Source organism: Hyla sarda, chromosome 2 (genome assembly GCF_029499605.1).
Source record: "Hyla sarda isolate aHylSar1 chromosome 2, aHylSar1.hap1, whole genome shotgun sequence".
In the NCBI taxonomy this organism is placed as follows: Eukaryota; Metazoa; Chordata; class Amphibia; order Anura; family Hylidae; genus Hyla; species Hyla sarda.
The window spans coordinates 239067306-239139394 of record NC_079190.1 but is presented as its reverse complement, the minus strand read 5'-3'; the positions used below and the strand labels follow the sequence as shown (position 1 = coordinate 239139394).

General features: G+C 45.2%; 1 protein-coding gene across 1 annotated transcript; it reads left to right on the top strand.

Annotated features, from left to right (window-relative positions):
* Positions 1-25444: 25444 nt before the first annotated feature.
* PPM1D (protein phosphatase, Mg2+/Mn2+ dependent 1D) lies at positions 25445-59094 on the top strand. Its single transcript, XM_056556709.1, has 6 exons — positions 25445-26560; positions 44142-44367; positions 49677-49801; positions 51505-51692; positions 52840-53079; positions 55444-59094. The coding sequence occupies exons 1-6, from the start codon at positions 25987-25989 to the stop codon at positions 55972-55974; spliced, it is 1884 nt and encodes a 627-aa protein (XP_056412684.1). The 5' UTR covers positions 25445-25986; the 3' UTR covers positions 55975-59094.
* The last annotated feature ends 12995 nt before the right edge of the window (positions 59095-72089 follow it).

Genomic DNA, 72089 nt, shown 5'->3' with positions numbered 1-72089 from the left:
CACAGAGGAGTCCTATCAGACAGGAGAGAGCATAGAGGAGTCCTATCAGACAGGAGAGAGCACAGAGGAGTGCTATCAGACAGAAGAGAGCACAGAGGAGTACTATCAGAAAGGAGAGAGCACAGAGGAGTACCATCAGACAGGAGAGAGCATAGAGGACTCCTATCAAACAAGAGAGAGAACAGAGGAGTGCTATCAGCCAGGAGAGAGCACAGAGGAGTACTATCAGACAGCAGAGAACACAGAGGAGTGCTATCAGCCAGGAGAGAGCACAGAAGAGTCCTATCTGACAGGAGAGAGCACAGAGGAGTCCTATCAGACAGGAGAGAGCACAGAGGAGCCCTATCAGACAGGGGAGAGCAATGAGGAGTCCTATCCGACAGGAGAGAGCACAGAGGAGTACTATCAGACAGGAGAGAGCACAGAGGAGTGCTATCAGACAGGAGAGAACACAGAGGAGTCCTATCAGACAGGAGAGAGCACAGAGGAGTGCTATCAGACAGGAGAGAACACAGAGGAGTGCTATCAGACAGGAGAGAGCACAGAGGAGTACTATCAGACAGGAGAGAGCACAGAGGAGTGCTATCAGACAGGAGAGAACACAGAGGAGTCCTATCAGACAGGAGAGAGCACAGAGGAGTGCTATCAGACAGGAGAGAACACAGAGGAGTGCTATCAGACAGGAGAGAGCACAGAGGAGTACTATCAGACAGGAGAGAGCACAGAGGAGTGCTATCAGACAGGAGAGAACATAGAGCAGTGCTATCAGACAGGAGAGAGCACAGAGGAGTACTATCAGACAGGAGAGAGCACAGAGGAGTGCTATCAGACAGGAGAGAACACAGAGGAGTCCTATCAGACAGGAGAGAGCACAGAGGAGTACTATCAGATAGGGGAGAGTACAGAGGAGTACTATCAGACAGGAGAGAGCACAGAGGAGTACTATCAGACAGGAGAGAGCACAGAGGAGTACTATCAGACAGGAGAGAGCACAGAGGAGTACTATCAGACAGGAGAGAGCACTGAGGAGTACTATCAGACAGGAGAGAACACAGAGGAGTGCTATCAGACAGGAGAGAGCACAGAAGAGTCCTATCAGACAGGAGAGAACACAGAGGAGTGCTATCAGACAGGAGAGAGCACAGAGGAGTACTATCAGACAGGAGAGAGCACAGAGGAGTGCTATCAGACAGGAGAGAGCACAGAGAAGTACTATCAGACAGGAGAGAGCACAGAGGAGTACTATCAGACAGGAGAGATCACAGAGGAGTACTATCAGACAGGAGAGAGCACAGAGGAGTACTATCAGACAGGAGAGAGCACAGAGGAGTACTATCAGACAGGAGAGAACGCAGAGGAGTACTATCAGACAGGAGAGAGCACAGAAGAGTCCTATCAGACAGGAGAGAACACAGAGGAGTGCTATCAGACAGGAGAGAGCACAGAGGAGTACTATCAGACAGGAGAGAGCACAGAGGAGTACTATCAGACAGGAGAGAGCACAGAGGAGTACTATCAGACAGGAGAGAGAACAGAGGAGTACTATCAGACAGGAGAGAGCACAGAGGAGTACTATCAGACAGGAGAGAGCACAGAGGAGTACTATCAGACAGGAGAGAACGCAGAGGAGTACTATCAGACAGGAGAGAACGCAGAGGAGTGCTATCAGACAGGAGAGAACACAGAGAAATGCTACCGGACAGGAGAGGGCACAGAGGAGTACTATCAGACAAGAGAGCACAGAGGAGTACTATCAGACAGGAGAGAGCACAGATGAGTCCTATCAGACAGGAGAGAGCACAGAGGAGTACTATCAGACAGGAGAGAGCACAGAGGAGTACTATCAGACAGGAGAGAGCACAGAGGAGTACTATCAGACAGGAGAGAGCACAGAGGAGTACTATCAGACAGGAGAGAGAACAGAGGAGTACTATCAGACAGGAGAGAGCACAGAGGAGTACTATCAGACAGGAGAGAGCACAGAGGAGTACTATCAGACAGGAGAGAGCACAGAGGAGCGCTATCAGACAGGGGAGAGAACAGAGGAGTCCTATCATACAGGAGAGAGCACAGAGGATTGCTATCAGACAGGAGAGAACACAGAGGAGTGCTTTCAGACAGGAGAGAGCACAGAGGAGTACTATCAGACAGGAGAGAGCACAGAGGAGTGCTATCAGACAGGAGAGAACACAGAGGAGTCCTATCAGACAGGAGAGAGCACAGAGGAGTGCTATCAGACAGGAGAGAACACAGAGGAGTGCTATCAGACAGGAGAGAGCACAGAGGAGTACTATCAGACAGGAGAGAGCACAGAGGAGTGCTATCAGACAGGAGAGAACACAGAGGAGTCCTATCAGACAGGAGAGAGCACAGAGGAGTGCTATCAGACAGGAGAGAACACAGAGGAGTGCTATCAGACAGGAGAGAGCACAGAGGAGTACTATCAGACAGGAGAGAGCACAGAGGAGTGCTATCAGACAGGAGAGAACACAGAGGAGTGCTATCAGACAGGAGAGAGCACAGAGGAGTACTATCAGACAGGAGAGAGCACAGAGGAGTGTTATCAGACAGGAGAGAACACAGAGGAGTCCTATCAGACAGGAGAGAGCACAGAGGAGTACTATCAGACAGGGGAGAGTACAGAGGAGTACTATCAGACAGGAGAGAGCACAGAGGAGTACTATCAGACAGGAGAGAGCACAGAGGAGTACTATCAGACAGGAGAGAGCACAGAGGAGTACTATCAGACAGGAGAGAGCACTGAGGAGTACTATCAGACAGGAGAGAACACAGAGGAGTGCTATCAGACAGGAGAGAGCACAGAAGAGTCCTATCAGACAGGAGAGAACACAGAGGAGTGCTATCAGACAGGAGAGAGCACAGAGGAGTACTATCAGACAGGAGAGAGCACAGAGGAGTGCTATCAGACAGGAGAGAGCACAGAGAAGTACTATCAGACAGGAGAGAGCACAGAGGAGTACTATCAGACAGGAGAGAACGCAGAGGAGTACTATCAGACAGGAGAGAACGCAGAGGAGTGCTATCAGACAGGAGAGAACACAGAGAAGTGCTACCGGACAGGAGAGGGCACAGAGGAGTACTATCAGACAGAAGAGAGCACAGAGGAGTACTATCAGATAGGAGAGAGCACAGATGAGTCCGATCAGACAGGAGAGAGCACAGAGGAGTACTATCAGACAGGAGAGAGCACAGAGGAGTACTATCAGACAGTATAGAGCACAGAGGAGTACTATCAGACAGGAGAGGGAACAGAGGAGTACTATCAGACAGTAGAGAGCACAGAGGAGTACTATCAGACAGGAGAGAGAACAGAGGAGTACTATCAGACAGGAGAGAGCACAGAGGAGTACTATCAGACAGGAGAGAGCACAGAGGAGTACTATCAGATAGGAGAGAGCACAGAGGAGCGCTATCAGACAGGGGAGAGAACAGAGGAGTCCTATCAGACAGGAGAGAGCACAGAGGATTGCTATCAGACAGGAGAGAACACAGAGGAGTGCTATCAGACAGGAGAGAGCACAGAGGAGTACTATCAGACAGGAGAGAGCACAGAGGAGTGCTATCAGACAGGAGAGAACACAGAGGAGTCCTATCAGACAGGAGAGAGCACAGAGGAGTGCTATCAGACAGGAGAGAACACAGAGGAGTGCTATCAGACAGGAGAGAGCACAGGGGAGTACTATCAGACAGGAGAGAGCACAGAGGAGTGCTATCAGACAGGAGAGAACACAGAGGAGTCCTATCAGACAGGAGAGAGCACAGAGGAGTGCTATCAGACAGGAGAGAACACAGAGGAGTGCTATCAGACAGGAGAGAGCACAGAGGAGTACTATCAGACAGGAGAGAGCACAGAGGAGTGCTATCAGACAGGAGAGAACACAGAGGAGTGCTATCAGACAGGAGAGAGCACAGAGGAGTACTATCAGACAGGAGAGAGCACAGAGGAGTGCTATCAGACAGGAGAGAACACAGAGGAGTCCTATCAGACAGTAGAGAGAACAGAGGAGTACTATCAGACAGGGGAGAGTACAGAGGAGTACTATCAGACAGGAGAGAGCACAGAGGAGTACTATCAGACAGGAGAGAGCACAGAGGAGTACTATCAGACAGGAGAGAGCACAGAGGAGTACTATCAGACAGGAGAGAGCACTGAGGAGTACTATCAGACAGGAGAGAACACAGAGGAGTGCTATCAGACAGGAGAGAGCACAGAAGAGTCCTATCAGACAGGAGAGAACACAGAGGAGTGCTATCAGACAGGAGAGAGCACAGAGGAGTACTATCAGACAGGAGAGAGCACAGAGGAGTGCTATCAGACAGGAGAGAGCACAGAGAAGTACTATCAGACAGGAGAGAGCACAGAGGAGTACTATCAGACAGGAGAGAGCACAGAGGAGTACTATCAGACAGGAGAGAACGCAGAGGAGTACTATCAGACAGGAGAGAACGCAGAGGAGTGCTATCAGACAGGAGAGAACACAGAGAAGTGCTACCGGACAGGAGAGGGCACAGAGGAGTACTATCAGACAGAAGAGAGCACAGAGGAGTACTATCAGACAGGAGAGAGCACAGATGAGTCCTATCAGACAGGAGAGAGCACAGAGGAGTACTATCAGACAGGAGAGAGCACAGAGGAGTACTATCAGACAGGAGAGAGCACAGAGGAGTACTATCAGACAGGAGAGAGCACAGAGGAGTACTATCAGACAGTATAGAGCACAGAGGAGTACTATCAGACAGGAGAGGGAACAGAGGAGTACTATCAGACAGTAGAGAGCACAGAGGAGTACTATCAGACAGGAGAGAGAACAGAGGAGTACTATCAGACAGGAGAGAGCACAGAGGAGTACTATCAGACAGGAGAGAGCACAGAGGAGTACTATCAGACAGGAGAGAGCACAGAGGAGCGCTATCAGACAGGGGAGAGAACAGAGGAGTCCTATCAGACAGGAGAGAGCACAGAGGATTGCTATCAGACAGAGGAGAACACAGAGGAGTGCTATCAGACAGGAGAGAACACAGAGGAGTACTATCAGACAGGAGAGAGCACAGAGGAGTGCTATCAGACAGGAGAGAACACAGAGGAGTCCTATCAGACAGGAGAGAGCACAGAGGAGTGCTATCAGACAGGAGAGAACACAGAGGAGTGCTATCAGACAGGAGAGAGCACAGAGGAGTACTATCAGACAGGAGAGAGCACAGAGGAGTGCTATCAGACAGGAGAGAACACAGAGGAGTGCTATCAGACAGGAGAGAGCACAGAGGAGTACTATCAGACAGGAGAGAGCACAGAGGAGTGTTATCAGACAGGAGAGAACACAGAGGAGTCCTATCAGACAGGAGAGAGCACAGAGGAGTACTATCAGACAGGGGAGAGTACAGAGGAGTACTATCAGACAGGAGAGAGCACAGAGGAGTACTATCAGACAGGAGAGAGCACAGAGGAGTACTATCAGACAGGAGAGAGCACAGAGGAGTACTATCAGACAGGAGAGAGCACTGAGGAGTACTATCAGACAGGAGAGAACACAGAGGAGTGCTATCAGACAGGAGAGAGCACAGAAGAGTCCTATCAGACAGGAGAGAACACAGAGGAGTGCTATCAGACAGGAGAGAGCACAGAGGAGTACTATCAGACAGGAGAGAGCACAGAGGAGTGCTATCAGACAGGAGAGAGCACAGAGAAGTACTATCAGACAGGAGAGAGCACAGAGGAGTACTATCAGACAGGAGAGATCACAGAGGAGTACTATCAGACAGGAGAGAACGCAGAGGAGTACTATCAGACAGGAGAGAACGCAGAGGAGTGCTATCAGACAGGAGAGAACACAGAGAAGTGCTACCGGACAGGAGAGGGCACAGAGGAGTACTATCAGACAGAAGAGAGCACAGAGGAGTACTATCAGATAGGAGAGAGCACAGATGAGACCGATCAGACAGGAGAGAGCACAGAGGAGTACTATCAGACAGGAGAGAGCACAGAGGAGTACTATCAGACAGTATAGAGCACAGAGGAGTACTATCAGACAGGAGAGGGAACAGAGGAGTACTATCAGACAGTAGAGAGCACAGAGGAGTACTATCAGACAGGAGAGAGAACAGAGGAGTACTATCAGACAGGAGAGAGCACAGAGGAGTACTATCAGACAGGAGAGAACACAGAGGAGTCCTATCAGACAGGAGAGAGCACAGAGGAGTGCTATCAGACAGGAGAGAACACAGAGGAGTGCTATCAGACAGGAGAGAGCACAGAGGAGTACTATCAGACAGGAGAGAGCACAGAGGAGTGCTATCAGACAGGAGAGAACACAGAGGAGTCCTATCAGACAGGAGAGAGCACAGAGGAGTGCTATCAGAGAGGAGAGAACACAGAGGAGTGCTATCAGACAGGAGAGAGCACAGAGGAGTACTATCAGACAGGAGAGAGCACAGAGGAGTGCTATCAGACAGGAGAGAACACAGAGGAGTCCTATCAGACAGGAGAGAGCACAGAGGAGTGCTATCAGACAGGAGAGAACACAGAGGAGTGCTATCAGACAGGAGAGAGCACAGAGGAGTACTATCAGACAGGAGAGAGCACAGAGGAGTGCTATCAGACAGGAGAGAACACAGAGGAGTGCTATCAGACAGGAGAGAGCACAGAGGAGTACTATCAGACAGGAGAGAGCACAGAGGAGTGTTATCAGACAGGAGAGAACACAGAGGAGTCCTATCAGACAGGAGAGAGCACAGAGGAGTACTATCAGACAGGGGAGAGTACAGAGGAGTACTATCAGACAGGAGAGAGCACAGAGGAGTACTATCAGACAGGAGAGAGCACAGAGGAGTACTATCAGACAGGAGAGAGCACAGAGGAGTACTATCAGACAGGAGAGAGCACTGAGGAGTACTATCAGACAGGAGAGAACACAGAGGAGTGCTATCAGACAGGAGAGAGCACAGAAGAGTCCTATCAGACAGGAGAGAACACAGAGGAGTGCTATCAGACAGGAGAGAGCACAGAGGAGTACTATCAGACAGGAGAGAGCACAGAGGAGTGCTATCAGACAGGAGAGAGCACAGAGAAGTACTATCAGACAGGAGAGAGCACAGAGGAGTACTATCAGACAGGAGAGATCACAGAGGAGTACTATCAGACAGGAGAGAACGCAGAGGAGTACTATCAGACAGGAGAGAACGCAGAGGAGTGCTATCAGACAGGAGAGAACACAGAGAAGTGCTACCGGACAGGAGAGGGCACAGAGGAGTACTATCAGACAGAAGAGAGCACAGAGGAGTACTATCAGATAGGAGAGAGCACAGATGAGACCGATCAGACAGGAGAGAGCACAGAGGAGTACTATCAGACAGGAGAGAGCACAGAGGAGTACTATCAGACAGTATAGAGCACAGAGGAGTACTATCAGACAGGAGAGGGAACAGAGGAGTACTATCAGACAGTAGAGAGCACAGAGGAGTACTATCAGACAGGAGAGAGAACAGAGGAGTACTATCAGACAGGAGAGAGCACAGAGGAGTACTATCAGACAGGAGAGAGCACAGAGGAGTACTATCAGACAGGAGAGAGCACAGAGGAGCGCTATCAGACAGGGGAGAGAACAGAGGAGTCCTATCAGACAGGAGAGAGCACAGAGGATTGCTATCAGACAGGAGAGAACACAGAGGAGTGCTATCAGACAGGAGAGAGCACAGAGGAGTACTATCAGACAGGAGAGAGCACAGAGAAGTGCTATCAGACAGGAGAGAACACAGAGGAGTCCTATCAGACAGGAGAGAGCACAGAGGAGTGCTATCAGACAGGAGAGAACACAGAGGAGTGCTATCAGACAGGAGAGAGCACAGAGGAGTACTATCAGACAGGAGAGAGCACAGAGGAGTGCTATCAGACAGGAGAGAACACAGAGGAGTCCTATCAGACAGGAGAGAGCACAGAGGAGTGCTATCAGACAGGAGAGAACACAGAGGAGTGCTATCAGACAGGAGAGAGCACAGAGGAGTACTATCAGACAGGAGAGAGCACAGAGGAGTGCTATCAGACAGGAGAGAACACAGAGGAGTGCTATCAGACAGGAGAGAGCACAGAGGAGTACTATCAGACAGGAGAGAGCACAGAGGAGTGCTATCAGACAGGAGAGAACACAGAGGAGTCCTATCAGACAGTAGAGAGCACAGAGGAGTACTATCAGACAGGGGAGAGTACAGAGGAGTACTATCAGACAGGAGAGAGCACAGAGGAGTACTATCAGACAGGAGAGAGCACAGAGGAGTACTATCAGACAGGAGAGAGCACAGAGGAGTACTATCAGACAGGAGAGAGCACTGAGGAGTACTATCAGACAGGAGAGAACACAGAGGAGTGCTATCAGACAGGAGAGAGCACAGAAGAGTCCTATCAGACAGGAGAGAACACAGAGGAGTGCTATCAGACAGGAGAGAGCACAGAGGAGTACTATCAGACAGGAGAGAGCACAGAGGAGTGCTATCAGACAGGAGATAGCACAGAGAAGTACTATCAGACAGGAGAGAGCACAGAGGAGTACTATCAGACAGGAGAGAGCACAGAGGAGTACTATCAGACAGGAGAGAACGCAGAGGAGTACTATCAGACAGGAGAGAACGCAGAGGAGTGCTATCAGACAGGAGAGAACACAGAGAAGTGCTACCGGACAGGAGAGGGCACAGAGGAGTACTATCAGACAGAAGAGAGCACAGAGGAGTACTATCAGACAGGAGAGAGCACAGATGAGTCCTATCAGACAGGAGAGAGCACAGAGGAGTACTATCAGACAGGAGAGAGCACAGAGGAGTACTATCAGACAGGAGAGAGCACAGAGGAGTACTATCAGACAGGAGAGAGCACAGAGGAGTACTATCAGACAGTATAGAGCACAGAGGAGTACTATCAGACAGGAGAGGGAACAGAGGAGTACTATCAGACAGTAGAGAGCACAGAGGAGTACTATCAGACAGGAGAGAGAACAGAGGAGTACTATCAGACAGGAGAGAGCACAGAGGAGTACTATCAGACAGGAGAGAGCACAGAGGAGTACTATCAGACAGGAGAGAGCACAGAGGAGCGCTATCAGACAGGGGAGAGAACAGAGGAGTCCTATCAGACAGGAGAGAGCACAGAGGATTGCTATCAGACAGGAGAGAACACAGAGGAGTGCTATCAGACAGGAGAGAACACAGAGGAGTACTATCAGACAGGAGAGAGCACAGAGGAGTGCTATCAGACAGAAGAGAACACAGAGGAGTCCTATCAGACAGGAGAGAGCACAGAGGAGTGCTATCAGACAGGAGAGAACACAGAGGAGTGCTATCAGACAGGAGAGAGCACAGAGGAGTACTATCAGACAGGAGAGAGCACAGAAGAGTGCTATCAGACAGGAGAGAACACAGAGGAGTGCTATCAGACAGGAGAGAGCACAGAGGAGTACTATCAGACAGGAGAGAGCACAGAGGAGTGCTATCAGACAGGAGAGAACACAGAGGAGTCCTATCAGACAGGAGAGAGCACAGAGGAGTACTATCAGACAGGGGAGAGTACAGAGGAGTACTATCAGACAGGAGAGAGCACAGAGGAGTACTATCAGACAGGAGAGAGCACAGAGGAGTACTATCAGACAGGAGAGAGCACAGAGGAGTACTATCAGACAGGAGAGAGCACTGAGGAGTACTATCAGACAGGAGAGAACACAGAGGAGTGCTATCAGACAGGAGAGAGCACAGAAGAGTCCTATCAGACAGGAGAGAACACAGAGGAGTGCTATCAGACAGGAGAGAGCACAGAGGAGTACTATCAGACAGGAGAGAGCACAGAGGAGTGCTATCAGACAGGAGAGAGCACAGAGAAGTACTATCAGACAGGAGAGAGCACAGAGGAGTACTATCAGACAGGAGAGATCACAGAGGAGTACTATCAGACAGGAGAGAACGCAGAGGAGTACTATCAGACAGGAGAGAACGCAGAGGAGTGCTATCAGACAGGAGAGAACACAGAGAAGTGCTACCGGACAGGAGAGGGCACAGAGGAGTACTATCAGACAGAAGAGAGCACAGAGGAGTACTATCAGATAGGAGAGAGCACAGATGAGTCCTATCAGACAGGAGAGAGCACAGAGGAGTACTATCAGACAGGAGAGAGCACAGAGGAGTACTATCAGACAGGAGAGAGCACAGAGGAGTACTATCAGACAGGAGAGAGCACAGAGGAGTACTATCAGACAGGAGAGAGCACTGAGGAGTACTATCAGACAGGAGAGAACACAGAGGAGTGCTATCAGACAGGAGAGAGCACAGAAGAGTCCTATCAGACAGGAGAGAACACAGAGGAGTGCTATCAGACAGGAGAGAGCACAGAGGAGTACTATCAGACAGGAGAGAGCACAGAGGAGTGCTATCAGACAGGAGAGAGCACAGAGAACTACTATCAGACAGGAGAGAGCACAGAGGAGTACTATCAGACAGGAGAGATCACAGAGGAGTACTATCAGACAGGAGAGAACGCAGAGGAGTACTATCAGACAGGAGAGAACGCAGAGGAGTGCTATCAGACAGGAGAGAACACAGAGAAGTGCTACCGGACAGGAGAGGGCACAGAGGAGTACTATCAGACAGAAGAGAGCACAGAGGAGTACTATCAGATAGGAGAGAGCACAGATGAGTCCTATCAGACAGGAGAGAGCACAGAGGAGTACTATCAGACAGGAGAGAGCACAGAGGAGTACTATCAGACAGTATAGAGCACAGAGGAGTACTATCAGACAGGAGAGGGAACAGAGGAGTACTATCAGACAGTAGAGAGCACAGAGAAGTACTATCAGACAGGAGAGAGAACAGAGGAGTACTATCAGACAGGAGAGAGCAAAGAGGAGTACTATCAGACAGGAGAGAGCACAGAGGAGTACTATCAGACAGGAGAGAGCACAGAGGAGCGCTATCAGACAGGGGAGAGAACAGAGGAGTCCTATCAGACAGGAGAGAGCACAGAGGATTGCTATCAGACAGGAGAGAACACAGAGGAGTGCTATCAGACAGGAGAGAGCACAGAGGAGTACTATCAGACAGGAGAGAGCACAGAGGAGTGCTATCAGACAGGAGAGAACACAGAGGAGTCCTATCAGACAGGAGAGAGCACAGAGGAGTGCTATCAGACAGGAGAGAACACAGAGGAGTGCTATCAGACAGGAGAGAGGACAGAGGAGTACTATCAGACAGGAGAGAGCACAGAGGAGTGCTATCAGACAGGAGAGAACACAGAGGAGTCCTATCAGACAGGAGAGAGCACAGAGGAGTGCTATCAGACAGGAGAGAACACAGAGGAGTGCTATCAGACAGGAGAGAGCACAGAGGAGTACTATCAGACAGGAGAGAGCACAGAGGAGTGCTATCAGACAGGAGAGAGCACAGAGGAGTACTATCAGACAGGAGAGAGCACAGAGGAGTGCTATCAGACAGGAGAGAACACAGAGGAGTCCTATCAGACAGGAGAGAGCACAGAGGAGTACTATCAGACAGGGGAGAGTACAGAGGAGTACTATCAGACAGGAGAGAGCACAGAGGAGTACTATCAGACAGGAGAGAGCACAGAGGAGTACTATCAGACAGGAGAGAGCACAGAGGAGTACTATCAGACAGGAGAGAGCACAGAGGAGTACTATCAGACAGGAGAGAGCACAGAGGAGTACTATCAGACAGTATAGAGCACAGAGGAGTACTATCAGACAGGAGAGGGAACAGAGGAGTACTATCAGACAGTAGAGAGCACAGAGGAGTACTATCAGACAGGAGAGAGAACAGAGGAGTACTATCAGACAGGAGAGAGCACAGAGGAGTACTATCAGACAGGAGAGAGCACAGAGGAGTACTATCAGACAGGAGAGAGCACAGAGGAGCGCTATCAGACAGGGGAGAGAACAGAGGAGTCCTATCAGACAGGAGAGAGCACAGAGGATTGCTATCAGACAGAGGAGAACACAGAGGAGTGCTATCAGACAGGAGAGAACACAGAGGAGTACTATCAGACAGGAGAGAGCACAGAGGAGTGCTATCAGACAGGAGAGAACACAGAGGAGTCCTATCAGACAGGAGAGAGCACAGAGGAGTGCTATCAGACAGGAGAGAACACAGAGGAGTGCTATCAGACAGGAGAGAGCACAGAGGAGTACTATCAGACAGGAGAGAGCACAGAGGAGTGCTATCAGACAGGAGAGAACACAGAGGAGTGCTATCAGACAGGAGAGAGCACAGAGGAGTACTATCAGACAGGAGAGAGCACAGAGGAGTGTTATCAGACAGGAGAGAACACAGAGGAGTCCTATCAGACAGGAGAGAGCACAGAGGAGTACTATCAGACAGGGGAGAGTACAGAGGAGTACTATCAGACAGGAGAGAGCACAGAGGAGTACTATCAGACAGGAGAGAGCACAGAGGAGTACTATCAGACAGGAGAGAGCACAGAGGAGTACTATCAGACAGGAGAGAGCACTGAGGAGTACTATCAGACAGGAGAGAACACAGAGGAGTGCTATCAGACAGGAGAGAGCACAGAAGAGTCCTATCAGACAGGAGAGAACACAGAGGAGTGCTATCAGACAGGAGAGAGCACAGAGGAGTACTATCAGACAGGAGAGAGCACAGAGGAGTGCTATCAGACAGGAGAGAGCACAGAGAAGTACTATCAGACAGGAGAGAGCACAGAGGAGTACTATCAGACAGGAGAGATCACAGAGGAGTACTATCAGACAGGAGAGAACGCAGAGGAGTACTATCAGACAGGAGAGAACGCAGAGGAGTGCTATCAGACAGGAGAGAACACAGAGAAGTGCTACCGGACAGGAGAGGGCACAGAGGAGTACTATCAGACAGAAGAGAGCACAGAGGAGTACTATCAGATAGGAGAGAGCACAGATGAGACCGATCAGACAGGAGAGAGCACAGAGGAGTACTATCAGACAGGAGAGAGCACAGAGGAGTACTATCAGACAGTATAGAGCACAGAGGAGTACTATCAGACAGGAGAGGGAACAGAGGAGTACTATCAGACAGTAGAGAGCACAGAGGAGTACTATCAGACAGGAGAGAGAACAGAGGAGTACTATCAGACAGGAGAGAGCACAGAGGAGTACTATCAGACAGGAGAGAACACAGAGGAGTCCTATCAGACAGGAGAGAGCACAGAGGAGTGCTATCAGACAGGAGAGAACACAGAGGAGTGCTATCAGACAGGAGAGAGCACAGAGGAGTACTATCAGACAGGAGAGAGCACAGAGGAGTGCTATCAGACAGGAGAGAACACAGAGGAGTCCTATCAGACAGGAGAGAGCACAGAGGAGTGCTATCAGAGAGGAGAGAACACAGAGGAGTGCTATCAGACAGGAGAGAGCACAGAGGAGTACTATCAGACAGGAGAGAGCACAGAGGAGTGCTATCAGACAGGAGAGAACACAGAGGAGTCCTATCAGACAGGAGAGAGCACAGAGGAGTGCTATCAGACAGGAGAGAACACAGAGGAGTGCTATCAGACAGGAGAGAGCACAGAGGAGTACTATCAGACAGGAGAGAGCACAGAGGAGTGTTATCAGACAGGAGAGAACACAGAGGAGTCCTATCAGACAGGAGAGAGCACAGAGGAGTACTATCAGACAGGGGAGAGTACAGAGGAGTACTATCAGACAGGAGAGAGCACAGAGGAGTACTATCAGACAGGAGAGAGCACAGAGGAGTACTATCAGACAGGAGAGAGCACAGAGGAGTACTATCAGACAGGAGAGAGCACTGAGGAGTACTATCAGACAGGAGAGAACACAGAGGAGTGCTATCAGACAGGAGAGAGCACAGAAGAGTCCTATCAGACAGGAGAGAACACAGAGGAGTGCTATCAGACAGGAGAGAGCACAGAGGAGTACTATCAGACAGGAGAGAGCACAGAGGAGTGCTATCAGACAGGAGAGAGCACAGAGAAGTACTATCAGACAGGAGAGAGCACAGAGGAGTACTATCAGACAGGAGAGATCACAGAGGAGTACTATCAGACAGGAGAGAACGCAGAGGAGTACTATCAGACAGGAGAGAACGCAGAGGAGTGCTATCAGACAGGAGAGAACACAGAGAAGTGCTACCGGACAGGAGAGGGCACAGAGGAGTACTATCAGACAGAAGAGAGCACAGAGGAGTACTATCAGATAGGAGAGAGCACAGATGAGACCGATCAGACAGGAGAGAGCACAGAGGAGTACTATCAGACAGGAGAGAGCACAGAGGAGTACTATCAGACAGTATAGAGCACAGAGGAGTACTATCAGACAGGAGAGGGAACAGAGGAGTACTATCAGACAGTAGAGAGCACAGAGGAGTACTATCAGACAGGAGAGAGAACAGAGGAGTACTATCAGACAGGAGAGAGCACAGAGGAGTACTATCAGACAGGAGAGAGCACAGAGGAGTACTATCAGACAGGAGAGAGCACAGAGGAGCGCTATCAGACAGGGGAGAGAACAGAGGAGTCCTATCAGACAGGAGAGAGCACAGAGGATTGCTATCAGACAGGAGAGAACACAGAGGAGTGCTATCAGACAGGAGAGAGCACAGAGGAGTACTATCAGACAGGAGAGAGCACAGAGGAGTGCTATCAGACAGGAGAGAACACAGAGGAGTCCTATCAGACAGGAGAGAGCACAGAGGAGTGCTATCAGACAGGAGAGAACACAGAGGAGTGCTATCAGACAGGAGAGAGCACAGAGGAGTACTATCAGACAGGAGAGAGCACAGAGGAGTGCAATCAGACAGGAGAGAACACAGAGGAGTCCTATCAGACAGGAGAGAGCACAGAGGAGTGCTATCAGACAGGAGAGAACACAGAGGAGTGCTATCAGACAGGAGAGAGCACAGAGGAGTACTATCAGACAGGAGAGAGCACAGAGGAGTGCTATCAGACAGGAGAGAACACAGAGGAGTGCTATCAGACAGGAGAGAGCACAGAGGAGTACTATCAGACAGGAGAGAGCACAGAGGAGTGCTATCAGACAGGAGAGAACACAGAGGAGTCCTATCAGACAGTAGAGAGCACAGAGGAGTACTATCAGACAGGGGAGAGTACAGAGGAGTACTATCAGACAGGAGAGAGCACAGAGGAGTACTATCAGACAGGAGAGAGCACAGAGGAGTACTATCAGACAGGAGAGAGCACAGAGGAGTACTATCAGACAGGAGAGAGCACAGAGGAGTACTATCAGACAGGAGAGAGCACTGAGGAGTACTATCAGACAGGAGAGAACACAGAGGAGTGCTATCAGACAGGAGAGAGCACAGAAGAGTCCTATCAGACAGGAGAGAACACAGAGGAGTGCTATCAGACAGGAGAGAGCACAGAGGAGTACTATCAGACAGGAGAGAGCACAGAGGAGTGCTATCAGACAGGAGATAGCACAGAGAAGTACTATCAGACAGGAGAGAGCACAGAGGAGTACTATCAGACAGGAGAGAGCACAGAGGAGTACTATCAGACAGGAGAGAACGCAGAGGAGTACTATCAGACAGGAGAGAACGCAGAGGAGTGCTATCAGACAGGAGAGAACACAGAGAAGTGCTACCGGACAGGAGAGGGCACAGAGGAGTACTATCAGACAGAAGAGAGCACAGAGGAGTACTATCAGACAGGAGAGAGCACAGATGAGTCCTATCAGACAGGAGAGAGCACAGAGGAGTACTATCAGACAGGAGAGAGCACAGAGGAGTACTATCAGACAGGAGAGAGCACAGAGGAGTACTATCAGACAGGAGAGAGCACAGAGGAGTACTATCAGACAGTATAGAGCACAGAGGAGTACTATCAGACAGGAGAGGGAACAGAGGAGTACTATCAGACAGTAGAGAGCACAGAGGAGTACTATCAGACAGGAGAGAGAACAGAGGAGTACTATCAGACAGGAGAGAGCACAGAGGAGTACTATCAGACAGGAGAGAGCACAGAGGAGTACTATCAGACAGGAGAGAGCACAGAGGAGCGCTATCAGACAGGGGAGAGAACAGAGGAGTCCTATCAGACAGGAGAGAGCACAGAGGATTGCTATCAGACAGGAGAGAACACAGAGGAGTGCTATCAGACAGGAGAGAACACAGAGGAGTACTATCAGACAGGAGAGAGCACAGAGGAGTGCTATCAGACAGAAGAGAACACAGAGGAGTCCTATCAGACAGGAGAGAGCACAGAGGAGTGCTATCAGACAGGAGAGAACACAGAGGAGTGCTATCAGACAGGAGAGAGCACAGAGGAGTACTATCAGACAGGAGAGAGCACAGAGGAGTGCTATCAGACAGGAGAGAACACAGAGGAGTGCTATCAGACAGGAGAGAGCACAGAGGAGTGCTATCAGACAGGAGAGAGCACAGAGGAGTGCTATCAGACAGGAGAGAACACAGAGGAGTCCTATCAGACAGGAGAGAGCACAGAGGAGTACTATCAGACAGGGGAGAGTACAGAGGAGTACTATCAGACAGGAGAGAGCACAGAGGAGTACTATCAGACAGGAGAGAGCACAGAGGAGTACTATCAGACAGGAGAGAGCACAGAGGAGTACTATCAGACAGGAGAGAGCACTGAGGAGTACTATCAGACAGGAGAGAACACAGAGGAGTGCTATCAGACAGGAGAGAGCACAGAAGAGTCCTATCAGACAGGAGAGAACACAGAGGAGTGCTATCAGACAGGAGAGAGCACAGAGGAGTACTATCAGACAGGAGAGAGCACAGAGGAGTGCTATCAGACAGGAGAGAGCACAGAGAAGTACTATCAGACAGGAGAGAGCACAGAGGAGTACTATCAGACAGGAGAGATCACAGAGGAGTACTATCAGACAGGAGAGAACGCAGAGGAGTACTATCAGACAGGAGAGAACGCAGAGGAGTGCTATCAGACAGGAGAGAACACAGAGAAGTGCTACCGGACAGGAGAGGGCACAGAGGAGTACTATCAGACAGAAGAGAGCACAGAGGAGTACTATCAGATAGGAGAGAGCACAGATGAGTCCTATCAGACAGGAGAGAGCACAGAGGAGTACTATCAGACAGGAGAGAGCACAGAGGAGTACTATCAGACAGGAGAGAGCACAGAGGAGTACTATCAGACAGGAGAGAGCACAGAGGAGTACTATCAGACAGGAGAGAGCACTGAGGAGTACTATCAGACAGGAGAGAACACAGAGGAGTGCTATCAGACAGGAGAGAGCACAGAAGAGTCCTATCAGACAGGAGAGAACACAGAGGAGTGCTATCAGACAGGAGAGAGCACAGAGGAGTACTATCAGACAGGAGAGAGCACAGAGGAGTGCTATCAGACAGGAGAGAGCACAGAGAACTACTATCAGACAGGAGAGAGCACAGAGGAGTACTATCAGACAGGAGAGATCACAGAGGAGTACTATCAGACAGGAGAGAACGCAGAGGAGTACTATCAGACAGGAGAGAACGCAGAGGAGTGCTATCAGACAGGAGAGAACACAGAGAAGTGCTACCGGACAGGAGAGGGCACAGAGGAGTACTATCAGACAGAAGAGAGCACAGAGGAGTACTATCAGATAGGAGAGAGCACAGATGAGTCCTATCAGACAGGAGAGAGCACAGAGGAGTACTATCAGACAGGAGAGAGCACAGAGGAGTACTATCAGACAGTATAGAGCACAGAGGAGTACTATCAGACAGGAGAGGGAACAGAGGAGTACTATCAGACAGTAGAGAGCACAGAGAAGTACTATCAGACAGGAGAGAGAACAGAGGAGTACTATCAGACAGGAGAGAGCACAGAGGAGTACTATCAGACAGGAGAGAGCACAGAGGAGTACTATCAGACAGGAGAGAGCACAGAGGAGCGCTATCAGACAGGGGAGAGAACAGAGGAGTCCTATCAGACAGGAGAGAGCACAGAGGATTGCTATCAGACAGGAGAGAACACAGAGGAGTGCTATCAGACAGGAGAGAGCACAGAGGAGTACTATCAGACAGGAGAGAGCACAGAGGAGTGCTATCAGACAGGAGAGAACACAGAGGAGTCCTATCAGACAGGAGAGAGCACAGAGGAGTGCTATCAGACAGGAGAGAACACAGAGGAGTGCTATCAGACAGGAGAGAGGACAGAGGAGTACTATCAGACAGGAGAGAGCACAGAGGAGTGCTATCAGACAGGAGAGAACACAGAGGAGTCCTATCAGACAGGAGAGAGCACAGAGGAGTGCTATCAGACAGGAGAGAACACAGAGGAGTGCTATCAGACAGGAGAGAGCACAGAGGAGTACTATCAGACAGGAGAGAGCACAGAGGAGTGCTATCAGACAGGAGAGAGCACAGAGGAGTACTATCAGACAGGAGAGAGCACAGAGGAGTGCTATCAGACAGGAGAGAACACAGAGGAGTCCTATCAGACAGGAGAGAGCACAGAGGAGTACTATCAGACAGGGGAGAGTACAGAGGAGTACTATCAGACAGGAGAGAGCACAGAGGAGTACTATCAGACAGGAGAGAGCACAGAGGAGTACTATCAGACAGGAGAGAGCACAGAGGAGTACTATCAGACAGGAGAGAGCACTGAGGAGTACTATCAGACAGGAGAGAACACAGAGGAGTGCTATCAGACAGGAGAGAGCACAGAAGAGTCCTATCAGACAGGAGAGAACACAGAGGAGTGCTATCAGACAGGAGAGAGCACAGAGGAGTACTATCAGACAGGAGAGAGCACAGAGGAGTACTATCAGACAGGAGAGAGCACAGAGAAGTACTATCAGACAGGAGAGAGCACAGAGGAGTACCATCAGACAGGAGAGATCACAGAGGAGTACTATCAGACAGGAGAGAACGCAGAGGAGTACTATCAGACAGGAGAGAACGCAGAGGAGTGCTATCAGACAGGAGAGAACACAGAGAAGTGCTACCGGACAGGAGAGGGCACAGAGGAGTACTATCAGACAGAAGAGAGCACAGAGGAGTACTATCAGATAGGAGAGAGCACAGATGAGTCCTATCAGACAGGAGAGAGCACAGAGGAGTACTATCAGACAGGAGAGAGCACAGAGGAGTACTATCAGACAGGAGAGAGCACAGAGGAGTACTATCAGACAGGAGAGAGCACAGAGGAGTACTATCAGACAGGAGAGAGCACTGAGGAGTACTATCAGACAGGAGAGAACACAGAGGAGTGCTATCAGACAGGAGAGAGCACAGAAGAGTCCTATCAGACAGGAGAGAACACAGAGGAGTGCTATCAGACAGGAGAGAGCACAGAGGAGTACTATCAGACAGGAGAGAGCACAGAGGAGTGCTATCAGACAGGAGAGAGCACAGAGAAGTACTATCAGACAGGAGAGAGCACAGAGGAGTACTATCAGACAGGAGAGATCACAGAGGAGTACTATCAGACAGGAGAGAACGCAGAGGAGTACTATCAGACAGGAGAGAACGCAGAGGAGTGCTATCAGACAGGAGAGAACACAGAGAAGTGCTACCGGACAGGAGAGGGCACAGAGGAGTACTATCAGACAGAAGAGAGCACAGAGGAGTACTATCAGATAGGAGAGAGCACAGATGAGTCCTATCAGACAGGAGAGAGCACAGAGGAGTACTATCAGACAGGAGAGAGCACAGAGGAGTACTATCAGACAGTATAGAGCACAGAGGAGTACTATCAGACAGGAGAGGGAACAGAGGAGTACTATCAGACAGTAGAGAGCACAGAGAAGTACTATCAGACAGGAGAGAGAACAGAGGAGTACTATCAGACAGGAGAGAGCACAGAGGAGTACTATCAGACAGGAGAGAGCACAGAGGAGTACTATCAGACAGGAGAGAGCACAGAGGAGCGCTATCAGACAGGGGAGAGAACAGAGGAGTCCTATCAGACAGGAGAGAGCACAGAGGATTGCTATCAGACAGGAGAGAACACAGAGGAGTGCTATCAGACAGGAGAGAGCACAGAGGAGTACTATCAGACAGGAGAGAGCACAGAGGAGTGCTATCAGACAGGAGAGAACACAGAGGAGTCCTATCAGACAGGAGAGAGCACAGAGGAGTGCTATCAGACAGGAGAGAACACAGAGGAGTGCTATCAGACAGGAGAGAGCACAGAGGAGTACTATCAGACAGGAGAGAGCACAGAGGAGTGCTATCAGACAGGAGAGAACACAGAGGAGTCCTATCAGACAGGAGAGAGCACAGAGGAGTGCTATCAGACAGGAGAGAACACAGAGGAGTGCTATCAGACAGGAGAGAGCACAGAGGAGTACTATCAGACAGGAGAGAGCACAGAGGAGTGCTATCAGACAGGAGAGAACACAGAGGAGTGCTATCAGACAGGAGAGAGCACAGAGGAGTACTATCAGACAGGAGAGAGCACAGAGGAGTGCTATCAGACAGGAGAGAACACAGAGGAGTCCTATCAGACAGGAGAGAGCACAGAGGAGTACTATCAGACAGGGGAGAGTACAGAGGAGTACTATCAGACAGGAGAGAGCACAGAGGAGTACTATCAGACAGGAGAGAGCACAGAGGAGTACTATCAGACAGGAGAGAGCACAGAGGAGTACTATCAGACAGGAGAGAGCACTGAGGAGTACTATCAGACAGGAGAGAACACAGAGGAGTGCTATCAGACAGGAGAGAGCACAGAAGAGTCCTATCAGACAGGAGAGAACACAGAGGAGTGCTATCAGACAGGAGAGAGCACAGAGGAGTACTATCAGACAGGAGAGAGCACAGAGGAGTGCTATCAGACAGGAGAGAGCACAGAGAAGTACTATCAGACAGGAGAGAGCACAGAGGAGTACTATCAGACAGGAGAGAGCACAGAGGAGTACTATCAGACAGGAGAGAACGCAGAGGAGTACTATCAGACAGGTGAGAACGCAGAGGAGTGCTATCAGACAGGAGAGAACACAGAGAAGTGCTACCGGACAGGAGAGGGCACAGAGGAGTACTATCAGACAGAAGAGAGCACAGAGGAGTACTATCAGACAGGAGAGAGCACAGATGAGTCCTATCAGACAGGAGAGAGCACAGAGGAGTACTATCAGACAGGAGAGAGCACAGAGGAGTACTATCAGACAGGAGAGAGCACAGAGGAGTACTATCAGACAGGAGAGAGCACAGAGGAGTACTATCAGACAGTATAGAGCACAGAGGAGTACTATCAGACAGGAGAGGGAACAGAGGAGTACTATCAGACAGTAGAGAGCACAGAGGAGTACTATCAGACAGGAGAGAGCACAGAGGAGTGCTATCAGACAGGAGAGAACACAGAGGAGTGCTATCAGACAGGAGAGAGCACAGAGGAGTACTATCAGACAGGAGAGAGCACAGAGGAGTGCTATTAGACAGGAGAGAACACAGAGGAGTCCTATCAGACAGGAGAGAGCACAGAGGAGTACTATCAGACAGGGGAGAGTACAGAGGAGTACTATCAGACAGGAGAGAGCACAGAGGAGTACTATCAGACAGGAGAGAGCACAGAGGAGTACTATCAGACAGGAGAGAGCACAGAGGAGTACTATCAGACAGGAGAGAGCACTGAGGAGTACTATCAGACAGGAGAGAACACAGAGGAGTGCTATCAGAAAGGAGAGAGCACAGAAGAGTCCTATCAGACAGGAGAGAACACAGAGGAGTGCTATCAGACAGGAGAGAGCACAGAGGAGTACTATCAGACAGGAGAGAGGACAGAGGAGTGCTATCAGACAGGAGAGAGCACAGAGAAGTACTATCAGACAGGAGAGAGCACAGAGGAGTACTATCAGACAGGAGAGAGCACAGAGGAGTACTATCAGACAGGAGAGAACGCAGAGGAGTACTATCAGACAGGTGAGAACGCAGAGGAGTGCTATCAGACAGGAGAGAACACAGAGAAGTGCTACCGGACAGGAGAGGGCACAGAGGAGTACTATCAGACAGAAGAGAGCACAGAGGAGTACTATCAGACAGGAGAGAGCACAGATGAGTCCTATCAGACAGGAGAGAGCACAGAGGAGTACTATCAGACAGGAGAGAGCACAGAGGAGTACTATCAGACAGGAGAGAGCACAGAGGAGTACTATCAGACAGGAGAGAGCACAGAGGAGTACTATCAGACAGTATAGAGCACAGAGGAGTACTATCAGACAGGAGAGGGAACAGAGGAGTACTATCAGACAGTAGAGAGCACAGAGGAGTACTATCAGACAGGAGAGAGCACAGAGGAGTGCTATCAGACAGGAGAGAACACAGAGGAGTGCTATCAGACAGGAGAGAGCACAGAGGAGTACTATCAGACAGGAGAGAGCACAGAGGAGTGCTATTAGACAGGAGAGAACACAGAGGAGTCCTATCAGACAGGAGAGAGCACAGAGGAGTACTATCAGACAGGGGAGAGTACAGAGGAGTACTATCAGACAGGAGAGAGCACAGAGGAGTACTATCAGACAGGAGAGAGCACAGAGGAGTACTATCAGACAGGAGAGAGCACAGAGGAGTACTATCAGACAGGAGAGAGCACTGAGGAGTACTATCAGACAGGAGAGAACACAGAGGAGTGCTATCAGAAAGGAGAGAGCACAGAAGAGTCCTATCAGACAGGAGAGAACACAGAGGAGTGCTATCAGACAGGAGAGAGCACAGAGGAGTACTATCAGACAGGAGAGAGCACAGAGGAGTGCTATCAGACAGGAGAGAGCACAGAGAAGTACTATCAGACAGGAGAGAGCACAGAGGAGTACTATCAGACAGGAGAGAGCACAGAGGAGTACTATCAGACAGGAGAGAACGCAGAGGAGTACTATCAGACAGGAGAGAACGCAGAGGAGTGCTGCCGGACAGGAGAGAACACAGAGAAGTGCTACCGGACAGGAGAGGGCACAGAGGAGTACTATCAGACAGAAGAGAGCACAGAGGAGTACTATCAGACAGGAGAGAGCACAGATGAGTCCTATCAGACAGGAGAGAGCACAGAGGAGTACTATCAGACAGGAGAGAGCACAGAGGAGTACTATCAGACAGGAGAGAGCACAGAGGAGTACTATCAGACAGGAGAGAGCACAGAGGAGTACTATCAGACAGTATAGAGCACAGAGGAGTACTATCAGACAGGAGAGGGAACAGAGGAGTACTATCAGACAGTAGAGAGCACAGAGGAGTACTATCAGACAGGAGAGAGAACAGAGGAGTACTATCAGACAGGAGAGAGCACAGAGGAGTACTATCAGACAGGAGAGAGCACAGAGGAGTACTATCAGACAGGAGAGAGCACAGAGGAGCGCTATCAGACAGGGGAGAGAACAGAGGAGTCCTATCAGACAGGAGAGAGCACAGAGGATTGCTATCAGACAGGAGAGAACACAGAGGAGTGCTATCAGACAGGAGAGAGCACAGAGGAGTGCTATCAGACAGGAGAGAACACAGAGGAGTACTATCAGACAGGAGAGAGCACAGAGGAGTGCTATCAGACAGGAGAGAGCACAGAGAAGTATTATCAGACAGGAGAGAGCACAGAGGAGTACTATCAGACAGGAGAGAGCACAGAGGAGTACTATCAGACAGGAGAGAACGCAGAGGAGTACTATCAGACAGGAGAGGGCACAGAGGAGTACTATCAGACAGAAGAGAGCACAGAGGAGTACTATCAGACAGGAGAGAGCACAGATGAGTCCTATCAGACAGGAGAGAGCACAGAGGAGTACTATCAGACAGGAGAGAGCACAGAGGAGTACTATCAGACAGGAGAGAGCACAGAGGAGTACTATCAGACAGGAGAGAGCACAGAGGAGTACTATCAGACAGTATAGAGCACAGAGGAGTACTATCAGACAGGAGAGGGAACAGAGGAGTACTATCAGACAGTAGAGAGCACAGAGGAGTACTATCAGACAGGAGAGAGAACAGAGGAGTACTATCAGACAGGAGAGAGCACAGAGGAGTACTATCAGACAGGAGAGAGCACAGAGGAGTACTATCAGACAGGAGAGAGCACAGAGGAGCGCTATCAGACAGGGGAGAGAACAGAGGAGTCCTATCAGACAGGAGAGAGCACAGAGGATTGCTATCAGACAGGAGAGAACACAGAGGAGTGCTATCAGACAGGAGAGAGCACAGAGGAGTACTATCAGACAGGAGAGAGCACAGAGGAGTGCTATCAGACAGGAGAGAACACAGAGGAGTCCTATCAGACAGGAGAGAGCACAGAGGAGTGCTATCAGACAGGAGAGAACACAGAGGAGTGCTATCAGACAGGAGAGAGCACAGAGGAGTACTATCAGACAGGAGAGAGCACAGAGGAGTGCTATCAGACAGGAGAGAACACAGAGGAGTCCTATCAGACAGGAGAGAGCACAGAGGAGTGCTATCAGACAGGAGAGAACACAGAGGAGTGCTATCAGACAGGAGAGAGCACAGAGGAGTACTATCAGACAGGAGAGAGCACAGAGGAGTGCTATCAGACAGGAGAGAACACAGAGGAGTGCTATCAGACAGGAGAGAGCACAGAGGAGTACTATCAGACAGGAAAGAGCACAGAGGAGTGCTATCAGACAGGAGAGAACACAGAGGAGTCCTATCAGACAGGAGAGAGCACAGAGGAGTGCTATCAGACAGGAGAGAACACAGAGGAGTGCTATCAGACAGGAGAGAGCACAGAGGAGTACTATCAGACAGGAGAGAGCACAGAGGAGTGCTATCAGAGAGGAGAGAACACAGAGGAGTGCTATCAGACAGGAGAGAGCACAGAGGAGTACTATCAGACAGGAGAGAGCACAGAGGAGTGCTATCAGACAGGAGAGAACAGGGGAGTCCTATCAGATAGGAGAGAGTACAGAGGAGTGCTATCAGACAGGAGAGAGCACAGAGGAGTGCTATCAGACAGGAGAGAACACAGAGGAGTCCTATCAGACAGGAGAGAGCACAGAGGAGTACTATCAGACAGGAGAGAACACAGAGGAGTCCTATCAGACAGGAGAGAACACAGAGGAGTACTATCAGACAGGAGAGAGCACAGAGGAGTTCTATCAGACAGGAGAGAACACAGAGGAGTGCTATCAGACAGGAGAGAACACAGAGGAGTCCTATCAGACAGGAGAGAGCACAGAGGAGTACTATCAGACAGGAGAGAACACAGAGGAGTCCTATCAGACAAGAGAGAACACAGAGGAGTGCTATCAGACAGGAGAGAGCACAGAGGAGTGCTATCAGACAGGAGAGAGCACAGAGGAGTACTATCAGACAGGAGAGAGCACAGAGGAGTGCTATCAGACAGGAGAGAACACAGAGGAGTGCTATCAGACAGGAGAGGGCACGGAGGAGTGATAGCCCACCATCACTTACTGGACTTTGTCCATGTCTGTGCTTCAGCTTGGACAAAGCCATGATTTTATAAGCCATGATTTCTATAAAAAGGAGATAACATTTTCTTATGAAGTATATTAACGGTTAATGTTGTGCCAAAATGTACAATATATAAAAGTTTTTGTATCTGACAGTGCCCATTGAAATGAACGGAGTAGTAGTTTTACAACATCTGGGGTCCACAGTTTGGACACCACACTAGATAAAGGACACACTTAGTATGGAAATGGGGTATTAAACTTTCCTTTGGGGGTTCCTTCTTGTTGCTAATGTGTTATCATTGCTGGGAAATGCGTCCTATTTTAGTAGCATATTTTGTGCCTGAAACTTGCTACATTGTTATGACTATCATTTTTATCCCCTTTAATGACTATACTAGGTTGTTGTAGTTGTTCGCGTGCTCCCTTTGCCGTCACCTCATACATTAGAGGAAGAAGGGAAGATACACGGCGGTGAACTGGACTCTACTGAGGCCTTGCCGTGTATTTTCTCACATTCAAAGATGGACGTGTGCTGCCTTTTCAGAAAGTTCGAGAGCCTCCCCGCTCAGAACGCTCCCCTCCCAGCTTCTACCCGCCTCCTTCTCGGTGAGAGGGGCCTTCCTTTCCGTTGGTGCGCATGCGCAGCTCGCCAGGGCGGGTGGAGGAGGAGAGTGCGTGCGGCACAGCTGAGGACCGTGACGTCACGGCGGCGGTAGGACAGGTCGGAAAAGTGTTGAACATAAACAATAAGAAGGGCGGCAGGAACAGGTTTGTGCACTATCGGCGGAGCCGGCGAGCGCGGTACCGAACTCCGGAGCGGGACGAGGCCATGGAGACTCCTTTTACTCTTCGGGTGAGCGTGTCCTCGGACCAGGGCGGCAGGAAGTACATGGAGGACGTCACCCAAATCCTAGTAGAGCCGGAGCCCGGGGAAGGCGAGTTGTCTTGGGAAGAAGAGGAAGACGAGGACCCCGACTGTTCGCCCCGGACTAGTTCTCAGAGCCGGCCTGTACCGGAGAGCGGCCAGTGTGTGGGCTTCTTCGCCGTCTTTGACGGGCACGGGGGCCGGGAAGCCGCGCACTTCGCCAGAGACCACTTATGGGGGTTCATCAGGAAACAGAGGGGCTTCATGTCCCGGGACTCCGAGGAAGTGTGTGCTGCCATCCGCAAGGGCTTCATAGCCTGTCACCATGCCATGTGGAAGAAACTGCGTGAGTATAAACCGCCTGGTGTAAACACGAGCCGACTGCGAACTTGTGCCTGGGAGGGCGCAGCTAGAACAATGACTTTATTATGGCTGCCTGTGTTATTGTGTGCTGATCCCCCATTGTTGTGGCTGTCACCTATAGGATTTGTATATATGATCGGATTGTGTGATGTGAGCCGGTCCATATGTTATTATTCCCGAGCTGGCTGTCATTGTTGGTCACCCCCAGGGGCTGCTCTCTAGTAATTGTCTTTGTTTTCATATGCAGATCGATGCTCTGGATCAGGTTCTATCCAGTGTTGTCCACCAGTCAGGATTGACAGAACTGAGAGGCATGAATATGGATAGACAGGGAAGTCTTAGGTCTGTACTCTCCAGATGTTGCAAAACTACAAATCCCAGCATGCTCGGACAGCCTACGGCTGTCCGAGCATGCTGGGATTTGTAGTTTTGCAACATCTGGCTGTCCAGTTTGGAGACCACTGCCTTAGATAAGGCTAGGTTCACACATCTGCTGGTTCCCGTCCCGATATTCACCCGTTCAAGTACAATAACGGAACATGAAAAAACGGGTTACCAACGGGTGCAGTCTAGTAACCTGTTTTTTGTATTTTTTTTTTTAAAGGTTGAAAACTCCTATATTATATCCGTTTGCACCCGTTTTAGTCCGTTAATCCTTTAATCCGTTAATTCCTGGTTCATCACATCTTCTGAGCATGCTTGGAAGAAAATAGAGGTGAAAAACGGATTGAAATTAACGGAAACAAATGGGTACATTAAAGGGCAACCAGTTTGTAACGTGTTTCCCATGAACTTCAATGTAAAAAAATTTAAAAGACCCGTTTTTCACCCGTTATTTTGGACGGGCCAAAAAATTGTGCATGGAAGTCTTTTGGCCGTCAAAAATAACGGGTGATAAAGGACTTTAAAAAAAATCCCATTGAGATCAGTGGGATCCGTTTACAGCCCTTTACAACCCGTTTGCAAAATTAGCAAACAGTTTGCATAACAGGCATTTTTTTTTTTTTTTTATGGGAGCAGGCGGCTGTGTGAGCGAGCCCTAAGCTTTTGCAAAACTACAACTCCCAGCATGCTCGGACAGCCTATGGCTGGATGTTGTAGGTTTGCAACAGCTGCAGGCATCCTGTTTAGGGAAACAGTGCCCTAGATGATGGCAAGTAAAGGTACAGCCAGCCATGTTTGTTTTGGGATTTGATACATTTTGTATCGAGCTCAATGTCAACTTGTTTTGTAAACATCAGCAACACTTCTTGGTATATGAAGTAGTGACTTTGTATAGTACAGAGGTGCCTAAACTGCTTCCAGACCAGTCAGGGGTACGCGTGGGTTAGGTGCCATCATGCTAGCCATTGTTCCATGGAGTTCACCCCAGTGATGACAGATGCATATAGCTGCTGGGTGCAATGGGGTTTCCCGAGTCGCGTCACTAAATATACACCATTTATATAGATGAATATAAAATTTATTTTCCTTTTATTAATGTATATAGAATGTTTAGTGTCTGTCTCTTCGTGTGGGCTTACTCGTACTTGTAGTGCACAGGAATTTGGCCACCCCTGAAATAAAGGAACACTAGGTTTTATCACCAAGAACGCACTAACAGAACTTGTGTTTGGTGATAAATACGAAGGGGTTGTTCTCGTATATTAGGCGATCTGGAAAAGTTTCCATCGGAGGGAAAACTGATGCCAAAGCTGACCCCATAGTTGTCAGTGGGTCGTTCCTGGCATCTGGTATGTCAGATGAAGTGATGGACTGGTCCAGACACCAAATAGAAGAACACGTCTTGCAGCAGTTTTCATCAAACAAAAGGGTAAAAAAGCTGAATGACGACCAATGCATTTTTGCATCGGTTGTGGTCAGTTTTTGCATAAAAAAAAAACAATACAAAACTGAGCCCAGTTCATCCTATATACAGAAATAGATACATTGATTTAGCCTAAGCTGCCTCAAAAAATAGCCATTGATCTATAGTTTCTGCCTGATAGGATAGACATGAACAGGCGGCACTGTGATCATCATTCTTGACCTCTAAGGTCCTTAAAGTAGGTCATTCCATATGAAATACAGTTCTCATTGTAACCGACCAAAATAGAGTAGCCTAAGTCAAAATGTCTTTCTGCTGACCAAGCTCTTCCCTTTTTAGAGCAAATAAATACCCTTTTGTAGCCTCCTGCATACTTTTATTCAACAACCACAGATAACCTCTGCATGTAAAAAATAAAAACACCCTTGAGATGAGGGAATTAATGGGCTCATCCTAGGGGAGACTTTTATCTACCCCGAACCCCATGCTGCCTGGTAATGATTGTTATCCGCATTCAGACAGGGCATGCATGCAGCTCTCTTGATTTTTATTTTATTTTTTTAAACTAGAGACAGGTAAATAAACAAGCGGACTACTGAAATAGGGAAGAGGGTCCTCCATTCAGGATCTTCATCTGTTACAGCAGAGAGTATGGTAGTTTTTAATAAGCATCTCTTCATGTGAAGGACCCTTCATTTCCAAGACATGAATATATCATTGATTTCAATAGGCGCTCCCAATTTTCTCTTAAGGGGGGCAGTAGGGACATGTAAACATTTTCTGCTGCCAGGATTCTCATCAGGTTGCAGCCAATTCCTGAAGACCCCAGTGTTGTGGTCCCTGCGATCAGTCTGTCAGGGAATGAATCTGACAAATTGGATTGCTTAATCCTCATTCCTATATTCAGGTATTTAAATGAATGGGCTGTAATACCACAAAGAAGGCGCATACAAGAGGTGTGACGTGTCTGGTAAGTGGAGTAGTCTCCAAGCTCCCCGCTTTCTCAGGACTGGTGGGGGTCTTAGTGGTCAAACATTCATCATACATCTATAGCAGAAGCTGGATTATTGGCTTCTAAACAGCAAGTTAGAAAATTAGAATATGTATTTTGTAGCTTCATATCAGAGACCAGGAGGAAAAATTGCTTCTGCTTATAACATACACACTCGCACTCTCACTCACACTTCTAGAGGGGTGTCTCGGTAAAAAAACTTAGCTATACAGGTGGTGATACCCAATGTAGTTGCATAACTTAAATTTATTGTTGATTTTATAGTTTTGTGGGAAAGGTGTCTAGAAAACTGGTAATTTTGTTTATGAAATATGATTCCCTGCTTTTGACAACTGCGGTTACTACTTTGTGCATTAGTAGCACCCAGAGCTTGTTGCAAGTCCAAACCTATAGCACTAGCAGTTAAAGGGGTTGTTCCACCTCCTCAAATTGCCTGTTTGCAGCCACCAGAGGTGGTGAGGAAAGCTAAAAGCAGCGGGTGCAGCGACAGTGGTATTGTGCTCACTTTGTATATTTGTGCTAGGGGAACACCACCAGCGTACGCTCAACACACATGCATGCAGTAATTTTTCCGCCACGATGTCCCGTCACTGTATAACGCCCGTAATGAATTACGGGCATATACGGGTACAAACGGGCAGTTACAAAACCCCATAGGCTGCAATGCAATTTAGTCACGGCCGTCAGGGGTTTTGTAACAGCCGGGTTTCGCAGCTGTAGTGACGGAACTTCTGACGGAAGTTCCTAAACGGAGAAATTCATAGTGTGAAAGCTGCCGTACTGAGTAAAAAATGCTATGCAGCAGGGACTTCACCGTATCACTCAACAAAGCTGCATACAGCCCATGTTGGCCTACAGGCGATTTAAGTAATTTTGGGGGAGATTTTTCAAAACCTGTGCAGAGGAAAAGTTGCCCATAGCAACCAATCGGATCACTTCTTTCGTTTTTGACAAGGCCTCTGCAAAATGAAAGAAGCGATCTGATTGGTTGCTATGGGCAACTTGCCAATGTTTCTTCTGCACTGGTTTAGATAAATCTCCCCCTTTGTCCTTATAACCCATGCATTAGTATCAGTACCAGTCATCCTAGTCACTACTACTTTTTAGGTGCATAAAGTATGTGCACAGTTTAAATGTTTAGTGTAAGGTGTGTTTTTGTTCACTTAGTTTATTAAAAAAAAATATATATATATATCTTATGTGTGTGTGTGTTTAAATCACTGACTTTTTGGTGTGAATGGCTTTCCCACCTGTATTCCTGTGACACGAATAGTTTAAACCAAAAAGTATAATGATTTGTGTTAAGACCTGATGAAGAGAGGTGAATCCCCTCTAAACATGTTCTTCTTCCACTTTATTATTCTACTATTGTCTTTTATCTGTAAATCTCCCCCCCCCCCCCCCCCCCCCCCCCCGTTGCTTCCGGTTAGAACTTCAGCATCCTTCTCTTACTTTTCGGGATCATCTTAAAGACTCATGGTGATAGCGTCGGCACAGCATCTTGTATTATTATCTAGTGCCACCCTACTCTTATGGCTTGGCCATTTAAGGCTATATTCATACATCGGAATGTTCACACAGAAAATCTTTGTGCGGTCATTCTGCAAACTGGACCGCACAGGTATCGTATACGGCTATACATTCCGTGCGGTGTCCAAAAAGAATGAACAGGTTCATTCTTTCTGCGGACGTAGAAATCAGAAATTCCGCCATGTGCACAGCACAGCAGAATCCCGATGAATTAAACTCTGCTGCTCCTGAATCTCTTTCAGAATTCTGCACGGAAATTCCAGATGTGAACATGAATTAACTCTTTAGATGGTGTGGTCAATATTAAACCTTAGAGAGGGGGGTTGAAAAATAAACCTGAATGAAAAGACCTTTTTCCTAATAAAACATGTGAAAAAATATACAACATCTGTAACTATCTGAACTATAAAATAAAAATGTCAGAATTGCTTTTTTTATTCATCCTGTATCATAAAAAAAAAAGAAATAAACAGTAATCACCAAATGGTATTAATAAAAACTTCTACTAATCCTTTAAAAATAAAGATAAATCACCTTTCTCCATTTTTATGGTTAAATAAAAAGTTAATGTTCTCAGAATATGGCTATATAGGTGTTTTTAATATGCAAAAGTAGTAATATATATTTTAGTATTGTAGTTAGAGATGAGCGAACTTACAGTAAATTCGATTCGTCATGAACTTCTCGGCTCGGCAGTTGATGACTTATCCTGCATAAATTAGTTCAGCCTTCAGGTGCTCCGGTGCTCCGGAAAAGGTGGATACAGTCCTAGGAAAGAGTCTCCTAGGACTGTATCCACCTTTTCCAGCCCACGGAGCACCTGAAAGCTGAACTAATTTATGCAGGATAAGACATCAACTGCCGAGCCGAGAAGTTTGTGACGAATCAAATTTACTGTAAGTTCGCTCATCTCTAATTGTAGTAATACTACTGACCAGTAAGAACGTAGTGAAAGTGAAACCTGATAAGACCAAAATTTTTTTTTTCTTTTCCCCAATTTTTTTCTCCCCAAAAATGTATAATATTTTGAATCGATTATATGTAGATCCGAAATATAACTTATCCAAGAAAAGTAGAAAGATAATAGCAAATATCAAAAGCAGTTGAAATAATTGACCCTATTTTTAGGTCCAGGCAAATACAGATAGACAGACATACCTGCTTGCAAGGAATAGATGTAAGCTGCTAAGTTTTATGATTATATGCGATCACACTGGGGCACTATACAATAATCACCCCAAGAACTAGAAAAAAAACACAATTACTTTATAAATAAGACTCAAATTTAGAAGAGAAGGAGAAAAAATATTCTGGATTAAGGACGTCTTCAAATTACGGAATTTCAGAGCGGCATTCGGTTCTGATATTCCGATGCCGCTGAGTCTAATTGCTGGCAATAGGATTCTGCTGCATAGTGCACACTGCGGATTTCCTGCCAGAACATTGAACTCAGCAACGTCTGTGTTTTACCACTGAAGGGGTTAGAAAGGGTTCCACTATGTAGTTAATCATCTTAATGTATCAATAGTTACTAAACAAACCCTTTTTTTTTTAAAACATTTTTTTTTATATGAAGAATATTTCTCCCTGAAAATAAAGATTACTTCTGTATGTGGGATAAACCATGAGGCCGCACATTCCTGTATTTGAGATCTGCATTATTTTACTCTAGAAGCAGACAGCTTGTTCCTCTGGTGATCTCATTGGTTGAACAGGCTGCTCGCTGTGCTCAGCTGTAGCATTGGACTGTCGGGTTTCTTGCCAGGACATGTCCATATGAGAGTTTACTGAAGTCAGACTCTTGCATCATAGGAAACAGCTGATATTACTTCTGCCTGGCTGTCACTGGGCTTCAGCTGTAAAACATTTATTAGAGCAAACATCGAAATTGATTTCTTGTTCTAATCAATACAAAATGTATTCTCTAAGGCTCCTTTCACACTGAGTATTCATCCGTTATTAAACATCCGTTATCTGTGTAAAAACAGATGGATTATAACGGATGAAATAACGGGTGCTAAGGCTGAATAAAGTCCTTCAAAATATCGGGCATATTCATCCGTTATGACCCATTATAACATCCCTCATGTATGGCCGTTTTAACACCTCTGCCTACAGACTCCCACAGCCAGGACTACTACTACTCCCATCATGAAACAGACGCGTTTCCATGATGGCAGTAGTAATTCCCCACCTGCGGGAGGTTACATAAGTGTTTGTACTACTACCCCCATCATGGAACAGTCTGTTCCATGATGGGGGATGTAGTACAGGGACTGAGGGATTTATCGCACTAGGTTTCACTTCTGAGACCCCATGCGATCAGAATTTATTAAGCAGGGGAGCTGGCGGCATGCTCCGCAACCCTGAGATGTATGGTGTGTTTTTACTTTCATTTTTAAATCCACGCGGGGAGCCCTGAATGGCTGGTATCGAGGAGCCATTCAGGGCTCCCAGTGGGGTTTTTAAAATGACCATTGTTAGTGGCAGCGGGGCCATATGTATATTAAAAGCACTGTTGGGGGCAGACATATAGCCTATATATCTAGAGCCCCCCCAGCACATTTATAATATGCCCCCCGCAGCGCATTAATAAAGATATGAACAGTCCCCGCCCCCCGCGCATCTATATACATATGCCCCTGCAGCTCTATGTATGAAAAGTATTATATAGGCATCATCGGGCCGGCTGGCTGCTGGCCCTATGCGCTGCTGATATACTTTTCATACATAGCATTGCGGGGGCATATATACACAGTCCTGGCCGTAAATGTTGGCACCCCTGAAGTTTTTCAAGAAAAACGAAGTATTTCTTGCAGAAAAGGTTTGCAGTAACACATGTTTTGCTATACACATGTTTATTCCATTTGTGTGAATTTGAACTAAACAAAAAAAAAAAGGGAGGGGGAAAAAAGCAAATTGGACATAATGTCACACCAAACTCCAAAAATGGGCTGGACAAAATTATTGGCACTCTTAACTTAAAGGACAACTGCAGTTGCATTACACTTATCCCCTATCCACTCCCTAATGGGGCGCCGCCATAAGCGCACATGGTGAGCGCTAAGGCGCGTAGCGTCGACCTAGAGGTCGATGGTGATGCCCTGTCTCCTCCCCGTCCCCATACAGTTCTATGGGGGATGTGGGGAGGCACGAATGCTGCTTCCCCTCATCTCCCATAGAGATGTATGGAGGAGACGTGCCGGCTGCAACGTCATGCTGTGGCTGGCACGCCCACTGCACTGGAGAGCCGCGGCCCCGTACAGGAGATCACCGGGGATCCCAGCGTTTGGACCCCACGCGATCAAACACTTATCCCCTATCTTGAGGATAGGGGATAAGTGTTTGTGACCCTGCAGATGTCCTTTTAATATTGCACATCCTTTGGAAAAAATAACTGAAATCAGTCGCTTCCTATAACCATCAATAAGCTTCTTACACCTCTCAGCCGCAATGTTGGAAGGGTGCCTTTTCCCAACAGCAATTTTAACCCCTTGGGGACGGAGCCCATTATGACCCTAAGGACTAGAGCATTTTTTGCAAATCTGACCACTGTCACTTTAAGCATTAATAACTCTGGGATGCTTTTACTTATAAATTTGATTCTGAGACAGTTTTTTCGTGACATATTCTACTTTATGTTAGTGGTAAATTTTCATCAATACTTGCATCATTTCTTGGTGAATAATTGGTGAAAAATTCTAACATTTGTCTAACTTTGAAGCTCTCTGCTTGTAAGGAAAATAGACATACCAAATAAATTACATATTGATTCACATATACAATATGTCTACTTTATATTTGCATCATAAAATTGACAAGTTTTTACTTTTGGAAGACATCAGAGGGCTTTAAAGTTCAGCATCAATTTTCCAATTTTTGGCAAAATTATCAAAATCGGAATTTTTCAGGGACTAGTTCAGGTTTGAAGTGGATTTGAAGGGTCTTCATATTAGAAATACCCCATAAATGACCCTATTATAAAAACTGCACCCCTCAAAGTATTCAAAATGACATTCAGTAAGTGTGTTAACCCTTTAGGTGTTTCACAGGAATAGCAGCAAAGTGAAGGAGAAAATTCTAAATCTTCATTTTTTTACACTCGCATGTTCTTGTAGACCCAGTTTTTGAATGTTTACAAGGGGTAAAAGGAGAAAAATCCTCTCAAAATGTGTAACCCAATTTCTCTCGAGTAAGAAAATACCTCATATGTGTATGTCAAGTGTTCGGCGGGCGCAGTAGAGGGCTCTGAAGGGAAGGAGCAACAATGGGATTTTGGAGAGTGAGTTTTTCTGAAATGGTTTTTGGGGGGGGGCATGTCGCATTTAGGAACCCCCTATGGTGCCAGGACAGCAAACCCCCCCCCCCCCCCCCCCCACATCGCACACTATTATGGAAACTACACCCCTCAAGGAACGTAACAAGGGGTACAGTGAACCTTAACACCCCACAGGTGTTTGACAACTTTTTGTTAAAGTTGGATGTGTAAATGGGGAAAAAAAAAATTCACTAAAATGCTGGTTTTTCCCCAGATTTAACTTTTTTACAAGGGGTAATAGGAGAAAATGCCCCCCAAAATTTGTAACCCCATTTCTTCTGAGTATGGAAATACCCCATGTTTGGACGTCAAGTGCACTGCGAGCGAACTACAATGCTCAGAAAAGTAGGAGCGCCATTGAGCTTTTAGAGAGATAATTTGTTTGGAATGGAAGTCAGGGGCCATGTGCATTTACAAAGCCCCCCCCCCCGTGGTGCCAGAACAGTGGACCCCCCCCCCCCACATGTGACTCCATTTTGGAAACTACACACCTCACGGAATGTAATAAGGGGTACAGTGAGCATTTACACCCTACTGGCATTTGACAGATCTTTGGAACAGTGGGCTGTGCAAACAAAAAAATTACATTTTTCATTTTCACTGACCACTGTTCCAAAAATCTGTCAGACACTTGTGGGGCGTAAATGCTCACTGTACCCCTTGTTACATTCCGTGAGGGGTGTAGTTTCCAAAATGGGGTCACATGTGGGTATTTTATTGCATTTATGTCAGAACCGCTGTAAAATCAGCCACTCCTGTGCGAATCACCAATTTAGACCTCAAATGTACATGGTGCGCTCTCACTCCTGAGCCTTGTGCGCCCGCAGAGCATTTTACGCCCACATATGGGGTATTTCCGTACTCAGGAGAAATTGCGTTACAAATTTTGGGGCTCTTTTCTTTTTTTTTTTTTTTTCCCCCTTTTACCTCTTGTGAAAATAAAAAGTATGGGGCAACACAAGCATGTTAGTGTAAAAAAAATTTTTTTTTACACTAACAGGATGGTGCAGACCCCAACTTTTCCTTTTCATAAGGGGTAAAAGGATAAAAAGCCCCCCCCCCCCCCAAAATGTGTAGTGCAATTTCTCACGAGTACGGAAATACCCCATATGTGGCCCTAAACTGTTTCCATGAAATACGACAGGTCTCTGAAGTGAGAGTGCCATGCTCATTTGAGGACTGGATGAGGGATTACATAGGGGTATTCTACGCCAGTGATTCCCAAACAGGGTGCCTCCAGCTGTTGCTAAACTCTCAGCATGCCTGGACAGTCAGTGGCTGTCCGGAAATACTGGGAGTTGTTGTTTTGCAACAGCTGGAGGCTCCGTTTTGGAAACCCTTCCGTACAATACGTTTTTCATTTTTATTGGGGGGGGGGGGGGGGGGGGGGGGACAGTGTAAGGGTGTGTATATGTAGTGTTTTACTCTTTTTATTAGGTGTTCGTGTAGTGTAGTGTTTTTAGGGTACATTCACACTGGCGGGTTATGGTCAGTTTCCCACTAGGAATTTGCGCTGCGGTGAAAAATTTGCTCATACTTGAAGCAGGAAACTTACTGTAAACCTGCCTGTGTGAATATACCCTGTACGCTCACATGGGGGGGCAAACCTCCAGCTGTTTCAAAGCTACAACTCCCAGCATGTACTGACAGACCGTGCATGCTGGGAGTTGTAGTTTTGCAACAGCTGGAGGCACACTGGTTGGAAAACCTTGTTTGGTTGGAAAATACTGAGTTAGGTAACAGAACCTAACTGAAGGTTTTCCAACCAGTGTGCCTCCAGCTGTTGCAAAACTACAACTCCTAGCATGCCCACACAGCTTTTTGCTGTCTGGGCATGCTGGGATTTGTAGTTTCGCAACATGTGGAGGTCCACAGTTTGGAGATCACTGTTCAGTGGTCTATAAATTGTAGTACTCCAGATGTTGCAAAACTGCAAATCCCAGCATGCCCAAACAGCTGTCTCAGCAAGCTGGGAGTTGTAGTTGCGGACCTCCAGCTGTTGCATAACTACATCTCCCAGCATGCCCTTCTGTGATCAGTACATGCTGGGAATTGTATTTTAACAGCTGGAGGCACACTGGTTGGAAAATACTGAGTTAGGTAACAGAACCTGTGTGCCTCCAGCTGTTGAAATACAATTCCCAGCATGTACTGATCACAGAAGGGCATGCTGGGAGATGTAGTTATGCAACAGCTGGAGGTCCGCAACTACAACTCCCAGCTTGCCGAGACAGCTGTTTGGGCATGCTAGGATTTGCAGTTTTGCAACATCTGGAGTACTACAATTTATAGACCACTGAACAGTGATCTCCAAACTGTGGACCTCCACATGTTGCGAAACTACAAATCCCAGCATGCCCAGACAGCAAAAAGCTGTGTGGGCATGCTAGGAGTTGTAGTTTTGCAAGATCTAGAGGGCAGTATAGAGATCACTGTGCAGTGGTCTCGAAACTGTAGACCTCCAGCTGTTGCAAAACTACAAATCCTAGCATGCCCACACAGCAAGCAGCTGTCTGGGCATTCTGGGAGTTGTAGTTTTGCAACATGTGGTCTCAGACTGTAACCCTCCTAGATGTTGCTAGGCAACTTACCGGCTTCCTTCGCATCCAGGGAGCCGTCGCTCCGCTGCCTCCGGACGGGTAAGTGGACGTCGGTGTTCGCTCCTCTTCGTTTTCCCTGTTCTGCCCCGCCTATTGTGGGTGGGCAGGACGGGGAAAACGAAAGTAAAGACCCCCCCCCCCCCCCCCCGATATGCTATTGGTGGTCGCGTCTAGAACACCAATAGCAGGGATAACAACCTCACTCCTATCGCTTCAGGGGGATCGTGGGTGTCTTAGACAACCGCAATCCCCGTTATATTGCGGGTCACCATAGACCCGTATGACCCGGAATCGGCGCAAATCTCAAGTGTGAATTCACTTGCGATTTGCACCGATTGCCGACATGGGGGGGACGACGACATAAAGGCTCATCTGTTTGCCATAGACTTCAATGTTAAAAATAACTGCTGTTAATTTACCCATTTCTTGTGAGGGAAGAAAAATTTGTGCATGTGCTGCCTTTTCTTCCGTGACAACTTACATCCATTATTCATGACGGGCTATAACTGGTCATTTTGTAACAGCCGTTTAACGTGGCTTTTCTAACGGACATTTATAACAGATCTTTTAACGGAACAACTTTATAGTGTGAAAGGGGCTTAAGACAGAAGGTTGTCTTTATTAAATTGCTGCACTGTAACATCCTATTTGTAATATGTCTTGTGGGTTCATACCCACCTGAACCCACAGGATAGACTGACTCCCAATGTTTAACACCTGAAAAACTGTGCGCATCTGAACTTTGACTGAGGAAAGGGGTTTTTCTGTATTTAACCTATTCAGCTACAGTGGTAGTGGCTGGCCTCAGGTTTATCATAGGTTATCTACCTATCCTATCTAAACGCACGGCCTATCCAAACACACGGACAGGCAATACTGCTTTGAAGTACTAAGAACCCCAAAGTCTTATGTATGCAGTAAGCCATTCCTCCTGAATGGCTCTCCCTCATTACTGTAACTAAGGTTTACTTTGAAACACTCCTGCACAGGGGAGCAGTCTTTCTGACTTCTCCCTGCTCAGCTTAGGTCTCACCTGGCCAAGCCAGGTTGGGGAATGAAGAGCCAGGGGACCATCTCCCAGACACTTTCTCAGTGTCGTGCCTAAGTTGAAGGTCAAGCATATTGCGAACACTGGTAGACTACACATGCTCCATTCATTTATATGAGAGCGCCAATGATGCTCTACTTGGGTCTTTTTGGCGCTCCCATAGAAATGAATTGAGCATGTGCTCCTCACTGAGCGCCGGTTCCTGTTCTGGAGATTACGGGGTCCGACCGCTGGCACTGCGGCATAGGGCATAAGTAAATTTCGGCATAGGGCATAAGTAAATCCGGAGATCTCCTTTACGTCCTGCGTCATTAAGGGGTTAAATGTACGTCCATGTGCAGTGATACTTAACACACCAGGATGTACATTTTACTTTCTATACATTACCGAGAGCATCGCAGCGATGCTTGGGTCATGTGTGGCAGGTCCCAGCTGTTGATAGCAGCCAGGGACCTGCCGGTAATGGCCGACATGCGCGATCACGTGGATGTTCGCCATTAACCCCTCAGATGCCATGATCAATACAGATCACGGCATCTGCAACGCTGCGGTCACTAAAATGGATGATCTGATCGCCCGCAGTGCTGCCATGGAGGGCCCCTCACCTGCCTCCGCTGCCTTCCACGTGTCTTCTGCTCTGGTCTGAGATCGAGCAGAATAGACCAGAGCAGATGATGACCGATATCACTAAACAGTGCTATGCCCTATGCATAGCACTGAACAGTATTAGCAATCGAATGATTGCTATAAATAGTCCCCTATTGGGACTATTTAAGTGTAAAAATAGAAGTAAAAAGAAAATCCCCCCCCCCCCCCCACACACACAAATTTTTAACTGTCCCATTTTTCCCATTTCACACCCAAAAAGTGTACAAAAAATAAATAAAATGTAATAAACCTATTTGGTATTGCCGCGTGTGAAAAACCGAACTATTAAAATATAATGTTAATGATACCGTACGGTAAACGGCGTTAACGTAAAAGACAATTCCAAAATTGCTGCTTTTAAAAAAAAATTATTCCCAAAAAATTGGCGTGAGAAAATTGGCGTGAAAATGAAACCTTCCAAAATTTGCTAAATTGCATTTTTCTTTTTAATTTCCCCACAATTAGTTTTTTATTTTGCGCAATACATTTTATGGTAAAGTGAGTGGCATTACAACAGACAACTGGTCGCGCAAAAAACAAGCCCTCATACTAGTCTGTGGATGAAAATATAAAAGTTATGATTTTTTGACGGCGAGGAGGAAAAAACAAAAATGAAAAAATAAAATTGTCTGAGTCCTTAAGGTTAAAATGGGCTTAGTCCTTACGAGGTTACTGTATTTTCTGGCATATAAGACTACTTTTTAACCCAGGAAAATGTTCTCAAAAGTCGGGGGTCGTCTTATACTCCGGGTGTTGTCTTATAGGGCGGGTGCTGCAGTCGGAAGGGACGCCCGGGCTATGGATAGAGAGAGAGCGGTGCTGTACCCAGAAAAACGCGCATCTTTAAACCGTCCGGCCCACCCTTGTATGTATCCTATTACCGTACCTCATGTTGTAATTTCTTAAAAATCCTCTATAAAAATCATTTAACCCTATTACCGTACCTCTTTCTCTGCCTCTCGGATCTCGCTCCTGAGGACTGCAGTGAAGCGGTGCACATGTGCGAGATCTGAGGTGGCGCAGGTATGAATATGCAAGATCTGAGAGGTGGCGCAGGTGTGCATGTGCAAAATCTGACAGGCTGCGCTGGTGTGCATTTGCGAGATCAGAGAGGCGGAGAAGGAGGTACATTAATGGGATACAAGGGTGGCGCATGTGCGAGATCTGAGAGGCAGAGAAGGAGTTACGGTAATAGGATACAAGGGCGGGCCAGACGGGTGAAAGAGGCATGTACCGCTTTGATAGTCTTTGGAGACAGGGAGGTCTGGGCAGACAGGGAGAGCTGACCAATCCAAGCCATCTTTGTATACAACAACCAGCCAATCACTGGTAAGGTACTGTACATTGTGGTAGAGGGGTAGTCTTATACGGTGAGTATATCCCAAACTCTATATTTTAACTGTAAAAGTTGGGGGTCGTCTGATACGGTAAATAGTACCTGTCAATAAATAAACTTTTCTAAACTAACTCGTGCTATGTTCTCCCCCCCCCTCCCCCCCCTCCCCCCCCCCCCACCCCACCCCAGCCACAGGCTGTAGTGTGTGCAGCTGATTGGGTCATACTGTGCTGCAGTACAAATGTATTGCAGCATAGTATAACCTGTAAAAAGTGTAAATAAAAATAAGATAAAGTATGAAGTGTAAAAAAGAAAAAAAAAATGCCCAATTCCCAATAAAAGCCCTATATTATCACCAAAAAAGATCAAAAACAGAAATCATATGCATAATTGGTATTGCCACGTCCGTAATGACGTGTACTATAAAACTATCATGTAAATTATCCCACATAGTGAACGCCATTAAAAAAAAAAATTTATAATAAAATAAATCAAAGCACAAAATTCGCCAATTTTGGTACAAATAGTGGAATAAAAAAGATCAAAAGGTAGCACGTATTGCAAAAATTATACCAATAAAAAGTACAGCTCATCCCGCAAAAAATAAGCCCCTGCTCGTCGGACGAAAATATAAAGTTACGGCTGTTGGAAAGTGAATGGCAGAAAAATAATTTTGCTCAGAAAAGGAAAAAGAACATAGAAAGCTATATAAAATGGGTATCGCCATAATCGTACTGACCCACAGGATAAATATAACATCACTTTTACCGCTCAGTGTAAACCATAAAAATAATTTTAAAAACCGCCACAAATTTGTCAGTTTTTAACAATATTTTGAAGTTTTTCACAAAAAATCCTGCATGTGTCAACAAGAATGCACCAGTTATATAAAGTACAATATGTCACGAAAAAACAATCTCAGAATCGCTCTGCTCAGAAAAAGCGTTCTAAAGTTATTACCGTTTAAAGAGATACATGATACAAAAAAAAGAAAAAAAAAGCCTGGTCATTGAGGTAAAAAATGGGTCCATCCTTAAGGATTAATAATATGTTTAGGAACTTGTTAGGTAAGCGTTAATGTGGAACGTATTAAAACCTTTTTTAATGACAGGTACTCTTTAAGGCTGTAATATGGATGCAAGTATGCTTCCGTGATATGTAATGTATTCCGCCTAAAAGTTTTTCCCCGAAACCCTGCTGCACTTCAGAGTAAATCTTTTTTTTGATGCTGATGAAGAAGCCTGTTGGGATTCCTTGATGTCAGTGGCGTGGGCATTATAATTCTGCTACTAGACTTTCTTTTAAAATTTAATTTAACCAAAGGCCCTGTAAAAAAAAAATGTATCCAGATATTAAAGGAGATCTGCAGCCATAGACTCTTATTGCCTAACTGCAGGATAAGTGTCGGATCGCTGGGGGTCCGAACGCTGGGACCACCCGCGATCTCCTGTATTGGCTGTGCTGCGGCTCTCCCGTGCAGGAGGCATGTCGGCCGCGGCTGACCTGCCCCCACCATGTATTTCTATGGGAGTGGCAGAGATGCAGCATTCATGCATTCCTGCTTCTCCCATGGAGCTGGTTGGAGGTCGTGAGGTCGACAATACATGCATTAGCCGCGGCAATGCCGTGTCTCCCCGTACGGGAGATTGTGGGGGGGGGCCTGCAGATAGGGGATATGTATCTAAAGCTGCAGTACTCCTTTTAACCCATTTTTATCTTGTCCATACACAAGCCTAAAAGAACTATGAACTGTAATGACTAATTTGTATTTACTTTTTTACTTCATAATGCCAGACCAAATTTCTCACTCTGTCCCACCTCCCCCAGCAAAGATAAGTAGGTTATATGTCCCTAAAGTGGTGCCAATAAAAACTGCATATAATCCCTGATAAACAAGCCCTTTTACACCGACACTGATAAAATAATAAAATGTGTTGACAAAAACTGTTATGACCTTTATAGTGGTCTCATGGTGACCTAGCTGCCTAAGTGTTTTTTGAGATGTTTCCTTCAGCCCCCGCTACTTGCTGGTGATGTGCTGGACCTATACAGTCATGGCCGTAAATGTTGGCACCCCTTAAGTATTTCTCCCGGAAAAGATTGCAGTAACACATGTTTTACTTTACACATGTTTATTCCCTTTGTGTGTATTGGAACTAAACCAAAAAAGGAGGAAAAAAAAAGCAATTGGACATAATGTCCCACCAAACTCCAAAAATGGGCTGAACAAGATTATTGGCACCCTTAACTTAAATATTTGGTTGCACACCCTTTGGAAAAAATAACTGAAATCAGTTGCTTCCTATAACCATCAATAAGCTTCTTACACCTCTCAGCCGGATTGTTGGACCACTCTTCCTTTGCAAACTGCTCCAGGTCTCTCTTATTGGAAGGCGCCTTTTCCCAACAGCAATTTTAAGATCTCTCCACAGGTGTTCAATGGGATTTAGATCTGGACTCATTGCTGAACACTTCAGAACTCTCCAGCGCTTTGTTGCCATCCATTTCTGGGTGCTTTTTATTTGGGGTCATTGTCCTGCTGAAAGACCCAAGATCTCGGACGCAAACCCAGCTTTCTGACACTGGGCTGTACATTTCATGATGCCTTGCACACGGTCAAGGCACTGAGGCACTAACACACAATGCACAGACTAAGTGAACTTCTCTCCTTTTTATCTGCTTTCAGTGTGATTTTTATATTGCCCATACCTGTTAATTTCCCCAGGTGAGTTTAAAGGAGCATCACATGCTTGACACAATCTTATTTATCCACAATTTTGAAAGGGTGCCCATTTTTGGAGTTTGGTGTGACATTATGTCCAATTTCAGGGTTGTCAACATTTACGGCCATGACTAGTTCCCTAATATGCCCTTTCTAGACATTTGTAGAAATTCTAATGTCTAGCTTATACAGGTCTGCTCGGACTCTATTTTCTTTTTTATGGGGGCATACTTCTAAGGCTAAGAAGTCTGTTGCATAATTTATTAAAGGGGTATTCTGCCCCTATACATGTTATCCCCTATCCAAAGGATAGGGGATACAATGTCTAATCAGTACTGTTTTGGCCACTGGGACCCCCCCGCGAGTGCAATGTGTTATTTATGTTGATTGCAATTGAGAGTAAAATGTAACCCTGCAGTTGAGAGTGTAACCCTGCAGTTGCTTATTTGTCAAGAGGCAGGAATTTATTTTGCCCAGTATTAATAATATTGTGTTTATGTATACATAATTATATTTATTAACCAGTGACTCTTCTATCTTTAGCTGAATGGCCAAAAACTATGACTGGTCTCCCCAGCACCTCAGGAACTACCGCTAGTGTCGTTATTATTCGTGGGAATAAGCTGTATGTAGCCCATGTTGGAGATTCTGGCGTTGTATTTGGTTCACAAAACAATCCTAAAGATATGGTAAAGGCCATAGAAGTAACACAAGATCACAAACCTGAACTACCCAGAGAAAGGGAGAGAATTGAAGGGCTTGGTGGAAGGTAAAATATTTTTTGTTTGCTGTGATTGTGTCTTTGTTACATCTAAACTTTTTAAAGGGGTACTCTGGTGAAAAACATCTTATCCCCTATCCAAAGGATAGGGGAGAAGATGTCTGATAGTGGGGGGTCACGCCGCTGGGGACTAGATCTCTGGGCTGGCAGCATCTTCGTCCGGAACACGGAAGCTTGTGTTCATGATGCCATGCCCCCTCCATTCATGTTTATGGGAGGGGGCGTGATGGCTTGTACATAGCCGTCACACCTCCTCCCATAGACATGAATGGAGGAGTGGGGGCAGCTGTAGTCCCCAGTCATCTGGAACGGAGTTCGCTCCGTGCAAGGATGACCAGGGTGTCGTGCTGGAGAGCGGGGGGTCCCCAGTGGCGGGAGCCCTGCAGTCAGACATCTTATCCTCTATCCTTTGGATAGGGGATAAGATGTTTTTGCCGGAGTACCCCTTTAATTTTATTTTACATTTCATACACTTTTCCGCTTCTGAGTTTTTTGCATTTCTCTCCATAGCAGGAAAGTGTACCATATGTTTCTCTGTTAGAGTATACTGACTGAGTGTACTATAGACCAGTAGGCTTCCAGTCACGGTCTGAATGTCTGCCTCTCCGTGTGTACATGCTGCCTGGGACAATAGAAGATACAGGCATTTATCAGACTAACAGCACATACCCTAGTGCTTAGTAAAAGCTTAAGAGGACATTTATTAAACCTTGTGCAAAGGGACTGTGGAGTTGTCCATGGCAACTAATCTGATTCCAGTTTTCATTTTTCAGAGGCATTTTTAAAAATGAAAGCAAATGAGCATCTGCTCCATTTTTCCTTTGCACAAGGTTTGATTTAGTCTCTTTGCTTTTAGTTGACAAGCCACTAAAATCTCTGCTTTACCCCAGTCAAATCATGGTTTATAAAATCATGGCTATGTCCAAGCTGAAGCACAGGCATGGGCAAAGTCCAGTAAGTGAGGGTGGGCTAGAACTTCTCTGTGCTCTCTCCTGTCTGATAGAGCACTGTCAATGATCTGCAGCAGTGTCGCGGGGGGATAAATAGCCGATAACTTTTATACCGGAATATCGGTATAAGTTATCGGCTATCGGCCCTAACCTCCACCGATTATCGGTATCTGCCCTAAAAAACGATATCTGTCGCTTCCTACTCCTCTGTGCTCTCTCCTGTCTGATAGGATACTCCTCTGTGCTCTCTCCTGTCTGATAGGATACTCCTCTGTGCTCTCTCTCTCCTGTCTGATAGGATACTCCTCTGTGCTCTCTCTCTCCTCTGTCTGTCTGATAGGATACTCCTCTGTGCTCTCTCTCTCCTCTGTCTGTCTGATAGGATACTCCTCTGTGCTCTCTCTCTCCTCTGTCTGTCTGATAGGATACTCCTCTGTGCTCTCTCTCTCCTCTGTCTGTTTGATAGGACACTCCTCTGTGCTCTCTCTCTCCTCTGTCTGTCTGATAGGACACTCCTCTGTGCTCTCTCTCTCCTCTGTCTGTCTGATAGGATACTCCTCTGTGCTCTCTCTCTCCTCTGTCTGTTTGATAGGATACTCCTCTGTGCTCTCTCTCTCCTCTGTCTGTTTGATAGGACACTCATCTGTGCTCTCTCTCTCCTCTGTCTGGTAGGACACTCATCTGTGCTCTCTCTCTCCTCTGTCTGGTAGGACACTCCTCTGTGCTCTCTCTCTCCTCTGTCTGGTAGGACACTCCTCTGTGCTCTCTCTCTCCTCTGTCTGGTAGGACACTCCTCTGTGCTCTTTCTCTCTCCTCTGTCTGGTAGGACACTCTTCTGTGCTCTCTCTCCTCTGTCTGATGGGACTCTCTTACTGGACTTTGTCTGTGCCTTCAGCTTGGAAAGAGCCATGATTTCTATAAAAAGGAATAACATTTTCTTATGAGGTATATTAGAAAGGTTAATGTTTTGCCAAGATGTACAACATATAAAGTGTTGAATCTGACAGTGCCCATTTAAGTATTATTTTATTAAGTATACCAAAAGAAGCAGTGATGCATAATGAACAAGACTCATTGGTAGTGCAGTGAGGTCTGCTAGATCAATCCAGTACATAGAAATACGCAGATAGTAATTACTACCAAGGCCAAAACTGGCTAGCGGACAGAAATTATAGTATAATAGAGAGGAGGTAGAGTTGAGTAACTTTATATGAGCAGAAATTCTATGGCTGATAGCAGAGGTAGGCTGCTGTGTACACTGCAGTGAGCCCTGCTCACACTTGTAGTCCCTATTGGTACTAAAGACACTGGTTCGTACACCAGACATTGAACAGAAAATTCAGTGGAAGGGAGGCCCCTAGTGGCTGAAACTAAAAATTATATGAACATTCATTTGTTAAATGGTTGCTATTTTTACAATTTATATGGACAATATAGGTGTATTATTTAGAGGACTTTTAAGGCTGCATTACCACACAACTGTGAATGCAAACTGCTGAACCCCTCATTGATCACGTGATGTTGCCTGGATTATTGGCAACATCAAAAAACTCCCATTGATGAACTCATGGGAGCAGATTTATCAAGCTCCGTTGTAGCTTTTTTTTGTGGAAAAAAAATAAAAAAATCGCACGTACTTGAGCACGTGTGACTTTTCTATACATGCTTCGACTTTTTTTGATTTTTGTTTATTCCAAAGCACATTTCTAAAATCTGCTCATGTAATTTTTTTTTTTTTACTTTGCAATGGTCATAAATAGTGACTATTGTATTTGATAAATACATGAATTAAAGTCACATCTCCCTTTTAAAAGTTGCATTTGTGTTTCAGGTCCAACCTGGCTTACAGAAAGTGCATACGTCTGTAGAAAAGGACATTAACACCCACTTTAACAACTGTTCTTTTTCTGCATGAAACAAAGCTACCACATTAATATTAATTATAGAAAAAATAACTATAGAACTAATAACACTATTAATTTTAAGGTTGAGAATACACACTGGACACGTACATCCTGGCGTACCCACTAAATTTGTTGTGTTAAAATAGAATAAGGCACAAAATAATTGTGTAAGAATTTTTACAGACTACGTAAATAACCCATATGTGCCACAAAAATTTTTCATAAAAAAAAAAAAAAAAAAAAAAAAAAAACCCATAGTAATACAGCTTCATGCACATTTTGGGGTGGGTAACGTACCGAGCCGTATTTTTTTTTTTTTTTTTTTTTTTTTTTTTTTTGTGGCTTCACTATTGTTTATGTGCCTGTTGGTGCTGCGCTGTCTTCCTTCCTGACGTAAACTTCAGCCTCAGCGCAGCTACCCAAGACTCCGCCCACCAGCGTTATGCGGGCTCAAAATTAAACAAAAAAGCCTCCAGAGTATGGATATTCATGGTGCGGCATAATATGTTTTTAATATTTTATAATTTCTGAGGAGGGTGGATGGGTTGTTGCGGGATAGTTGGAGTGCAGCTATTTAGTGCCAGGCAGGCCAGTCAGGGTGTCACACGATGCGGTACGCCCCACCCCTCCCCGTCACTCTCTAGCAACGCTACTGGTAATAAAGGGTAGATAAAGAACTTCGGCTATTAACATAAGGGAAAACTTTTTTGCTTTATTAAAATGCTTTTGTAAGCGGGTTTCCCGGGTTTTGCTTGTGTGCGATTTTATTTATCAAGGTCGTGCGATAAATAGGTTGCATGTAAGCAAAAATAAGTTAAAAAAAATTGTCATATAAAAGAATGATAAATCCCTTTCATGATGACAGTCTTAGTTGCATGCACGTGGGTACACTGCATAATGCTAGCTATTTTGGACAATAGTAGCTTCTCACATTGTAGGGGATGTCCTCTTTGATTCCAGCACACAGTCCATAGACACATGTTTCGGGGAGTTTGATGTGGAATGGGCAACATTTCCTACAGACACACACCAAAATCTTGTAGAAATTTCTCCTATAAAAGTTGCTATAACTGCCAATGGGAACCAATTCCATAATGCCTATGGAGGTAGTGTGAGACAGTGGCAGGAATGATCTTTGGGGATCGCTATATATTTCCTTTTGTTTGTGGAAACTTGGTTTTAGGAAACACACATGTCATCCAGGAAAAACTGGTTTAGATGGGAATCCATCTGGGAAATATTTAAAATCCCTGGTGAGACTTAGTTTTCATGGGAATTTGATAAGTATCATTATCAGGCCCGGGCTTTTCTGGGATAAAAGGTGGGTTTGGTAGTGGGGTCTTTTGATCCCCTTCCTTGGTCAGTCCAGATTCTCAGGTTGGCCCAAGTCAGTACAGGTTTTGAGGCCAGTTAATACTGGGCTTACATAAGGTGTAATAAAGTCTGCGCTGAGAGGCTGTAAGGAACCTCTGAGAGAGATGGAGTCCTGAGGTGGGCAGCCTTTACCTTGTGCGAGTAACAAATTTCTAGGGCTGGAAATTAACCCACCTGTATAAGATTTTGTATATTTAGCACTGGACAAGCAATTATTTAGTATTTGTTTGTTCCTGATGCTAAAGGCTTTACTTACTTTAAGGAAAACTAAAGACAGGAGAAGTTGAATTGTTACTACTCTGCCTGTCTGACTACTGGGCCAGTCTCCCAATATATATTATTGTAGCCTTGAAGAGCTACTTCAGTTTCAGTAAATGTTACTTTTGTGTAATGAGAAGTTATAAAGTTTTCTAATGTACTCTGTTATTGACAGAAACATGTCTTGGTCATTTGATGAACATTTGGGTTCTTTGTAAATATACATGCATGAGCTTCAGTTACGTAAAACATGGGATTGCATAGTTTTTCCCATCAGACCACCTGGAAAGCTGGATCATTTTATCAGTATCAGTTTTATAACTTTATTTATTTTGTATTTTGTATAGACTAGTCTGTACATGCTCAAGTGTCTCGCCTTCTTACAGTTAGATATGCAGGTTTCCTAACAATGACTGGAGATTATGCATTTTCTAGAAATTGTTCTGTAATCGCACAACACAAATATAGCAGAACTTAATGAAACCAGTCTGTCGGTGGTCAACAGATAAGGCTGAAATAAAAAGTCATTGAAAAGTGTATTAAATTCATTATAGCTGTATCTTAGAGCAGGCTATATGTGCAAGCAGAGCAGTTGGGTGACAGAGGCTAGAGTGATTTCTAAGGAAAGCTTTCACAGTATATTTTGAGGCTTTAACTTTTTTTTACAAGCAAAAAGGACTGTATTACATTGTAAAGAAGTACCGTAAACATTCTTATATTTTGGTTGAAGTTGTATGTATAATATATAGATCATTTGTTAATTATCATATTTTTTTTTTTTAAACTGATCTATACTTCTCATTCTATTCAGTGTAATAAACAAATCTGGCGTTAACAGAGTTGTGTGGAAAAGACCACGTTTGACACACAATGGTCCTGTGAGGAGAAGTACAGTAATAGATCAGATACCTTTCCTTGCTGTTGCTCGGGCACTTGGTAAGTGTTCAACTTGCATGGTTCTTGTATTTGATTTGTGGTAGTTCCCCCCCCCCCCCCCCCACAATTCTTTGTTTTAACCTGTACAAATAATGCAGGCTGATAAACTGATCCCACCAGTAAGTCGATGTGGTGCATACTCAAAGGGGTTATTCACCGTTAGGTAATTTTAGTACTTACTTGCCAGACAGTAATGGACATGCTTAGGAAGGATCTGCACTTGTCTTGGGGCTAAATGGCTATGTTGTGAGATTACCCTAACACTGTGGCTATTTACTGTTGGAGTTCCCTCCAACTACAAGTCCAATGATTTCTTGTTTGTAAGTGTGAAAAAAAAACAAAAAAAACTTTTCTCTCTCCCACACATCAGCCACCCTACCCAATGAAACACACCTGGGCTGCCTTCCATGCAATAGACCAGTGTTTTCTAACCTTGGTACCTCCAGCAGTTGCAAAACTACAATTCCTTGCAGAATGATCCCCTTCCCACCTAGTGGTCGCCCCACCCAATGAAGCAAAGACAGGCTCCCTATCATCACCTGTCTAGTAATGTAATGTCTCGGGACGCACAGCAACCTGGGAAAATCTGAGACAACAAGGCTAAAAATGTTTTGTTACTGAAAACTAAAGACAGGAGAAGCACTGTTTAGATGTCACTACTTTTGTCCCTGTCTGACTGCAATTTTGCTGCTATTTGTGCTGCAACCTCGGAATACCGGGTTAAAAATAAACATTGGGGCAAAAATCGCATAAGTATTGCGAGACCACCGTCACACACAGGTACAGACACTATATTATGAACCGCTCATCTATGCCTGTATCTTGTTGAATAAAGCCTGTGGATGGTGAGTGCAATCTCTCTTTGGACTCTTTGTTATACTATATTGTGAACTACATTACTTTACAGCCCCTGTAGCATAGTCAATTAAAAATTCCTGGAATACCCCTAAAGCTTTGGTTTATGAGATCAGTATTCGGCAGTGTATTATAAAGTAATTAATGCTGGCAAAGATAAAGTGAAGGGATCACTTCAAATTTTTTTTCTTAAGCTATTGGGAGGGTGTAAATTAAGTCTTATGCCGGGGAATAAAAAACTGTCTGCTATTGGCAGGTGTTCCCTATTGGGAGGTGTCTGCCAAGGGACATTTTACTCGTGGTGTGAATGCACCCTAAGGCTGGTGTGGCTAGATTTACGCTGTAAACAGGGCCAGAAGCAGTTTACTGTGGTTACTGCTAAGCAGGAATTGGGTCAGCACATGGAAATGCCTGCCCACACATCAGTGGGTGAGGCAGGATACTGTTGCACAAACAGAAGGCAATTCCATGTTCTGACCCTGAAAGTGGTGTTCACTTATTTTTGCACATCTTATACTTCTATAGAGGTATTGTGTGACTGATTTTCTACTTGTTACACTTTTAGCCCCAAATATCAATTAATATCTAATATAAATATAATATATCCCTAGCTACCAGATTACTTTTCTTCATCAGGAGGAAAGCTATTTGGGATACTTTTCCCAGGGAGCACTGCCCTAAAGACTCTAAGAAAAGGATTACTTTTAAAGAACATCACTACCTTCTAAGAGTTCTTGTGGTATGTGTTCTGCAAGTAAGGCATTTAAACAAGAAGTTCAACCAGATGCTTTCAGTTTATTAAATGCTTTATAGCTTCATTCTTTGTATAATGAATATTGTTTTTTCAGGTGACCTATGGAGTTATGATTTCTACAGTGGAGAGTTTGTTGTATCTCCTGAGCCAGACACGAGTGTGCACACGATTGATCCACAGACACTGAAGTTTATCATTATTGGCAGTGATGGTCTTTGGAACATGGTATCGGGACAGGATGCGGTTTCATTGTGCCAGGAGCAAGAGAAGTCATGTAGTAATGTGAGCAAATGACTAAAGATTTGACCAATGTTCATGTAATGTAAAAACCAACATTCACATTCTTTGAATTAGTTGTCAAGTTATTATTTGCATAAAAGAATTGTAATTCTGAGGAAAATTCATTTTGATAGCAGGTTTTCTTAAAGTAAGTTTGACTAATTTAAGTTACCAATGTAAGACAGTTGCTTAAAGGGGTACTCCGCCCCTAGACATCTTATCCCCTATCCAAGGATAGGGGATAAGATGTCTGATCGCAGGGGTCCTACTACTGTTGACCCCCGCGATCTCTCCTGCAGCCCACCCGAGTCATCAGCTCTCCAGAGCTACATTTGCTCCGTGGCTGCTGACAGGCGCCGGCGGTTCGTGACGTCATGGCTCCGCCCCTCATAATGTTGTGCCCCACCCCCTTAATGCAAGTCTATGGGAGGGGCGTGGCAAGTCACGCCCCCTCTCATAGGCTTGCATTAAGGGGACAAGGTGTGACGTCTTAAGGGGGCGGGGCCATGATGTAACAAACCTCCGGTCCCTGTATCATGAGTCATCAGCTACGGAGTAAATGGCTGCAGGAGAGATCGTGGGGGTCACCAGCAGTGGGACCCCTGCGATCAGACGTCTTAACCCCTATCCTTGGATAGGGGATAAGACGTCTAGGGGCGGAGTACCCCTTTAACCTCTTAAGGACGCAGTCATTTTTCCACTTTAGTTTTTTTTGTAATCACCTTCTAATAGTCATGCTTTCAATTTTCCACCTAACAAACCCATAAGATTGCTTGTTTATTGCGCCACCAATAGTACTTTGTAATTATATCACTAAATTTTGCAACTTTTGGGGGGCTTCCGTAGATCTATACAATTACAACAATACACAATTGATATAGGTTTTATGTTACTATAAAAAAACAAAAACGCACGAGGGGGTGCAGCCGTGACATCACTATACTCCTGCCCCTGTATCATAAGTCATCAGACACTGTGATCTTCGCTCTGTGAGGCTGATAAGTGGGTGAGGGAGACCCACGATCAAACATCTTATCCACAATCCTTTGGATAGGAGATAAGAGGTCTAGGGCCGGAATACCCCTTTAAGGGGTTAAAACGATGCTTTCTTTAATGTTTTTACTAATCTATTACTACTTTTGGATTTCAGGGAGAGAGTGGCCAGTCTTTTGCAAAAATCCTTGTGAGTCGTGCACTCTCTCAATGGAGACAGCGTATGCTACGCGCGGACAACACGAGTGCCATTGTCATTAGTATCTTCCCTCAGTCAGAAAAGCAGAGATGTTGTGCAAATGAGGAACTATTTATTAACTTGTCAGACAGTACACACTACAGCAGCCAAGACATGCACCTAATGTCCACATCGCCATGTTCCACTCCACCAATCAAGGTAAAAGCATAAGCTTCTCGGCGCTCTTGCACTACAGAATTGTTCAACCTGAAAGAAGAAAACATCTACTTCATTTTTAAAGACTTGAAATATTTTTCTTGTGTTTTTATCCTTTTTGTTTTATTATACTTATACAGCTAATGTTTACAGTATTTTGGGGTTTTTTAAATGTAGGAAAGCTATAGATAATTTTTAAATATTTTTAGATGGCCTTGCCTTTAGTATTCTGCTTTATTGCAAACATAACATATGTTAAGATGTCTTGTGAAGCAATTTGCAGAATTAAGGTAAGTTGATCCCTTTTGAAATCATGCTGTGCATGTATAAATGGTAAGTACAATTTGTATTAGCTATTTACTGGTCTTCCATGGGTTTTCTAGGAAGATCTGTAAAATTGACAAGCTTTGTTTACTCGTCTTAGGGTGCATGCACACCACGTTTTTGCTATACAGTTCCCGCTTCAAGTTAAAAACTGTATGGAACTGTATAGAAAACTGTATGCATTGACTTAACATTGTAAACCGTATGTCAAACACATCATCCAGTTCAGTCCGTTTTGCATCTTATACGGTTTTGTCTTTTTTTTTATTTTTTTTATTTATATATTTATTTTTTACCCGTACCCAAAACCTTGGTCTACCACGTTTTTTGGTCCGGGTGAAAAACTGTGTATTAAACCGTATACGTTTTTTATTTTTATTTTTTTACATGGTAGTCAATGGGAACCGTACAGAACTGTGTGTGCGTACGGTTCCATACTGTTTTCACCATACGGTTTTTGACTTTGCAATCAAACAAGTGAAACTTTATTTAAAATGGATTGAAAAGTTAAAAATCTATACTTTTTTTCCCCTTCAAAAACAGATGCAACTGGACATCATTTTTCAAATCTTATACGGTTTTCAACCGTATATGAGTTAAAATTTGTACACACGTATTGATACAGTTTAGTCAGGTTTTGAGGAATCCGTTTTTAATCAAAAACCTGATACGGGAACTGTATTGCAAAAACATGGTGTGCATGCACCCTTACTGGTTTTGCTCTAGTCCCTTACCATTCCTGTTGTCTTTGTGTGCTCAGACAAACATCTGGGTATACTTTAAGGGTAAGGTCACACGTGCCATATTTATCTGCTGATTTTGCTACCTATTGACTTCAATGGGCAGGAAAATATGGAGCAGGAAAATACGGCACGTGTGACCTACCCTTAGGATGCATCTGTATTTTTGTAAAATCTGTTATACCGCAATAATGAATATTCATTTTTTTTTTTTTTTTAACTTTAAGTCCTGGACAACACTATAAAATGGTTGTGCAATAAAAAAAAATTCTACGTTTGGAAGGATTAAAGGGGGTACTTCACATCTAAACATCCTATCCCCTATCCAAATAATAGGGGATAAGATGTCTGATTATGGGGGGACCAGCTGCTGCGATCCCCCACGAAATGTCCGCTCCGTGCCGGATGACGGGTGACCACAGCTGTCACAACCCTTCCATTCATGTCTATGGGAGGAGGCGTGACTGCTATGGACGAGTCACCACGCCCCCTCCCATAGACATGGAGGGGGCTTGGCGTGATGTCACGAACACAGAAACTCCAAGCTTCCTTGTTTTGAACTCCACGGTGTCGGCCCGGAGATCACAGGGTGTCCCAGCTGCCAGACCACCTACAACCAGACATCTTATCCCTTATGCTTTGGATAGGGGATAAGATGTCTAGGGGCAGAGTAACTGATTTGTGTAATGGTTTTAAGAGAAATGCACATACAGCAACAATGACAAAATGTATGAAATATACGTTGAAAATGTCTGCAATTGATTTATAATTACTTTGTTTTAAAGGTAAAATCTGAGCATAGTGGACGTACTTTCACTTAAATGTGTAATTGCACTGAATGATTGTGTAGGTGAAATCTACATTTTGTATAGGATTTAAAAAATAAAAATTTTCAGCCACTTCTTTTTCTCCTGGTGATATCACTAGGATTAAAAAAAGCACAAATAGTAAACAGACCCCAGCAAACCACATTTCAGAACAACCAAAGTCTGGGATTTCTATTGTTTTATCCTTTCCTCTTGTAGTAACACCCAGTTGTTCTAGTTCAGTCATAAACCATAACATTGCTCTGTCAAGATACTGCTGTGATTTTATTTTTTTTGTAATAAAAGTTTTTCTTTTTACAACCCATGTAGGTTATTTTTTTCTTTTTTTACTATTTGTATTGGATATCCTATTTTTTTTTTTTTTTTTTATATATAACTTCTTTGTACATGTGCATTCTGCATTAATCTACATGTGTTATTGGGTCCATTTATGTAGAAGTAAATTGATCTAATATGTTTTTATTTATTTATTTTAGATACTGGAGGATGATCCTTGGTGGAGACTCTCTCTTTCTGAGACTCTTCCATCTCTTATTCGTCGAAATGCCTTCTCTGATAGTTGTAGTAAGTGGGGCTCTGAGTCTGGGAAATCAAAAGCTCTACTTGCACCCTCCACCAATTCTCTAGGGAATTCAGAAAACCCTGAAGAAGATAGCAGCACTTCTCAATGGGCCAGTGGTTCTTCAAGCATCTCCCCCATGTGTCTTTTTCCTGGGACCTCATCACGTGCTGGTGCAAAGGGTTCTAAAACACCAGGGAGTAATAATCCAAAACCCAACATGGAAAAATTGGCATTAAAACGGACACTGGAGGAGTCCAACAGTGGGCCTGCTGTCAAAAAGCCAAGGAGGACCTTTACTAGAAGTGGGGGTGTGACAGAAAGTACTTCTACTACCCCAAGGAGGAGGAGTGCAGACAGGGTAATAATAAGACGCAGTCTAAGGGGCCAGAAGAAACTTGGACATCCTTTATTACATCAGCCCCGTAAAAGTATATGTGTGTGTTAACTGCTTTCCTGTCTGGTTTTTATGATTATTGACTCCAACTTAATTTTTAAGGAGCTGAGTTTTTTTTTTTTTTTTTTTTCTTATGCAACACACATTGTTGTCCTCCAGTTCTGTTAGCCAGCACTTCACATTCAAGACTAATTCAATGAACTAATTCTGCACAACTTGACATACTGTCTACTTCCAGCTGCAGGCTTGTGGACCTCCAAACCTGTAGATAGGTGCTATGCTTTAGCTGTTTCTCCTATTTTAAATATTTTTTTATATATTTAAATATTCCATTTTAGGATCACTTACCTAATGTGGTAGCATACAGTTAAGATGTATGTACATGAACATTTTATGTTTATTCTAGAAATTAATGTTATATCAATTTTAAAGTCAACTTATCATAGAATATTTAAATATTAATCTTTGAAATTTAATTGCTTTTTATCAGACATGTCTGCAAATTCATTACTCAACAATAACAGGGACATAGATCAGCTTACTGGACTTACTATTTATAAACTTTATTTTTTATTAACCAATTTGCCATTCATTTTGAGCGAGTAGTTGAATGTAGCAAGTAGTTACTGTATCTTACATTCAGGCAGTCAGCTTTAAGAAGTGATTATTTTAACAAGAAACTTTAGATGGCTTGACCACTTGTAAATTCTTCTTGGATCCATATTCTGTGTACATGCATGTCTATGTTGTACAGGATGTGCCAGTGTTAGCATGCTAAACCTCCCACTTCTGTTACGCAGGCAGCTGTTTACACAATCAAAAAGACTTTAAGGCTCTGTTCACACTCATGTTTGCCATATGTACATGGGGATGCTTACAGAGCACTTCTGGTACAAAGGCATGTGGTACAGAAATGTGTTTTGCAGAAAAGTCTATGGTTGGGCTTTACATCCAGAGTATCTGACTTTCCTAGTATGTACACAAAACATAAATATCATGTGAAAATGTTTACTTGTCTGCCCAAATTCTCTACCGTCTCTTATGGCAAACAGGAGAAGCCCACTTCTCTCATGCCAAGGAGACAGCAGGGATCTGAGTACTACCAAAACAGTGGGGCATTGGGCAAGTCAGCACATATTAAGGGTATGTTCAGATGAGCGGATCCACAGCGTATTTTACGCTGCAGATCTGCCACCAAAGGACCGCTACAGGGTGCCTTTTAGATATGCCTGCTTGGAACTGTAGTACGCTGCTACGAGGAGACACACTGTGATGTGCGAGTCGCCGCACGTATACTCACACTGCAGCTGCTCTTGGCCTAGGTCAGGGAGCAGCCACGATGTGTGCAAGTACACATGCGCGGCGACTTGCACATTGCAGCAGTGTGTCTGCTCTTAGCGGCGTAGTGCTGCTCTGAGCAGGCACAGCTAAAGGCACCCTGTAGGGCTCCTTTAGCAGCAGATCTGCAGCATAAGATACGTTGTGGATCCGCTTGTCTTAACATACCATAAGGCATCATAAGGCAAAAAAAAAAAGCTGGAATCGGGTTACTATGGACAACTGCTTTTCCTCTGTACAAGGTTTGATTTCCCCCATTGCTTAAAAAGAGAGAAAACTGCAGGAATTCATGCACTTCTCATACATTGTGTCCAGCCGCTTCTTCAAGGACTTAAATGGAACGCAGATTACAAAAAAATCCTGCTGCTTTTTGTGTTTCACTGCAGTATTTTTGTGTAAACGCAGTCTAAAGCGAATATTACTATTTACATTTTTCTTTTTAACCAAAAGTTTTTTCAAATTTCCTACCTATAATCCAGAAATCATGCAGTTTTTAGTTTAAGAATAAGATGATATTTCCAGTTTTTTTTTTAGAGAACTTTTTCAGCAGTCTAATTACAGGCAAGATAATGATGAGGTTATGTTCACAAGGGGGAATGTTAGTGTGGACAATCCACTGACAGTGGAGTGTCGGCATAACATACCGGCGCTAAGACCGCTTGAAAATACGCCATCTCGTAGATGGCAATGCATTTCTATGCAGACACCAGAATATAATTTTCCGCATCAGAAGTTTTTTGAGCGGAAATTCTGCTATGTGAATAGTGCATCAGAATCCCATTGAAATCAATGAGACACTGCTGCTGCGGAATCTCTTTGCCGAATTCCACACGGAAATTCTGTTGTGTGAAAATTAGTCTGAAAGTTAACACCTACATGTGCACGTGAAGACCGAATCGGGCAACACTCACAAGAGGTTATGGTCACTGTTCTCATTATCTCCCTCCATTCACAGTAACCTCAGCTTAAGTTACAAATCATGCTTAGACAACTTGGGCCAAGGCATCCTCTCCAGGTAAAGGTTTCTTCAGTCCATGTGGCTGCTGTAAAGCATATTCCTAAATGCTGTTAGGAGAGCAGAAGCTCTGGCAATAAAGCTGCCCCCATGATAAAGTACAAAAGTGGAAACAATTATAAAGAAAAAATAGAAAATATTTTTTCAGTATCTGCATTCCCTTTAAGGGTACATTCACACAGACAGTATTCACTGCTGTGCTTAAACTATTGATTTGTATTAATTTAATATCATGAAATCCTCTGCAGAAATGGGATGTGTGACCGACCGTCTGTACCCTAAGTAAGATCAGTCAGTTCCACAGCTTTGTAAATCTGGATAGCTTTAATTTAGTAAAGAATATATAGATATTGTTCATATTTTAATGGTTTGTATTGTACAGGAACATATGATCTGCTATAAAATATTTTCCCCAGCCATTCTGGCATAGACCTTTTGGTACATGTAACAGATTACACCTGAAAAATCCTATATTTTCATATAATATTTCATTATATAGAAAGTACTTAAACTTCCTAATGTGAAACCAAGGAAATGTTTTCTTTTTTCTTTATGTTTTCCATATCTTAACTAATCATTTATGCAGCAATATGACTGGTTCTTTGTTCCATGTGTGTATTGCCACTGGTTTGTCAGTTATGGGTAACATGTGAAACCTGTATTTGGTGTTTTTAAATGTAATTATTTTGAGTTTTTAATCACCTGCAAAACTGATTTTGTATATACTTGTAGACATCCATGCTGTTAAGTTATTTTACACTGCAGTGTAGAGACTGTTGGGCAGTTAATTCATACAACAAATATTTGTACAAAATCTCTTAAATAAAATCACTGAACCATTTTTGCTTTTTCTTGCTGTACCTATTATTGTATAATAGTATAGAGCATTTTGGGTATCTCCCAACCGAGTAATGACAATATTCCCAGTCAATTATGCAATCAAAGAGAGGGGGGGGGGGGAGAGGAGTGACTAAGACTTAACTTTTAATCAAGTAATCTTAAAAGAATACAAATATATGTGAATGTACAGTGTGGGGTAGATCTGATAATATCTCCCCACCATAAGGACGCAATAATTACACACTGTTAAATGACCACGAGTGTTTAGTATTGTAATTTTAGCATCATCAGTTATTTCCCTTAATGTCCGACGCGTTTCGGTCACCATCCATGACCACCTCAGGGACAGGTAGGGTGCTATTTAATATACCAGATGAGCCCTGCTTATAAGTGGTAGTCATAAGCCACATCTACATATAGCAGGGAACAAAACACTCATCACAAGCAGGCAGTGATACAGTACCGCCTCTTGATATTACTTAAAATTGATATCCAGAGTCATAAATAAACAGATAGCAGACCCTGGAGCACCTTGGATATGGTCAATCCCTGAAAAAAAGCACATATAGACACAAGCTGCTGTCAGGTCACGTCGCATAAATCATTATTAACCTGAAAGAGAAAACAGCCGCGTTACTTACAGTTAGGCGTCTAGCGATAGTCTCCATGTGCATACCCGCTTGGTTGCGGGGAGCCGTACAGTCCTGTCGGCTTCTACAGTGCACATGGAGAGACGCCGCGGTGTTCTGTGTAATATCCGATCGCCGGGCAGAAGGGAGGCAGGGCCCGGGTGACGCAACTTCCGGTTTACGCCGCCGATCCGGAGATGCGTAGCCGCTCTGTGTTAGAGAGCGGTAACTAGGCAACCCGATTAACTCCACTGTGCCCGGACAAAAGGACATGGTTTACAGAAATGAGTAGAACCATGGGTTTTTAGACTAGCTAATACTGCAACAATGTAGCCTTACTTGTCAAAGTATGACTATTGGTCAAAAGTGAGGAATAAATCAAAAATTGTTTAGGACATGTGTGAAGAAAATGGGAGGGGCTTATATGATTATCCATATGATGTAATGTAAGGACTGTATTTTATGACGGATGGGCACAGGCACTGAGACACGTATGGGGAGATCAGGCGAGAGGAGTCATCAAGACACAGTGACAAGTGGGAAAAGAGAAGGGTCACCTCCTATCAGATATAGAGGAAGGGGGTATGGCAGGGGCCTAGGGGACCTAGTGTGAAGCTTAGATGCAGTCTGTACTATTCCCTAATCCTAGGCGGGGTGGCCACCCTAAAAAGGGCGGTCCTGCACCGGAACCTAGTCTATCAAACCCTAGTAGTCCCTGATATAGAAAAGGCATACTGCATCATGGGTTGACTACAACCCCCACTAGCTACCTCTCCAAAATATCCCCCTGCCTCTTCCCCGTCACTGTGTCTCAATGAAACTAGTGACACGCCGCATAGCTGGTGGTAATAGCGTCCGTCAAAGAGAAAGTAATTGTGGCTGAGGATGAATTCCATCAGGATAAGTATGAACCTATTGTGATTTAACATATAGGTGGGACGTGTGGAAAGATAATAGTTAACTGCTATAAGGCCTTTCTGGTGTGGGATTGATGAATAAAGTGCTTCTACATCAATCCCTCCTAAGAGTGTATTAGTGTCTATCTCTATTCCATCCAACTTAGACAAGAGATCCATCGTATCTCTTGTAAAGGAGGGGAGGGAGGTGACAAAATGTCTTAGAACCTTATCAACATATACCCCCACGTTTTGTGATATACTTCCAATGCCCGAGACTATTGGGCGTCCTTTTAAGGGGACCATGCCCTTGTGAATTTTTGTAAGGGCATAAAACGTGGGGGTAATGGGAGCAGTAGGATATAAAAATTCATACTCCTTGTCACTGATAAGTTTATTTCTTGCCTCCAGGAGTATGCCAGCAAGTATCTCTTTGTATCTTGCTGTAGGATCCTGTGTAAGTATCTCATAGGACTCCCTGTCATTGAGAATCCTATAGCACATTTTCTTATTGCTCCCTCTCCAGGACCTCTATATTGCCTCCTTTATCCGAAGGTTTTATGATGAGCCTATGATCATTTTCCAGCTCTTTTATAGCTTGTCTTTCTGCATAGGACAAGTTGTTACGGAGGAAGTGGTCCCGGAGTGAGAGATTACTGAGATCCCTGGTGACCAATTCTCGAAAAATCTCAATACATGAGATATCGTTCATGAGTGGTTGGGTCTTGGATCTAAGTTTCAGATCCGTAAAGGGGCCTTCACCCCTATTTCTTTCGCCAACATCAAGTAATTCAGTTAAGTCTCCCAAAGTGGCCAAGTCATTTAGTGTAATTCCCAGGTCCAAGCACTTCTTTCGTTCAATATTTTTAAAGAATTTGTGCCAGCTTAGCTTCCTTGTAAATAGATGTATATCCTTAGTCCATAAAAATGGATCAAATTGGACTGTGGGAACAAATGATAGGCCCCTATTGAGAGCATTAATCTGAATTTCAGTTAAAGGGATGTCTGAAAGGTTTAGAACCTGTGGGGTATTTTTGCCAGATGGAACTACTGTTTGCCTTTGCCCACAGTGGGGTGGAGGAGGTACAGATTCTCCCCATCTAAAAAAGTAGTAGACGAGGAGGCTGAGGCCGAGTATGCAGGGCCTGATGTCATGGGGGTATTTCCGCATGTCTGTGGTGGGTTCCGGGTGGTTGCTCTAGATCGACCCCTTCCCCTATATTTTTGTCCTCTTCCTCTGCCCCTTTCTCCTCTACCTCTCTCCCGATCTGAGTAATCAGTCTCCGAGGAGGAGGGCTCAGTTTCGGTATCCTTAGGAGGATATCCTTTGTCAGAGGGAATACGCCTTATTATCACGAAAATCTTGGAGGTCTCTTACGAACTGTGTGTGTTTCCGTTCTTTGAGGTGATAGCAAAATCTTTCTATAGTACTCTGCAGTTGGGTTTCCTTTGTCCCGAATTCCGGGTCCCCCTTAAACTTTGCTGTTACCTCTTGTTGTTCTTTTAATTTCCTTCCTGAGACCTCAAAGTTTTGTTTTTTCTCCTCCAATAAAATTTGAAGGAACCTAACTGAGCAGGTAGTAGCCTCCTCCTCCCACCTTTTAAGTACGTCTGATGTACGTAATCTGGCTGCGGGTAGGATGGATATCCGCAATCCACGTGGGACAATTTTATTTTTTATGTATGATTCAAAACTTTGAATTTCCCAAAAACTGGTAATGTATGCTTTATGGCAATGAGTTAGTTCCTTAAATGCTGCCTTAAGAGACGGGGTATATTTATTCTGGATAAATGCTTTATGTACCTATTATTGTAATTCTTCTTACAACCTCCTGACCAAGTTTTAAATCTGCCCAGATAAGTGTGTATGATGGCATAGTGAGATGCTTGATATGCAAAAAAATTGGAAACACAAAGGGGAAGCGCAACAATGTGCCGTAAAAGTATTCAGATAAAAAGGAAGAGGTGAAAAAAACTTGCTCACCTTCTGGTGTTGTGCAGTGAGCACAACACCATATCGCGCTTGTATCCCGTTTCTAAGGGAATAGTGAGATCAGGGGGTGCAGCTCATACCATGGCGTCCTGAGATTCCTGGACGTCTGGAGGATGCAAGAGATGAAGATCCCCGGGGCATCCAGTTCACGTGGTAAAAAGGTGTGTTAGAGCGCTCACTCCTGTAGAATAGCTTGACTGGGATCGTGGCAGTATAGAAGTAGCCGGACACGGTTGAGTTTAAGAGCTAATAACCGGATTTTATTAGGGTAGATCACAGAGAACACGTTTCGAGGGGTGGGACCCTCTCCGTCAGATCCAATGGATCGTCATTGGATCTGACGAAGAGGGGGTCCCACCCCTTGAGATGCGTTCTCTGTGATCTACCCTAATCAAATCTGGTTATCTCTTAAACTCAACCGTGTCCGGCTACTTCTATACTGCCACGATCCCAGTCAAGCTATTCTACAGGAGCGCTCTAACACACCTTTTAACCATATGATGGCATAGTGCCGCCTTCAATTTCACTGCAACGTGTGGTTATGTCTCTCCCTGAAAATCCACCAGTCTGGGTTTTAATCTACAATGGCCTCAGGTTAATGTAAAGTCAACGTAAAATTATTTTCTAGATCAATAACCTATACCCATATTAAAACATACACTGTGAATGACTGGATTATTTGGCATTTCACTAAACACCTGTATGAGTGCACTCACTGATGTGTTGTCTAGTAAAAAAGCCTACAAATTTAGGGAGGAGGGAAATTATGAGCGGAGATTATTGTATAATGCAAAACCTGCTGTGGAAGCATGTTTTCCTAGTTGTGCAAAATTCATCATGTGTCACTAGACCTGACAAACAGGAATGACAGCCCCTGGATAGCATAACAAACTAGTGAGTGGCTGAATGCAAGCTTTTCAAAAAGCACCTCTGTACACATGATATATTCAGCATACAAACCAGAGCAGCTGCAAACGCATAAAGAAAAATTAAGTCAGCACAGTCAAAAATTGCGCAAAATTACATAGCGCAATGCCAAGCAGTCCTAATGCCATTATGTTCTGCCAATGCCCACTTCAGGGCAGACATATCACAAAAAATTTGTTGTTTGGAAATACCCTTGGGGGGGGGGGGGACATGTATCAAGATTGGTGTAGGTAGAAGTTTTTTGTAGATCATTTTGGTTGGTCTAAATTTAGTGCAATTGTACCAAATTTGCCATACTTTTGCAAGGCCCATGATAGAACTAGGTGGAGATTTAGAACTTTGCACAAAATTTATTTGTACACCTAAGCTGCACCTCAGTGATGTCATGGACACTGGAATTTTGTTATATTGTTTTGAGGCCAGGATTCCATTGAGTGTTTGTCCACCAGCAAAAAACACTAGAAAAACACTCACAGATTTTTGTGTGGAAAGTTCTTTTTGTACCCTGTGGCTATTTTTTTTTCTTTTCATTGCCGTCAGATACCACTCTGTGGGTCAGATGCAGGGGGTCCCAGCCAGGGTGTAAGGAGGTGAGGAGTGATGTATAGCATCACTACTAAACTCCTCCAGCCCTATAGTATATAGGGGTGCATAGTGTACCTATGTATACTATACAGGAGCCCAGAAAGGAAAAAGTTAACCTACACTGCTACTGAGCAGTTCTGGGTTGTCTTTGTGCGCTATCCTGTATATACAGCTGTTTATAGATGACTGTATAAACAGGATACAGTAGGCACACGTCAACAACTTGAGGCACCCTGTTTAGGAACACACTGCAGTATGGGTGCACTCCCCAGAGTAGCGTGCCAAAAATGCACTAACCTTTTGTTTTCTCCTTCTCATTTCAGGTATGTGAATGCGGAGGACTACATCAGATTCAGTGGATTGCGACGAAGACCAGTTTTTTTTTTTTTTTTTCTCTCCAATAAAAGGGTTGAGGGCTGTGGGGGAATTTTTTTTTTTTAATGTGTCGGTTTTTTTTATAATTGAATTTTCAGGCTTAGTAGTGGAAGCTATCTTGTAGACAGAATCCATTACTAAGCCGGGGCTTAGCGTTAGCCCCTAAAACAGCTAGCGCTAACCTCCAATTATTACCCCGGTACCCACTGCCACAGGGGCAGTGACACTGGCTGATACTGAAAATATGGGGAACCATACACTTATTTAAAAAAAAAAATAAATGCATAGATTTCCCCCTATTTTGTGTATCAGCCAGATAACAGCCTGATGTTACCAGGGTGAGTGAGGACCATTGTTACTGGCCCTTCCCAGCCTAAATAATGCCAGCCTGTTACCGTCTAGGCCCAGGAGCAGCATATGTGATGCTCCGAGCCTGTTAGTATCGGCTCTTCCCAGCACCCCTGTGGCGGTGGGTACCAGGGTAATAATCGGAGGTTAACGTTGCTGTTTTTGGGTCTAACGCTAAACCCTGGCTTAATAATTTATTCTGTCTAAGACTACTTCCACTACTAAGCCTGAAAATTTCAATTATTAAAATCACGACACATTGGAAAAATATTTTAAAACTCTCCCACAGCCCTTGTTAACCCCTTTGACATAAAAAAAATGCTGGTGAGTCCTCTGACAGTCCTCCACATTCACGTATCTGAAATAAGAAAAATAAGAAATGGTGAATTAAACTCACAGATAATTGTATTTCATGGAAGTTTCCATGACAGTACCCTGAGATTGCCTCCACCTAATTGGGACAGGAAAAACCCAGTTTAAAACCCCACCCCTTCCTCTCCATTCCCAGGGTATTACAGAGAGCACCGAGTAGAAATGAAAAAGATCACTGAAAGGACCAAACCAGAAAGAAAAGAAAATCAAAAGGGTGGGTATTATGAGTGCTGTCATGGAGACTTCCAGGAACTACAATTATCTGTGAGGATAATTCACCATTTCCCAAGTAGTCTCCATGACAGCACCCTGAGATAAATACCAAAGAATAGTATTCTAGTGAGGGACCACAGCACTCAAGACCTTGCGTCCAAAAGCCATGTCCTGATTAGAAAGAACATCTAATTAATACTTGGAAAACGTATTTACGTTTTTCCATGTGGCTGGACGACAAATCTGCTCCACAGAAACTGCATGGGTAGAATAAGCCTTTAATTTAAGAGGGGGATCTTTTCCTCTTGCTGAATAGGCTTCTGAGATGGCCATGCAGATCCATCTTGCAATAGAACTTTTGGAAGTCTTTTCTTCCCCTTGTTGGGTCCTGCAAATTGGAGAAAAAGTTTTTTTTTGTCTTTCCTCCAGGAATGAGAGGATTCAGCATACAGTAAAATGGCTCTCCTTACATCTAAACAGTTGAATGATCTTTCCTGATCACTTTTAGGAGCCGAGAAAAAGGGAGGTATAACAATATCCCGGGACCTATGAAATGATGAAGAAACTTTAGGCAAAAAGTTAGGGTCTAATTTGAGGATAATTCTATCATCCCTGGCAGTAAAGAAAGGCTATAAGGTAGAGAGGGCCTGAATCTCACTGACTACGTGCAGATGTTTTTGCTACCAAAAATACAGTTTTCAAGGTAAGAAATATAACAGAGATGGACTCTAATGGCTCAAAGGGAGGCTCAGTGACGGCTGCAAAGACTGCATTAAGGTTCCAAGAAGAATAGAGGTTAGTAATCCTAGGCCTAAGTTTTTCAAAGGCTTTAATAAACCTAGAAACCCAACAATCATCTAATTTAATTTGGAAAAGATCACAGAGCTGAAACCTGAACCTTTTAAAGTACCTAAATCAAAGCCATCGTACAGAAAATTAAGTATATCAGGAATTTTTTTTCCAAACCTTAGAATAGATCTTACAGGTGGAAGGTTTGTGACTGGCTAGCAGGGTGTTAATTTTTCAGAGAATCCCTTCCTCTCTAGCATGAGCTTCTCAGTTTCCAAGCCCCTAAACTGAGGGTATAACCCTGACTGTGCTGGATCGGACCCTGGGTAAGTAATCTGGACAAGGAGGGAACAGTATTGGATCTTCCAGACTCATTGATTTTAGTAGAGGTAACTAACTCCTTTTGGGCCAAAAGGCTATCAGGATTAACGTACAAGAGTGGATCATCAGCTTGTGTAGTACTCTGGGGATTAGGACTATTGGACTATCCCAGGCTGAAAGACCAGTCTTGAACTAAAGCATCCACTGCCAGTGGAGAGTCTCTAGGATTCAGAGAGAAGAAACTTTTCACCTTGTGATTTTTCTTGGAAGCGAACAAACCTATCTGGAGTAGGCCCCAGGTGCTGACTATTGCCGAAAATGCCATTCCCACGGATCTATGAAGTGCCATCTTAGAGTCCATTCCCACGGATCTATGAAGTGCCATCTTAGAAAATATGCTCTGATGTTCCATATCCCCCTGAGATGTAAAGCATATTATGTTCTGCCCAACAGAATATTTGACGTGAGACTGACTAAAGGGCTGAGTGGCGAGGCCCCCCTGATGACGAATGAACGCCACTGCCGTTGTGTGTTCTGAGTAGAAGAGAACATGTCTGTCTTTGCAATAAAGTTCCATGTCTTGGGGAGCCATCTTTTAGGTTTCCTGATCTGTTTGCCAGAGGACTCCATCTTCCCTGAACAGAAAGATTTTCTGAGTGGGCTCCCCAACCCAGTGCACTGTCATCCGTGGTAATGATCCTGGGGTCTGTTTGATGCCAATGTACACCCTTTACAAATGTCTGGAGAGAAAGCTGGTTAGCTGGTTCTTTAACTGAGATGGAAGAAGAGATTTCTTGTCTAAGGACCTCTGTTTTTTGTCCCATACAACTAGAATCCATTTCTTGAGGGGTCTGGAGTGGAACTGAGCCCAAGCCACAGCCGGGATGGGAGATGTTAACAGTCCTAGGACCAACATGGCAAATCTTTGTGTACAACTCCTGAGGGCAAGAAGTTGACAAACTTGATCCTGTAGTTTTTGGATCTTTTCCCTGGGAAGGAAGGAAGGACTGTTGAGCTACTCAATCATAAAGGATTCCTAAAAAGGATTTCCTGCAATTTGGTAGTAAGTAGAATTTGTCTAGGTTCAGGATGGAGAGGAAAATTCTATCTGGAAACCCTCTTGAATAACGTTGACTATCCAAGGGTTGGGAATCATTGATTCCCAAATGGGGGCGAAGGATGAGAGTCTCGACCCTACTGGAATGGCATCATTGTTTACCTCCAACAGTGCTGGACTGGTTAGATTTAAACAAAAGCCTCTACCACCTTTGCTATAAGACCAACGGCCTGTCTTACCCTTTCCCCCTTTAAAGGACTGATTAGTTTGAGAAAAGAGACGAAAATGGGTCTTTTTTGGCCGAGCTTTCTATTTGGGAAAACCTTTTTAGTTGTCAGAGGCCTTTGCCAGGATATTATCCAAATCAGTTCCAAAAACAAATTGTCCATGGAACGGAAGGGAGGCCAATTTGTTTTTGAAGGTAACATCATCTGTCCAGGATTTTAACCCCTTAAGGATGCAGGGCGCATGATGGATAATGATGATGATTGGTGGTGTAATATACACCACCAATCATCATTCATACAGTACTGGGGGGCGGCACTGTTTCCACCCCCCAGTACGGCAGTGATTGGGCGGCCACAGTGACCGCACCAATTACTGCAGTATGGGGAAGGGGGAGGTTGGGTGCAGGAGCACGCCGCTCCATTTCACAGAGATCTGGTGTGCGGGACGGAGCCCTGTGCTGCCATCTCCCCCCTCAGAAGAAACAAAGTTTAAAAAAGTGCCCCCTTTCTTTTTGGCGTACCATCTGTAGGTGTTCACGGGTCCGTAGCCCCTTTAGCTGCGTGACCCCGGCCCTACAGGGTCGCTGCGGTCTGCCCCCAGCCTTTTTTAGGGGCTTTTTTTTTTTTTTTGTGTGTTGAGTGGCCAGACCAACCCCCCCCCCCCCCCCACTGACTTGTGCGCCCCCCTGCTGCCACCAAGCACTAATCCGTACGCACACCACTGTTTAGGTAAATGCTTTTTTTTGGCGCAGGGTTTTTTGTGCTAGAAGTTTTTTTTTTTAAGTTTTTTTTTTGTTTAGTTTTATTTAATATTTTTGTTCTTAGGGCAGGTTAGTTAGTTAGGTTAGGGCAGTAGTCTCGCACCACACCACACGCAGCACATACACATATATACACTTCACCCCCCATTAGAGTAGGTAAATGGCCCGCAAGGCGTTTTCAGTGGAGGAGGCATATGCCTTATTTGCCTCTGACTCTGAAAGCGCCAAAGAGGATGAGGAAGACCCCACCTTCCTTATTTCCTCGTTCTCCTCATAGTCTTCTGATGATGAGCCACCAAGACGGCAGAGACTCTGTCAAGCGAGGCCGCAAACCTCCTCTGCTCCTGCCCCTGTGCCCCATGCTAGCATGAGTCCCCCTGGCACTCATAATAGTCTAGCCCCCTGGCCAAGTTCACTGGTGCCCCGTATCGGCAAACTTGTCTGGACTCAGCCAGCGGACCACGAGACGGTGATTCCTGTTTGTTGGCGACACAGGAATCAAGATTGACATCGTCGGGTTCACTGAAATGGACTATTTCAGTGACGACTTTGTAAATCTGATGGTTGACCAGACGAACCTGTACGCCCCCCAACAGTTCATCGCTGCAAACCCGAACTCATTATTAGCTAGACCCAATGGATGGTACGCAGTCAATGCGGCCGAAATGAGGACCTTTTGGGGGCCTCGTGCTGCATATGGGTCTAGTTAAAAAACCCAGTGTCAGGCAATACTGGAGTGGGGACATCCTCTACCAGACCCCGCTCTACGGTATGGCCATGACACGTCCCCAGTTCGAGGCCATTCGGAAATGTTTGCATTATGCTGATACGCTGATGTGGCATGTCCCGGTCATCAATCACTTCGGGGTCAAATTTTGGGAGGCCTATATCCCTAGGCGGGAGGTCGCTATTGAGGAGTCTCTCATCAGCTTTAACCTCTTAAGGACCCAGGACGTACGGGGACACCCAGAGTGGGGGAACCCAGAGTGGGGGAACCGGAAAACGCCAGGACGTATGGGGACGTCCTGGGTCCCTAAAGCCCAGGGTGCGGGGACATCCCCGTACGTCCTGGCGTTTTCCGGTTCCCCCACTCTGAGTGTTAGCGGCAAAATCGTTTGGGACCTTATGTACCCATTGCTGGATAAGGGTTTCCACGTATACGTGGAGAACTTTTATACCAGCATCCCTCTGTACAAATCCCTTTCCGCCAGATCCACGTCCGCTTGTGGGACTGTGCAGAAGAATCAGAGAGGCCTCCCTCTAAATTTTGTTAAGACGCCTATCCCCAAGGGCGAGTCCCGTGCCCTGACCCATAATAACCTGTTGTTGGTCAGGTATAAGGATAAGAGGGATGTCCTTATACTCACCACTATTCATGGGAATGGCAGCACCCCTGTCCCTGTGCGAGGTACCGTGGAACCGGTCCTCAAGCCCGATTGTATTCTGGACTACAATCGGTATATGGGGGGAGTTGATCTCTCTGATCAAGTCCTCAAGCCATATAACGCCATGCGGAAAACACTGGCATGGTACAAAAAAGTTGCGGTCTACTTGGTACAGGTTGCCATGTACAACGCTTTTGTACTATCCCAGTACGCTGGCAACACAGGGACATTCCTCCAGTACCAAGAAGAAGTCCTAAGGTTCCTGATCTAACTTCCCAAGGGTCTGGAGTTATAGGCGCCAGGATCGTCCCAGGCCAACACTTTCCAGGTGAGATCCCCCACAGTGGAAAGAAGGGGCGATCCCAGAAAAAATGCAGAGTGTGTTACAGGAGGGGGATTCGGAGGGACACCAGGTACCAATGTGACACTTGCCCAGATAATCCGGGCCTCTGCATAGGCTGCTTCAGGGAGTATCACACTTCCATGGAGCCCTAAATTTTCCCTTTTCATTAGAATTTTCCATAATTTGACCAATGTACCAAGTCCAGAGTACATTCCAAAATATAACCGCCATAAATCACTAAACTGCCCCAAAAAAACTGGAAAAAAAAAAACCTGATAAGACCTCTGGGGTTGTTTTTTCAAAAATGGGTCATAGGTCACTGAGTCACTATCATCGGGGACTTTTTATGTTGCCTCAAATGCGCAGTGCTCTCTCGCCACCTGAGCGGGTGCGCATTTAAGGCAACAGGTTAGGGACGGCCACACACATCACATTCCCAGAATGAGGACTCAGAGCATAGGGTTTGGGTCGGGCATATTTTTTTTTTTGTTTTGGCTATGCTCTGGGTCATCATTCTGGGAACATATCCTGTTTTATTATTTTATGATTTATAGTTTTCTGGCCCACTGTACCCCATATTACGGGCCTCTGTACCCCACCTGTCTACCCCAGTTACGGCCCGTTGTCCCCCATAGTGTTCCCCTATTTTAGGGCTCAGTGCTCCCCCATTAATGCTCCTTGAGGGGGGATCCCACATCCTGGCTGCTATAATAAGCTCAAGGCCCCTGACTGACTTCCCACTCCAAGACCTGGTGTGCACCCGCGGAGCGAAAATCATAAAAAATTAGGGTATGTCCTTATTCCAAAGAAATGTATTTACAAATTTTGGAGTGTCTTTTCTGCTATTAACCCTTGTAAAAATGTAAAATTTTTGGGAAAACCCACATTTTAGTGACATTTTTATATTTTTATTTTACATATGCAAAAGTCGTGAAAACCCTGTGGGGTATTAAGGCTTACTTTACCCCTTGTTACGTTCCTAAAGGGGTCTATTTTCCAAAATGTGATGCCATGTGGTTTTTTTTTTGCTGTCCTGGCACCATAGGGGCTTCCCAAATGTGACATGTCCCCCCCATTTCAGCAAAGTTTGCAAATGTGACTCCTTCTCTTCTGAGCATTGTGGCGCTCCTGCAGTGCACTTGACGTCCACTTATGGGGTACCTCCATACTCAGAAGAGATGGGGTTACAAATTTCGGCGGGTATTTTCTGCTATTAACCCTTGCAAAAATGTGAAATTTGGGGAAACACACATTTTAGTGAAAAAAAAAGTTTACATATGGAAAAGTCGTGAAACCCCTGTGGGGTATTAAGGCTCACTTAATTCCTTGTTACGTTCCGCAAGGGGTCTAGTTTCCAAAATGGTATGCCATGTGGGGTTATTTTGCTGTTCTGGCACCATAGAGGCTTCCTAAATGCGACATGCCCCCCTAGCAAAATTTGCTCTCAAAAAGCCAAATATTACTCCTTCTCTTCTGAGCATTGTAGTTCGCCCGTAGTGCACTTCAGGTGAACTTATGGGGTACCTCCATACTCAGAAGAGATGGGGTTACAAATTTGGTGGGGTATTTACTGCTATTAACCCTTGCAAAAATGTGAAATTTGGGGGGAAACACACATTTTAGTTAAAAAATTAATTAAAAAAAATGTACATATGGAAAAGTCGTGAAACCCCTGTGGGGTATTAAGGCTCACTTAATTCCTTGTTACGTTCCTCAAGGGGTCTAGTTTCCAAAATGGTATGCCATGTGTTG

What these genes read in the sequence shown, in the direction of transcription:
- PPM1D (XM_056556709.1), top strand. Translation starts at nt 25,987, where the DNA reads ATGCGCAGCTCGCCAGGGCGGGTGGAGGAGGAGAGTGCGTGCGGCACA. An exon ending in TGCTGTTGCTCGGGCACTTG is followed by an intron (nt 49,802 to 51,504) that starts GTAAGTGTTCAA and finishes TTGTTTTTTCAG; the next exon opens with GTGACCTATGGAGTTATGAT. An exon ending in AAGAGAAGTCATGTAGTAAT is followed by an intron (nt 51,693 to 52,839) that starts GTGAGCAAATGA and finishes TTTGGATTTCAG; the next exon opens with GGAGAGAGTGGCCAGTCTTT.